Here is a 72,089-nt window from a genome sequence, read left to right on the forward strand (position 1 = left end):
ATGGGATGTCCTTGGTGCTAGAGATGTTAAGTGGGTGGAGGGGGATGACCCATTTTGATAATCCATCCATCCATCATCCAATCCTATGTTGCCCCATGAGGAGCATAGGAGCCCGGGGCTAGGCAAGTTGGTCCTGATATTTAAGATGAGAGTGACCAGCCTCACTCATCCCTGAGTGGCATTACATGAGCAGTAACTCCAGCCTACACAGGCTCAGTCCGATTGGAATGCCTTATACCCACTAGTCCTCCAGGTACCATAATTTAGTTATATGGTTACCACCCAGCATAATAAATGGTTTCCTGGTGTACAGGAAACCATTTGGCATGTTACACAGTGTAGAGTCACCCATAGGCAGAAGGAAGAGGAAAGAACGAAGGAAATAAAGACAGAAGAGGGAGTGTAATCATTTGCAGGCAGGAGGAAGAGGAAAGAATGAAGGAAAGACAGAAGAGGAACGAAGGAAGAGAGGAAAGGGCAGACCCCCAAAGCAGCATTACACTGAGTGAGTGGATAATGAGTGCCCCCACCAATGATAAAATTTCATATAAATACCTGTACTTAAATTAATGAAAGTTCATGTAACATAAGGTAAATCAGTACCGATAATTCTTTTTAAATAAAAAGCAAACTGGAAGACTTAAGTACTTACATTCATGGATACTGATAAGTTGATGACGCCTTATTTTTCTCCATTGGAGCATATTTTGGCTGATTGGTTGTTTTCTTTTTTCTGATGGAAGTGCATAACTCCCACAACATGAATACTGCATTGTGATTACGTGAAATTCAGTGAGCCGCAGGTACGAGGCAGGGTTGGGTCTATGGTAACTAGTCTGATGTACCTTCCAGTCTGATTAGTAGCCATTATTCAAGCTGAAAAGGGAGATAAGATATCTTTGTCATGCATATAAAAATGCATTACTGTAATGTATAGTACCTGGGCAGGCAGGAAGTAGCCACCACCATTCACCACTTAAGACAAAGGTTGTATCACTCTGTGCCAGACCACTCATCAAGCATAAACACATAATTTTAAGAAAAAAAAAGGGGGGGGGGGGAGTTTCAAGAAGACATAGTAGGGTACAGGTAATGTTTCTGAAAGGCTTGTTGCAGCAGAGGGATAATATTTTCAATTCAAGATGCCTTAAGCTTATCAGCAGTCTGGAGATAGCAAGAACAAGCAAAAAACAAGCACCATCACACTGAAAAGGTTAAATTACAGTAAAACCTTACTGTACCATTATCGGACATTGCTTCTACAGAGATGCCTTAACCATACTTTGCTTTTATAGAGATGCCTTAACCATACTTCGTGATCATATAGTATCAAACTCTGTCTAGTATAAGTGAAAGTGTCTTAAGTATCCATAATTTTTACAGTATGTGCTACTTTTAAATTTCTTAGCTTCATTAATATGATTTTTTTTTTTTCTTTTTTCCCCAGTACAGTATTTATGGTTGTGTCCAGCAGTCTAATAGTATGCATACATTTTTTTAGTGCCAGATACTGTACCAACATGTTAAAATCAGACTTTTTCATTGCATAGTAGACTTTAGTGTGATATATCTAATAAAAAATCCTATTTACATGCTGAAAACTTATATCAAATATTTGCTCCTATCAGAATGGGTCTTCACCTGGTTAGTCCGATATTGTGAGGCATTACTGTATATGCATTATGAGATTCTGAATGCACAAACATTTCAGGTACTGTAATTAATGTGGTTTGTGGTTGTGATTTTTATGAGCACTTGGGAAGACCATAGGTATATTGAGTTTAAAAAGTGATTAATGTACAGACAAATTGAATATTGCTCTAATAATCCAGTGGACAATTTCAGGAATGAAAATACTGTTGACAGTGATCAAAACTGTATCTGCATGGATATTATTGAAGGGTTATAGGTTGAATTTGATATTGTGAGGTGCATACAGCATCAGGGTTGCAGTGGTGACTGCATACAATACCTTAAGTGTGTAACTGATGAACGATGATATGCAGTCTAACCCAATGCCTGAAAAAAAAAAGGACTTTAGGATTTGTGTGGAATAACAGTTGAAAAAAAAAAAAAAGTAATAAAACTTGTTTATTTTTTTACATCAATTTAAATCAAACTGGTTGGAAGGGTTTACGGACCAGTTGTGACTAAATTTATTAGGGTTGAGCTTAAGAGGTCAATAATCAAGGGTACAAGGCAAGCTCCAAGTAGATCTTGCCTTGTGACGAAGATCTTTAACCTTTTGTCCTGAAACTTATTTGATATCATCATGGGCTACACAAGAACACCACCTCAAATTTGGTTAGAGAGTGGTTAAAACTGCTTGTTTTCTCAAGATTAGAACTGTTCTCATGACTGCTGTGGAAATAGTTCTGACCTCGTGAGGAGTGTTCTGGCCACGATAAAACAAAAGTTTTTTTTTTTTCCGATTTCAACCAAATTTGGTAAAATCGTTTATCGGACTGCTAATGATACAATTGTTTTGAGCACAGTACGTCAACAGTGAGTGTTACAAGGCAAGCCTGAGTTGTCCTTTGCCTAGTGACCTTGATGTTTAACCTGTTCAGAAAAATCGTTATCATCATACACTACCATAGAATACCATCAAAACCGGTAAAACGGCCTAATGCGGGGGGTAATTTATACCACAGCACTTATCAGAGATTCAGGATGCAGTTTTCTCAATATCACATGTTCTGTGCTGGAGGTGGGGCTGGAGCTAGCTCTATAGCTAGTGATTGGAGGAAGTTCAGGGAGCTGTTGCTTCTCTTGACACTGAGAGGGCTCTCCTTTCATGCTAAGGGATCTTTTTATGTGGCATGTGTTAGGAGTGTAATGCTGTATGGTAGTGAGACCTGGACATCAAAGGTAGAGGATATTCATAAGCTGAAATGTACAGAAATGACAATAATTAGATGATGTGTAATGCATCCTTGGGTTTGAGGCTGTGGTGGGGGGAGGACCAAGTTTACAATGGAAGAGTAGAGAGGAAGGATGGGGCTGGAGTGTATTGGTGTAGTGATAAGGAGGGGTAGATTGAGATGGTTTGGGCATGTGGAGAGGATGGAGGATGTTAGTTGGGTGTTGAAAGTGAGAAATTGAACATCAGGGGTAGGGTTGTGAGAGGCAGACCAAAAAAGTCGTGGGATGATGTCAGGGAAAAGGGGCTGAATAGGGAGGCTGCCAGAGATTGATTAGCAAGGTGAGACACCGTTAGGTGACCAAGGCCGACGGAGGAAAGCATGTTGGAACCTTTTTAAACTATGAAAATATGTATGGTGTCCGTCCGTCAATGTCACCTTGGAATCATCAGATCTTTGGAAGCATATACCTAAATTTCCTTCCAGATGAGTTGAAAAAGAAAATAATAAGCATATTTCAAATGTTTTCATAAAACCCCACCAAAAAATGAAGGTGTGGTGACAATAATTCATCATATGAAACATTTTGGCACAATATTATGAACTCGGCAGCTTGAGAGTCTTCTTCACAGTGGGATGAACGCCATTAATAGGTTGTAAGTGAATTGCTATGTTTGCTGTCTTTGAAAATAGTAAGGGTTATGGTTTTTTATACCACGTTGAGTACACCGCTTCCCGTCCGATCAGCGAAGTTAAGCAACGTTGGGTCTGGTTAGTACTTGGATGGGTGACCGCCTGGGAACACCAGATGCTATTGGCATCCCTACATGTTAAGTGGGGTTGGTGGAGGATTAGTGCCCCTCCCTGTAAAACAATTAACTCTAAGCCCTTGGCCACCCCGTCTAGGATACATGGCGTCTGGCAATGAATGAATGAAATGATTACAGGTGTAAAATGAACACGCCCCTTGTAACAATAGTGAACACATCATCTTTGCAGGGGTCTATATATGACCCATGGTGGGACCTGCATAGTGTAATTCCATGGGTTTTTGTTGTATTTGAGGGGGTCAGCACCTAACCCTCCCCCCCTCCACATTACAAACATTGTATATACTATATGTAACCACAGGCATCATCATCATCATGATAATCTGTGCGCCAGGCACTATAAGGAAAGGAAGTTAGGAGAGAGGGTGAGAATGTCTCGCGGTACATCAAGATTTGTAATATTTAGGTACTGTACACAGCAGCGAAACTGATTTACTTGTGTTACCCATGAAAACATTCATTTTCTTTAATTCATGAACTTTTTTTTTTCACATTTTCTAAAAAATAATATCAAATTTTGCGCAAGCAAATTACGTTTTAATATTCCCTTTAGGTACCATTTTTTTTTTTCCTCAGTCGAAAGGGAAAACAGTGAAATTCGTCAGATCAGTCAGTCGTATCTTCAGGTGGCAGCACCAACACGTAAACACTGCAGGCTTGTAACTTGTTGACTGGCTCGGTGGAATAATAATCTCACGAAAAATGCTGCAAGATGAAGATTATGGGTCTGATACATCGGATGAAGATTTTGTTCCAGATGGTATGCTATAGAACGAAGGTATTATACCGCTGTAGTTGTCAAGTAAAGTAGTTAATGCTTAGGGTACGGTAAAGCCGCATGACCCTGTTATTTCTTTAAAGCATGAATAGTCACTTCGCTGTATTTTATTATTTGGTTAGGTTGGCTTATATTAATATCCCTGGATGCCTTTGCGCGGCCGAATCGTTTTGTTGAGAAGGTGCTTGTTCTAATTCAGCAGTATAAAAAGGGCTTCAAAACCTGAAGTGGTCTCGAGCCTCATGAAGTCAAAGGATTCATGGCGCCTCAAACTCTAAATCCATGACAGTGAAGATGATTTGACGTTATGTTCTTTTAGGGCAGCATGTGCATTATTAAGCTTAAAAGTGCCATATGCTTGATTGAAATACGTAAATGGGACAAGTTCCAAATATAACTGAAAGCTAATGTACAGCTTGTGATCCTATGGCATCCTTCAGCCCAGACATTGGCAGCTTTGAAAGGCATACGCGGTTTTGGTAAAATTTTACAAGTACTGTACTCAGTACACGGCAATAATTTTTTCTGATGTGTTCTGAATGATTTTGAAAATCATTTGTGTCAGAAATGCTTCCTTGTGCCCAATTTCCCCCCTCCTCCCACCCCCCCACGTATGAAGCAAATCCGACAAAATTGAAGGCAAAATCATCCTCAGCTTGCAAAAAATGGTTGATTCACACTGCCAGATTACTCATTAAACTAACCATACCTATCTTAATGAAACCTACGCTTATTAAACCTCCATAGTTTCAACCTGGAAACGGCGAAATTGCTGCATTCTCTGCTTTGTTTCGGCAGTTACAGCAAACCAATCCTTCCCTGCCCTATTTGAGAAGCCGGAAATGTTATTAAACTTACCAAACCTATCCAAAGTAGAGGTATCCTTTCTAAATCAGTAGGAAAAGAAAGGAAAGTGAAGAGTTGTATAAACATTATTTCGACTCATGGATGGGACCTTGTGTGTGGGGGGCTTCTTGACTGGTGGGTAATCTCGGTTATTATGCATGTGCGAATGGTAATATATTTAAAAAAAAAAAGTTATCGTTTAGTTCTATTATTGTTTCAACCCCAAACAGAATTCGTTATATGTCTGTTTGTCATTGGGCTTCAACGATAATTTTAGAGTTTTCCAGTGTCGTTGTAGTGATGCATGTCCAGGTTTTGTCAGGTACAGTACTGGGATTCTTGTACAGTATACAGTAATATACAGAGCCAAGTATTCATAACTGTAGCCTGCACCCAACCTCAGGTTTTTCATTTACCTTGCCTTGTGGACCCTATCTCCCCTCATCCATGGGTAGGAGAAAGAGGTAGGATGATGATGATGGTGATCATGATGATGATTCCTGTCACAGTGATAGTGAAACTGCAACATAGTCTAGACTACAGTATATTGACAGAATAACTCTCCTGTTTTATCACATGGAGCATTACATTGTGTATTATGTACTGTATGTCATATATTAGGTACCGTACTAACCTGTGTTGTTTCTTCCTCTCATTTTATGGTATTTTACATTCTGTTTGCAGGAGTGGAGAGTGATGATGAACCTGTAAGTGGTGATGGTTATGAAGAAGAGGAAGAAGAAGGTGATGGGAGGGATTCTGACACTAGAAAGAGAGGGAAAAAGAAGAAAAGTAAAAAAGGCAAGACCTCACCAGTAACAGCACCATCAGAAGAGGATGTGAACGAAGAAGATAATAAAAAGAAAGCCGATGATATATGGGCAGGTTAATGACCTTTAGATGTTATGTTTTGACACTGATAACTTTGTTCATGTTGACAAAGACTTATACTTGCTGATAGGCAGTGTTTTTAATACCTAATCCCCTTCTGTGTGGCTGAGCAAACCTGTCAACCATGGGTAAACAATTGCATGTATGGGGCAGTCTCTAAGGCACAGTACAGTAAGAACACTATGCAGGGAACTGGCACCCCCCTTGTGGTAAACAGTACCTCATTAGGGTTGGACCAGGATCCTTTACCCACTGCAGGATGCAGAGATATATGAGGAGGTTTGGCTTCTGCTGCCTCACCAAGTGTAAGCTCCCTGTCAATGCCTGATGGGTAATGTGAACCATGTAAGTATGGATGTTTTTGTGTAAATGGAGTCAGGATCCGAAGGCTTGTATTGTGAGTACAGGTAAATGGATGTTTTCCATTTAATTGGGCTAACTTTTTACAGTTCTACTGCAGTTAGCATTTTTCATGGTGTCTGGACCCTTGCCTACTCCATTCTTAAATGAGAAAAGTGGTTGGGTGGATGATGATGGTGGCGATGAAGATATACTTACAATGATATTAACTCTTTGAGATTCAAATGACTATTTCGATCGTCATTTCAAATCCAACCTCAGAGATTCCAATGACACTTTTAATCGTCATTTTAAGAAACTTGTAAAATATTCACCATAAATTGCATTTACGTATCATAACAAAGAGGCTCGAGCATGATGTCACAGAATGGTTGCTCTATGCGTGGCGGTACTGCACAGCTGGTCTGACTGATGGCTTTGTAATATAATTTTATTCTTGGTGAATGTTTTTCTACAGCAGGGTATAAAATTTTTGGTTTTTGCCTAACCGACTCGTCACTTTGACTTTTTATTTTCTTTATTTTCCTTTTATGAAAATACTATGATAAAGTACAACTATTCAACCTCAAAATAACACCACAACCAGCATCCTATCATTAGTGTATTTACACTGACCGATCAAAGAAACACATTGTGAAGCGAGTATGTGGCTGAGACTAAAATAAAATTGTGCATCTCATTCCTTTTGCTTTACTGCACAGTGAAATACAAAAATTACCATAATCTATATATCATTGTAAAGGTAATTTATTGTATTTTTTGCATGGTTGAAACCAAATTTATATATCTTTACTCATTATTTTTTGCCAAATATTTCTCTACGGCAAGGTATAAAATTTTTGCTTTTCGCCTAACTTCAACTTGTCATTTTGACATTTTATTCCTTTGTTCTCCTCTTTTGAACATACTGTGATAAAGTACAACTATTCAGCTTTAAAGTGACACCAAAACCAACATTTTGTCATGAAAAGTGTATTTACACAGACCGATCAAAGTAGAATATCAGGCCGCGAAGATATGGGTCAGCGTGAGTGGCTGACTCTAGCACTGACATAATCTGCCCAGCCCAGAAACCGGATAGGGTTAACTTCATTTTCCAGCTAGCCTAGATGTAATTTTGTTCAATAATAGAACTTGGTACACTTTTGTTACAGATTTTCTAGCTGATGTAGAAGAGGAGTCAGCCCCACCTCCAAAACCAAAGGCCAAGTCTTCAAGCTGGGGGGCATTGATTGGAAACAAAAAATCAAGTTCTTTTGAGACAGTGGTTTGTAAGTTAAAAATACTCTCAGGGAAGAAATGTTTGGGAACTTTCCTGGTTTGTTTTGGGTAATCTGTGCATAAAGTATCCCAGAGGAGATTTTATTCATATGATGCACAGTGCAAACCAGATTAGTAGCGAAATTTTTTTTTTCTTCTTTATATTGTTTGTTGATGTTTAATGTGATATAGCACATTAATTATAGAAGTCCTATGGATATAAAAGAGTTTGTGAACCTTTGAAGCTTTCCCGATGTTTTACACTAATTTGGTATCATGGTAGCATGCATTGGTTTTTATTTAATTCTGGCAGTACAAGAATACACATTTATTATAGAATTGTTTTTGAGGTCAACAGCATTACTTAGATGTGCTTCATGAAAAAGAGTTATGCATGGGAAGTATTTTCTTTCTTTACCTTTCTTCTAGTGGTAGGTGGTGGCAACCATCATCCACTTGATGTAGTGCTGCCTACTTCTTCCTTAGCCTTTATCATTCTTTTTCTGTGCCTGCCCTCCTTTCTTCCTACTTCTCCCATCTTTCTTGTCACTTCTTATTGCTTTTCTTTCCTTTACAGGTGGCTTTACATTGAGTGACAAGCCAAATGGTTTCCTGTAAGCCAAGAAACCATTTACAACGCTGGGTGGTAACCATATAACCAAACCATACGTGCTTCCTACGTGGGTTGGTGGAGGGTTAGTGCCCCTCCTCATAAAACAGATAACTCAAAGTCAAATGGGCACCCCTTATGGGATTGTGGCATCTGGCAGTAGATAGATAGATGGATAGATAGACCTTTTTTCTTTAAGTAAGACAAGAAAGGTAATACTGGTTGTAAAGAGCCTCTGTGGTCTGCCTCTCGCAACCCTACTGATATTCACATGGCTCACATTCCGTACCCATAGTAGCCACGTATGGTCTCTGATGCATATAGGTGCATTGATTATATTTCCAGTAATTCATGTGATTCCATTCATGGTGTCTAAAAGCCTTGCAAGTACCTTACTGCCAGACTGCTTCTCCAGTTGTGGCAGATGATGTTACCACAGCACCTCAACTACATTGCACTGTAAAAACTAGTTGGTAATTTTATCCCATATTGTCTTTCAGCAAAACCAGAAGTATCCAGTAACAGAAGTGAGGTGAAAAAGGAAGACGTTAAACCAAACACAGTGAAGATTACTCAGGTGTTTGATTTTGCAGGGGAAGAAGTAAGGTTGGTAATGGATTCTTTTGTTGGTATCCTGATCATTGTGATTGTATATGTGAAGTCAGTACAGTTTTCTATTTGTGAAGTCGATACAGTTTATATTATATTTTTAGGAAAGTTATAGCCTTAGTTCACATTTTAGTGAGGGAACAATTCTTCAGCCACAGCAGTGAGATTTTTTTCTTCTTGACATGATTAGTTGGGGGAACATATACATTATTCTTTGTAATGTTTAGAACACATTAAGTATTATGTAGTAAATAGGAAAATAGTGTTCGTTATCATTTGTTGATATGTATTTCTTATTTTTCAGGGTAGAAAAAGAAGTTGATGCTGATTCAGCAGAGGCCAAAACAGCTGCTGCTGCTGCTGCTGCAGCTACTACCGAAGGAAGCCCAAATACAAAAGGAAACTCAGCCACTCCAGGTTTTTAGTTTGTTGTCTGTCCCATTTCACTGGGCTTGCTGTTACAGTTCTCCCAGTTTTATACTTTCTCTTTCCTTAGTTCCAGATACTACCTCATCTCATCTTTAGGTGGGAAAAAGTCATGATGGTGATGTTATTGAATGCAGTATGTGATATGAACAGCAGAATGTTGGTTGCATATAGGTATATGGATACTGACATATGACAGTGTGACTAGGAAAGATTTTGGGTTGGGAGGTGTTACAGTCAGACCTCATTTATTTGCAACATATGATGCATTCTTATACAGTACTTCTTTGAAGTCTTAAATATCGTTTTTTAATTTAGTATTTTAAAAATTTATATATGCTACTAGAGCAACACCCTCACTTAGTGACATGCTGGTACTACTATAGACTTTAAGAACGTGTTTATTATTGAATGAGGAAATACGATGCTGATGGAGAGTGAGGAAGCAGAAGAATTGGCCGAGGATAAAATTGGATGATTTAATATGTATGAAAATGCACATGGCAAGGACTGCTTCTCTGTAATGACTTGTCAGGCAGCAGAATGATGCTACCCCACGGATTGCTAAAGAAGCTTGATAAGATGAAGTATGGTGGTGTGAGTAGATCTGCCAGTTGGGATGAACATTAGAAATTTGAGATTTGAATAATGAATGAATGGCTGTAATACCCATTCCATGTACAGTAGTATTAAACCTTTGAATCTGGGTGACATCCTTTTTAGTATTGTATTTCTGTTGCCAAATGGTTATATTCAACTTAGGAAAGACCTGTCTCATTAATGAGGTAGGCCTGCATAATGAACAGATCAAGTCCCTCCAGTTTGAAAAGTATTGTTAACTGAATAAAATCATCGGGAGATGGAAAGAGTCATTCAAAAAAGATGTCTCTTTGCTTAGTGGATTAATACTAGTGGGAAATTGGGTTAGGATAATGATGATGATGATGATGATACACTTTCCTTACTGGATTGGCAGGTGTGAAGAGGAGTGGAGGTTTATCAGGCATTGTAGGACTTCTGGACAGCAAAAAACAGAAACTAACCACACTGGAGAAAACTAAGCTTGACTGGAACAACTTTAAGTCTTCAGAAGGTATTGATGAAGAGCTGGAGAAACACAAGAAAAGTAAAGATGGGTAAGTTTTTGATTGTCATTGTTTAAATCATTACAGTATTCCCATGCTTCTGTTTTTATCTTGGAATTGACTGGGTGGAACAATCCTTTGCAGTCAGATTACATAATTTTATGCCTATTGTTATTATTAGTATTATTATTATTAGTGGTAGGTGGGGGCTCTCACCATCCACTCACTCGATGTAGTGTTGCTCTCGGGCGTATGCCCTTTCCTCTCTTCCTTTCCCTTTTCCTTACTTCCTGTTCTGTCTTTATTTCCTTCATTCTTTCCTCCTCCTCCTGTCTACGGGTGACTTTACGCTCCCACTTTTGCCTTTCCTTCATTCTTTCCTCTTCCTTCTGCCTGTTGGTGACACTGCTCTGAGTGACAAGCCAAATGGTTTCCTTACACCAGGAAACCATTTACCACGCTGGGTGGTTATCATATAACCAAATTATGGTGCCTGGTGGTTTAGTGGGTAATTAAGGCTCCAGTCAGATTGAGGTGATGCAGGTTCATATCCAGGGGGTGGTTGGGGTTTATTGCTTATGTAATGCCGCTCAGAGATGAGTGAGGCCGGTAACTCTCATCTTTAATGTCAGGACCAACTTGCCTTGCCCTGGGCTACTATGCCCCTTATGGGACAATGTAGGATTGGATGATGGATGGATGGATGGATGGACAGAGTGGAGAGGGCTTGTGAGAAGGGCTATAAGGTGTTTTTGGCATTTATGGATCTGGAAAAGCATACAACAAAGTAGAGTGAGAAAGATTATGGAAGGATTTTCACATGTACAGTGTAGATGGTAAGCTGCTAGGTGCCCTAAAGAGTTTTTATGATGTTAGTGCAGAGTGAGGCAGGTGTAAGGGTAAATGGGCATCTAAGTGAATGGTTCATGATCAGTGTGGGCGTGCGACAAGGTTGTGTGCTGTCTCCATGGTTGTTCAGTATATATATGGATGGGATAATGAGAGAAGTCAGGACATGAGTAATGGAGAGAGGGATGGCATCGGTAATGAATGGTGATGGATGGAATATCTCAAATTTGTTGTATGCTGATGATGCAGTGCTACTTGCAAATACCAAACAAAAACTTAGTGCAGCAAACATGTAAGTTTTATAGGCTGTGTGAGGAAGTCTGTTGACACCAGAATCAAAGAGTGTGTGCTGAGATGGTATGATCACATGGAGAGAATGGATAACAATAGAGTGGTGAAAAAGGTATTTCTGAGCGAAATTGAAGAAGGGAGGAGGCATGGTAGGCCAAGGAGAAGGTGGAGGGATATATGTGGTGGATGAGTGTATGAGGAAGAGAGGTACGAAAGTCGGTGAGGCTATGGGACTGACAAGAGCTCGAGCTGCATGGATGAATGTTGTGAGATGAAGTGCATGATCCTCGGTGGTGCAGTTGGCAGCGCATGAGTATAATCTCGTGGTCATGAGTTCGAGGCTCATTCAGGGGGAGGCAGTAGCTCAGTCAGTAGAGCAGTGCCTTGCAGTCCTACTGGACCCAGGTTCAAGTCCCCACTGGGCAGGGAACAGTTTAATGATTTGAATTTAATAAATGCAGACTTTACTGATCTGCCAGAAGACCTGCCGACATGTCGTAAAAATACCCCCGCTAATACCAATATACCAGTCCTGTATGAGACAGCCCTAGCATGTATTCAATATGGACGGTGGGTGTTAGTGCCAAAGTGGTGACATGTAGAGGTGTATGGTATGTAGGAAGACTACTGGGCCTTGGGAGCAGGCTGTGCCCAGAGTCAGGAAAAAAAAAAAAAAAAAAAAATTGGCACTCCTCCTTAATGTGACAGCTTCTGGATTGACTCTATCGGAAACATTTATGTGAAGCTACAGAATGTGGTGAATGTTTTTGGTATATCAGATAGAGCCAAGATACCAAAGGCATGAATGATGAGTGAATGGAAGCATGGCCTATTGGATTGGGCAGACTTGGGCTTTCTGGATGTTGCTACTCCTTATCCTGCCCTAGGTTGGGAAAGGAGGTCTGGATGATGATGATGATGATGATGATTACTGTATAATTATTTTAAAGGTTTGGGAGAGACTTCCTTAATGGCATGTGAGCTAAACTGATCAGTATTTCTGAGTAAGAGCAAAAGATGAGCATAATTTCTCTTAATTTTTTTCAAGACTTACTAAAATAATGTTGTTTGGAGATACACAAAAATTAAAGAATGTCATCTTTAAAAGAATGTCGACTCAGAATGCACTAACTACATTTGCACTCTTCTTATACTGATTGCATCAGGGGACAGGCAACCTATTTTGTCTAATATGTATACTTTCTTACAGGTACTTAGAAAAGCAAGCTTTCTTGGAACGAGCTGATCTTAGGCAGTTTGAAATTGAAAGGGCAATGAGAATGAGCAAGAGATCAAATAGATGAAAACATACCCATATATTTAGATTACAGGTTTCAGTACTTTTTGTATGAAATGTTTCAAATTTAGAAACTAAATGAGCACAGGAGACAGTATTATTAGGTTTAAAACTAGATGTAGACTTCAGTTCCTTAGAACAAATACTTTTGTAGTAAACAATTGTGCAAGCTTCTATAGTATGTTTGTTCTAAGCTAATGAAGAACTGTAATCCCTTTTACCTCAGTCATTGGTCAAGTGTAGTAAGACCTGAGTGTCAGCATTACTGTACTGCTTTTACTCTGACTTACCCAGGATTTGCCACCTCTCCATCATGAATGCTGGGTTGTAACAACTGATAAAGACTAGAATATGGTACTGGTTTCAAGGAAGTGCTGTGAAAAAGATGTATAGCCACAGTAATGGCTTCTGCCATTGAGTTTTGTGAAATAAGCATCAAAAGGACAAAAATCTGGACCAAGTTAAGGTGAAAGAAGTATATTAGCTGTGGATAACTCTTCCTACTTGATGTTTAAGACTGGTTGTATTTCATGAAACCCCAGCACAGTTCAGTTTTTAAGTTGTGAGAGTTGCAAAGTAGGTCAGATGAAAACAAACTGACTACAGTAATAATTTATTGTAGGCATTGTTGTAAATGTGGTTTTAAGCTACTCTGATCCTGCTGTCCTTAGATTTTAAGTTGAAAATTGCCAACTTAAAACATTGTGATCCAAAATGGGTGCTGATAGACACTTATAGCTTGTACTTTTAAAAATTAAGCCATATGTAATACTATGTAGCAAGTTCAGTGATGAGTATTTGTAGCATTAAAGATAATCCAGTTTATACCAGTTGTAATTGAATGAGAAAAGTAATTCCAAAGTCTGTCTGGTATAAATTTGGTAGTCTTGAATGCAGAACACAAAATTTTCATGCTAACTAACATTTCACCTTTCATGTTCTCATACCCTGTTGTAAATAAAAAGTACAATAAATTGTCTGTCCCCAACAGTCACATACAAGTACCCAGTGTCCCAGAGCTTTATAATTTGAGTAGAGCTTTATCCTGTATGGAATATATATGAAGTGCTGAGTAGTGAAAAGCTATAAAGCATTTGGTAGATTGACAATCATGTGCTGTGTACATATGGTTCGATTCTTCAAGATGCAGCAGATATTGTTGCATCATGTAAGGCCACCAAGTGTTTACCCAGCCATCTACTTTTGAATATGTTATTGTAGCACAGCCTTAAACTCTACACATTACAAGGAGAAATTCTCTCTCTCTCTCTCTCTCTCTCTCTGTAAACATTACCTGCAGTTGAAGTGAATGGGTTGAATTTGTTTCCATTATCTTATTATTATATACAGTATATGTAACATGAACAAGGAGGTTATCACAAGTATGCATAAGTTTTTAATTTCTTGTCAGTTAGAAGATAATGGTCAATCCTGTATCATCCTTTTAGATGTGTAGGGGCCTGAGTCTAGGCTACCTTAGTCAAGCACATTGGAGGATAGGTGACCAGGTTCCACCGGTGGCAGTACTTGATCAAAAAGCCTCCAGTCATCTCTGCTTGTCAGTAATATCAGTATTTTTGCACCACGGAAGGATGGTCGAATAGTATGTATATGCTAGGAATTAAGGCTTTGTAATCTGTTGAAAATTAAGTCCTGCCAATATTCTTCATCTTTTGGGATAATGTAAAATAATCATAATGTAACTGCTGGTACTAATTTGTATTGATTTACAGTTAGTAATTTTAGGTAATCATAATGCCTTGCTGGCATTGCATTGTTTTATAATTATGGCACGATGGTAGTAATCTCAAGTTAGAGTACTCATTGTATTAAAATGTCACAAGGCTTCTCCACTTGTCAGAGCTTGATGATGAGGTAGCATTGAAAACTGCAGCAGGCCTTTGTACTTTGATGTGTTGTAGAAGTGAATGTTTGCAGTACTGAGACACCTGTGTGAAATTTAAGTACAGAACTGTACTTGTTGTTTTGGTACTTTACATAAATAATTTCATAATTTTTCTCACAGAAGACAGGTATAGGATAATAATACTGTTCTGTGTCAGTAAGTTTTATTTGAGAGTGAAATTACTCAGGCATTTGTGCACACCCTTTGTAAACCAGTATTATTTTAAGTGTTGTGTAGTCTCCTGGTGATTAAGTGCCCTAGGATGACCAGTTGTAGTAAAGATTCTATGCCATGCGCTAGTCCACATCCCCTACAGATTGCTTAAGGTTTTTGATCATGTAAACCATTAGGTCAGCCAACTGCCCCAAAATATTTCAGTCTGCTAAAGCTTATCTTGGGGTTTCATCACCTTGAAGAGTGTTGTATGGGACTGGGTGTTATAAGTTACCATGCTTGTTATATCAGTCCTTCAGTCATAAAACAAGAGCATACTCTGCCCTGCTGACTGTGCTTCCATTAATGCAGTGTTAAGTTTCTTTCCATTTGATGTTTTAATCTGCTTGGATGTTCACATCAGTTGCAGTAGGAAATAACAGGTGACAATATTTATCCAGTTTTGTCATATTACCTGCTGTCCTTGTTACTCATGCAGGCTGAAAGAATTCCTAGTGATGTTACACTAGAAAGTTCTCTTATGTTCATTTCTTCCTTTCTGATATCTTTACCATAGTCTTTTCCCCTAGTAGAATGAAGGTTGTTATTTGTCACTGCTAGTACATAATGATTATTTAAGTGTTGACATATTACCAGTATGCCTTCTGTAAGAATTTGCAGTACTTTTGTAAGCATTCATTGCATATCTCATGTCTCATTTGTTTATATTATGAAGACAGTTAAAAATTGTGTTTTCAAGAAATTCAAGTGAACATGTGCATTTTTAGTTAATTGTACTGGCATGCAGTAATGGTTTTGGTTTGTTTTTTGTATTTAGCAGTCTAATGTTTGCAGACACTAAAGCTTTTCAAAGATATGGTGGCACTAATAGTCAACTATTGAAGCATCTAACTTCTCACTCATTCTGGTCAGTATAAATAATTCCATTATTATAATCACAGTTACCAGTATTTGAATTTCAGTAAACTGGTAAACTGCATTTTAGAATGGCATAATATAGTTAACCATACTTTTCTTACCATTTATTCATAAATATTGTTTAACTGCTGCTCTTTAGAAGCTCTTAAGCTGAGATTCCAAGTGGACCCTCTTTAAACAAAATGTCATTATCTATTCAGTGCCATATTTATTTTCAGAAGAAAGCAGAGAATTATATTTGGTGATTGGTCCTCAATGTGGTGTATGTTAACGTGCTTTACACATCAGTTTATGTAATTAGTTTGTCGTATTCATATCTTTACATAAATTGTCTAGATATGCAGTTTATTCATTATATATTGAGCTTAACTGTATACATAGGTTGTGCCCAGCATGCACTGAGGCAGCTGTATCTTTTCTGATGGTCCCATGCCCATCTGGATGTAAACTGAATAGACTGTAGACTGAAGTTGTCCTCCTGCAGTCCACCATTTTATGCTAGAGGATAGAGGGAGTTGAGGGACAATTGTATAATTGGAGAGTAGAGCCACATAGCCCTATTGGTGCTATCACATGATGCTGTTCATCTTTGGCACCAGTTGTACCTAAACCAATTTTGCCACATGTTCTTGATAGCATGCAGGCCGTGCAGCAGCTCGATTTAGATACGCAGTCTGATATCCAAGATTTTTACATATATGAGTGTTTAAGAACAAAGTTCTCTGATTTATTATTATTATTATTTTTTTTTTTTTATGCGAGGAAGAAGGAACCAAAGGCCATGAGCCCGTAGTAACAGTTCCCTCCAAGAGAAAAACAAAATACAATAGAGAGCCAAATTCAAGATCCGATCATTTTGAGATGCCTGGACACACTACGTTTGAAAGACTGGAGATCATAGGCAGCAGGAAATACAGACAGAGGGAGACAGTTCCAGAGCTGACCTGTTGCATAAATGAAAGACTGGGAGTAACGGTTAACTCTTGCATTAGAGAGTTGGACAGAAAAGGGATGAGAGTTTGCTGCCAGACGGGTGCTACGCGCCCGTCGTAGAGGTGGAGGAATGCAAGCAGACAGTTCAGAGGAGCAGTGACCATTAAAGTAGCGATAGAAAAGAGATAAAGATGCAACAGTGCGGCCAAGAGACAGAGGTTGAAGGGAGTCAGTAATAGGAGGAGAGTTAATGAGACGAAAAGCCTTTGACTCCACCCTATTGAGAAGAGCTGTATGTGGGGAGCCTCCCCATACATGAGAGTTGTACTCCACACAGGGGCGGATAAAACCCCTGTATAGAGTCAACAATTGTGCAGGGGTAAAGAAAGAGCGGAGTCGGCTTAGCACACCCAATCTCTTGGAAGCAGATTTTACAAGAGATGTAATATGATCTTTCCAAGATAAGTCCCGAGTAAATGAAACCCCAAGCATGTTCAAGGATGATGCAGGATTAAGCTGAATATTATTAAACATTAGTGGGTATACCTGTGGAAGATTTTGTCGGGTTGATAGGTGTAAGAACTGAGTCTTAGATGCATTAAAGACAACCATATTATTTTTACCCCAGTCAGAGATATGAGCCAAGTCAGACATTAGGTGTGCCATAGCCTCATCCCTTGTTTCTTGAAGTAACTGTTGAGATGGGCGTTGCAGGAACCGAATGGAAAGGTGAAGGGTGGAGTCATCAGCGTATGAGTGGATAGGGTTAGATGTACAGCTTAGAAGATCATTGATGAATAAAAGGAAGAGAGTTGGTGATAGGACAGAGCCCTGAGGAACACCACTGTTGATAGATCTAGGAGAAGAACGATGGCCGTCTACAACAGCGGCTATAGAACGACCAGAAAGGAAGCTAGCGATGAAGGCACAGATAGAGGGATAGAAACCGTAGGAGGGCAGTTTGGAAATTAAAGATTTATGCCAGACTCGATCGAAAGCCTTTGAGATGTCAAGTGCAATGGCAAAGCTTTCGCCAAAGTCCCGAAAGGAGGATGACCAGGAGTCTGAAAGGTAGGTGAGAAGATCGCCAGTGGAGCGTCCCTGACGGAACCCATACTGACGATCGGAAAGAAGGTTGTGATAGGAAAGATGCCTTAAAATTTTTCTATTAAGAATTGACTCGAAAACTTTTGAAATACAGGACGTTAAAGCAATTGGACGATAGTTGGAGGGTTGGGAGTGGTCACCCTTCTTTGGGACTGGCTGAATGAGAGCAAACTTCCAGCAGGAAGGAAAGGTACTAGTTGACAGACAAAGGCGAAATAGTTTGCCTAGGCAGGGTGTAAGCACAGAAGCACAGTTCTTGAGAACAACAGGAGGGACCCCATCAGGCCCATATGCCTTGTTAGTACTGAGGCCAGTGATGGCAGAAAATACATCAACTGAAGAAATTTTAATGTCAGCCATGAGGAAGTCAGAGGGGGGAAGTGATGGAGGAACAGCACCGGAATCGTCTAAGGTGGAATTGGAGGAGAAAGTCTGTGCGAAGAGATCTGCTTTATCAGTAGAAGAAATAGCTACAGAACCATCAGAGTAGAAAAGAGGAGGGAAGGATGATGAGGTAAAGTTGTTAGAAAGATTTTTGGCAAGGTGCCAGAAGGAGCGGGAAGAATTCGAGTTGGAGAGTTGAGAGCATTTAGTATGGATGAAATTATTTTTAGTAGAGCGAAGAACAGACTTAGCACGATTCCGGGCAGAAACGTAGAGATTATGTGATTCAGGGGTGGGTTGGCTCCGGTACCTTTTGTAGGCCTTCTCCTTGTTGCGGACAGCATTAGAACAAGCATGATTAAACCAAGGCTTTCTTGCGTTAGTCAAAGGATATGAGAAAGGAATGTATGCTTCCATGCCCGAGAGAATAACCTCCGTAATGCGCAAGGCACACCCAGATGGCTCACGGCCATGGAAGCAATAATCATTCCAGGGAAAATCAAAGAAGTACTGCCTGAGGGCCTCCCAGTCCGCGGCAGTCTTCCTTTCTTCTTGAACCAGAGCTGAGATACACAGACAGACTTACAATCAGTTCCCTGTGATATGTAAGTTGTTTGTGCAGGAATAGCAAGGAAAGGCTAGAGTAAAAGCTTTTCATGTTATGAAGTTGTATTCTGAATGGTTAATTTTGTGATAACTCTTGCTTAATGAATATTTTTTGGCACTTCATACCTCTATATCCTCTTGTATATTATTGATGCAGACTATGTTTAATATAAGTAGCATGCAAGAGAATTATAAGGTGTAAGATCCAAAATAAATTGCTAAGGAAAGGTGCTACAAAACCTGTGATCCCTAGATGAAAGTCAGTGATTATGAAAGGCATTTGATCATAAGTTTGTAAATCCAGGCCCAGGTTTAGTAACATCTAGGTGAGGATCCACTTGCTTTGTCTTGCTTCCTCTTGTTTTGGATACGTCTGTCTCAGAATATCCGTTTTAGGGTATGCTGAATTTATTTGCTTTGTCTTTCTGCCTCATCATTCTTTGTCTTTATCAGTAATATTTTTAGTGTTTCCTGTTGATGCATTGTAATGTTTACCAGGGCAGCTTTTTTTTTTTTTTTTTTTTTTTTCCCCACAACTGAAACACCCATCAGGAAGTATGTAGGTATTGATAAAACTTTCTGTGGCACATTATTTTTATTATCACAAATATTAGCTCTTCACTGAAAGCTTAAATTTTAATGTTTAAATTTTGAGGATTTTTAATGTATTGCATTTCCCTTTTTGAAAACCACAGACCATTTTGGGAATGTTGGGTATTTTTGAAGGTGTATTGTCAATGGAGTCAGTCTCATAAAGTGAAGTCAGCTATTTTTATGTGTTTTAGGGGTTCAGATCAATTTTTATTGGGATATATTTACTATTTATAGTAATGAGGGTTTATGTCAGTGTAATTTATTTGTCAGCCTTGCAATTTAATCTGTAAAGTCATCATTCCAGCTCTCATGGATGTTAGTAAGTGTGTGTAATATAAGTTAGGTAATAAAATTTGAAAACATGATGGCTTTGCACAACCTATGAACTTTATTTTTTCAAATATTATGGTTGTGGAAGTTTTGGTTTGGAGGAGAGAACAGAATGGGTGCAATGTGTTGAGTAGGGGTCATATTCTTATCTGCTACAAAGCCTTCTAGCACCATTTCCTTCAGGGGTGTGTCTGTATGACATAGTATGACATATTCCTTTTGTAAATTATTTTTATTTTTGCATCAACATAGGTACAGAAGTGTTGCTGGAATGGGATGCTTTCATGTGGTGGCTTTGATATGACTGGCCAGTAGAGCTGCTGGGGTATACAAAAGTTCCTCACTCCCCTTCCCATTCCCCTGGTAGGAGTGTAGTGGACAATGGAAGAATTGCAGCTTCAGCCTGCAGTTCCCTAGGTTTACATTCAGATTAGGCTTTTATTAATACTATAGATTAAAATATTGTGTCAAATGGAAAATATACTGGTAAAGAAAAGGTGCTTGAGAATAAAGACCAAAGAGTGAGCAAAGAGAAAACATTTAGGTGTTATGGACATGGGGATGGAATAAAGGAAGATAATGTAAAGTACTGTAGGCTGATAGGTAATTGTTATTTCAATGGGAAGACCTGAAGTTATATGATATGGGAAAAGACAGTAGAGTAAATTATAGGTGTGAGTTGACAAGTAAAGAATAATGATTGGCAGAGTAAGAATTATGATATGACAGAGCATCCTGAAGACTTCTGTTATGGTCATTTTCTGTTTGAATTCCTGGATGGGAGGACTACATGAGACAGACTAATGGATTGCTTTGTTTTAAAACAGTCTTAATAAGTAGCTCTCAGTTAATGAGTCAAAACTTAAAATGATTTTTGACAGCATTTCTGTTCAGTCCCTTAACAACCACGTAAGGGCAAAGGTTCACGCCTTGCCCGGGTGGCTGGAGGGGAAGCACTCTCGTGTCACCCTAGTGGGGCTTATAATCTAATGAGGTCTAGCTCAGAGATTAATCCCTTAATAACCAGTTTGTAGGACCTCATAGTAGTATTATATATGGTTGTCATTATTGGTATCATCATGGACAGTTTGCTCCTTCTTGGGAGTTGACATTATATATATATATACAAGAGATGAAGTGGTATCACAGGTAAACTGGGAGATAATGCTGATTTTATATGTGTGGTGTGTCGGAGAGAGCAGGTGGAGATAGTCAGGCGTGAAAGGATTGAGCTTGGTGGTGAGTCTCTTGAGTGTATGGAAGAGTTTTGTTATTTGGGAGACATGTTATGTGCTAGGGGTGGGGCTGGAGCTAGCTCTGTGGCTAGGGTGAGAAGTGGTTGGAAGAAGTTCAGGGAGCTGTTGCCTCTCCTGACATTGAGAGGGCTCTCCCTATGTGCTAAAGTGTCTTTGTATGCAGCATCTGTTAAGAGTGCGATGCTATATGGTAGTGAGACCTGGGCAGTAATGGAAGAGGATATTTGCAGGCTCAGACGTACAGAAATGACAATGATTAGGTGGATGTGCAGTGTGTCCCTGCGTGCAAGGCCTGGGGGGGGCTGGGTTTACGATGGAAGAGTTGAGAGGTAGGATGGGACTGGAGTGTATTGGTGTTGTGATAAGGAGAAGTAGATTGAGATGGTCTGGGCATATGGAGAGGATGGGGGATGATAATTGGGTGCAAAGGTGAGAAATTAATATTGGGGGTGGGGTTGCGAGGGGTAGACCGAGAAAGACGTGGGATGAGGTCATTAAGTGTGACCTCAGGGTTAAGGGACTGAACAAGGAGGCTGCAGTAGACTGTGCATCATGGAGAGCTACCATTAGGTGACCAAGGCTGATGCATGCAAGCATGTTGGAGCCTTCAAAAACGAACAATATAATTTATTCATTCATCATCTTATCCTGCGTTGCACCATGAGGAGTGTAGGAGCCAGAGGCTAGGCAAGTTGGTCCTGACATTTAAGATAGGGTGACCAGCCTCGCTCATCCCTGAGTGGCATTATGTGAGCAGTAAAACCACCACTTACCCTGGATAAAAACCTGCCCAGGCTCAATCCGATTGGAGTTCTTTAATTACACACCTAACCACCAGGCACCCTAATCTGGTTATATGGTTACCACCCAGCATAGTACATGGTTTCCTGGTGTACAGGAAACCATTTAGCTTGTCATTCAGTGTAGGGTCACTCGCAGACAGAAGGAAGAGAAATGAATGAATGAAAGACAGAAGAGGAAGGATGTATGGCAGGGTCATGTAGTAGGAGGGCTTACAAGGGAAAGGAGTTGTTTAAATATATACCTAAGGAGTTCTAGATGACAGCATTTGATAAAGAGAGAAAATGATGATGTCTGCATGGACATTGAGGAAAAACTTATGATAAAAGTACTTCGACGACCCGCAGTAGCCTATTTCTAGAAAAAGAAGGCAGGTAACATGATCTTGTAGACCACTAACCCATGTATCATTGTGATATGGGATGCACACATTGATTATAAACTCTCAATGGAGAGAGGCATGGCGTCAGTAATGAATGGTGAAGGATGGAGTATCTCAGGTAATGCAGTGCCTCTTGCAAATAGCGGAGTTACCCTTGAAGAACCCATGGGCAACCGCCAACCTCTATAGCGAAGAAGAAGAAGAGCGAAGACGTCCTCACGCACGGATATCCTGGGTGGTACAGGTCTTAATTCAACTTTGATAGATGAATAGGGTGGCCAGCAGACTAGTACTGTCGCAATATTCATTAAGTATCATCCACACCACATCAAGAAAACTTCACGCCCCTGAGAACGTCTGTGTAGTCATCTGAAGTACCGGTGTATTCCTCATAAGATAGGAAGCGGAAGTTGGTAGGGGTTAATGTTTGTGGGTCATGTGAATTGATTATTGAATTTTTATGTAATGTACCCTTTAAATGAAATAATATTAAGTATCTCAAGTACGCAGTGTAGAGGATAAAGCTACATTAATAGTTAAAAACTTGTGAAAATATGATTTGTGTGTTATAATGTTTATCTTTGTTTCTCTTGCCTTTTCACAGCATATTGTTTCTAGCTTGCATAAAATACGGTGAAGAATGCTGATTTCTTTGTTGTAGAATTGTCATATCTAAATATATTTTAGTGTGTTTAGATATTCCAACAGGATCAAGATTGTTTACTGTTGCTTTTTTTTTTTTTTTTTTTTTTTTTCAGCCTCAACCAATTATTTATGCTTAATTTTGCCTCTAGCCTGCATAAGTTAAGATTTAAAATGTTCTGAATTACTTATGCTTAATTTTTCCTCTAGCCTGCATAAGTTAAGATTTAAATTGTTCTGAATTCAGTGGTGTGCAATTTGGTATTATTGTCATTTATTACAGTCAACCCTGTCGGGTATTCCAGCCTTTTCTACAACACAAACTTAAATTAAGGGGCGGGGGGCCTTCAGTATGACATTACCTTTGCAAATGTGTCTTAGGTTAGGGGTTAAGTTTGATTACATAAGGTCAAGTTAGGTTAATTTATTAAAAAAGGAAATAAAACTTTTTGGCGGAAATTAGTCTCAAAATCATTTGAAATATAGTAGTGTATGGTGACAAAATGAAAAAAAGAAAAACACATATTTCAGTTGATTTAGAGGACTTTATTTTGTATTTTACTTCAACCCCAAATAGAGGTTAGGGATCATTTGTGGTGGAAATTAATCTCTAAATTATTCGATGTAGGGGTTACTTGTACCCTTAGTGAAAGAAAAATATTAAAATACCCTGACTGTAATAAACAACAAAAATTTTGTTCTATTTTTAAGAAGTTAGGGGCAATGTGTTTTTATGGGGAAAAATGCTTGGAATTCAACAGTATACTGTATTTTTTAAAGAAGTAAAAAACAGTTTGTTGTTACGGGCCGCCGTCGAATTTAGGGATATCCCTTTGCTAGTCTATATGTTGTTCTTCAAGTTTTTGTGTGTGTGTGTGTGTGTGTGTGTGTGTTCAAAAGTATAAATAACCAGTTGTGAAGTTTTTATTGAAATCTCACCAAACAGGGTGTTTTGGTAGTCTGCTGTGTTGTTGCACTAGGAGGCAAGAAAAATACCGTCTGTATTAGCCAGTGGATATTATTTGAATGTCCTGTACTTTGCTTTACTGATTTCATGTGTTTTTCCTAATGTCAGGTTTACCGATTTCATTGTATTTTCCCTAATGTTATTTTGCTTCAGTGATCAAGAAAAAAAAAAAAAAATTTGGTTTTACAATTTTTATTGCTGGTTCTTATGTAAACTGAATTCAATTTCTTGTCGAAATATGCATGGTGGTAGGCACGGAGCTGAGCTGACCCAAGCTGTACCGGTACTGCATACACAATTTCCATTCCTTATTTTGTACTTATTTCACAGTAGCTGTTATTTATCAGAGGAATTGGTGGGATTCAAGGTTAGGTTTGGTTTTTTGTAGGCTATGTGTTTAGGTCAATTTCGGTATCTTTTTTTTTTTTTTTTTTTTTTAAGCTGATGGAACATTGGCAACTGAACCTAGCCTAATTTGGTATAAATATCAACCAGGAATATAAACTGCACAACCAAATTATATTTTTTTCTTGATCACTGGACCAAAATAACATTGGGAATGATAAAATTAAATCAGTAGAGTGAAGTACAGGACATCTGAATAATTACCACCAATACCCGTTAATTATTATGGTTAGGCTAGGTTTAGAATTCGTTAGGTTAGGTAAACTTATAACCTTCACTGACTTAGAAAGCGAAATGTAACTTGCAGTTATAGTATAAATTATATTTTATACCATAACCAAAATACCGGTAATCCCAGTACTGCCTCAAGAAATACTTTAGTAGAAATAGTTTGAGTAATTCTTCACAAAATACACTAGTTAAAGGTGTATTTTGGGATGAAGTAACAATATTTGCCACTAACTTATGTGGAAATATACTGTAATGTAGATTCTAATATCTGATGATGTTTTGTGATAATACAGAGTGTTTTGAGGCAAACATAAAGTTAAATTATAGTTTTGGAGCCTTACTTTGAGACAAAACATACACAATAAAGTCCAGAATACTGCTAAACTCTAAGGAAGTAGTGCATAAACAACCAACCCTACCAGTATGCACAATATACCTATTTTTGGCATTGTTCTCTGGTCTTTCTGCCATATTTAGACATCAAAACACACATAGGTATATTCAGAATAATGTTAAATACTAAGAAAATGTACGGTATTAAAAAAAAAAAAAGTATAGTACCCCATCTAATTTTGACAGTGTTCTCTGGTCTTTCTGTCGTATTTTGACATCAGAACACACAGGAATATCCATAATAATGTTAAACACTAAGAAATAACCCAACCTATGTACAGTACCCCTCCTAATTTTGGCAGTGTTCTTTGGCCTTTCAGCTGTATTTAGACATCAAAACACACATGGGAATATCCTGTGAAATGCTAGGCACTAAAAACAATGCATAAACAAAAATAATCCACAAATAACCTACCTATAATGTACCATACACTACCCCTCATATTTGTGGCAGTCTTCTTTGGTCTTTCAGCAATGTAGACATCAAAACACCTGTGGGAAGATCCAGTGTAATGCAAGACACTAAAAAAGCAATGCATAAACAATGAAAATCCACAAAACAGTCACCAAAGATGGTTGGAAAAACATTTAAATTCGTGGGACACCAAGTGATGGCTGCTTTTGCGTTAAAAAAAAAAAAAAAAAAAAAATCCATGACCAAATATGCCCCGAAATTGGTTATATTGGTTTAGATTGTATACCGTCATCTTCGCTGGTGTTCATACTGTAAGATAAGCTAATTAAAACACACAAAACTGATGACAAAAAATACAAAAATGCAGTGAGAATAAAGTTGTTCAAGAGTAAAAAATACCCTCAAATACCTGGTAACTTCCCAACATCCTAGCGCAAAACTTTTCCGCGCCGTGCAAGAGCTCATGTAAGCATGTATTTAGATGCAAAATTTCATGAGCTTTCTTGTGGTGTTTTAATTTTGATATGACCAATAGTGTTTGAGTAAATCACCAAAAACACTAAAAACTCACTGTTGGATGGTAGTCGGCACGATGGTAGGGTAGGATTGAGGAACAGGGAGGGGAGGGAGATAAGCCTGGGCCCTGGCAGCAGGGAGCATGGAAAGGGATGGAGGAGGGATGTGTGGGGGGGGGTGACAGGCAAGGCTGGCCGGAGGACTGTGGCCATTCGGTGAGGAGGCAGATGGGCGTTTTCAGTCAGCTTGTGGGTTGCAGTCAGAATTACTCATGTCCTGGCAGTACGTTGCCAGTGGTCCTGGCTGTTGGATGACTTTAGCCGTTAGGTTGGGAGGCGGACAGGTGTTTGCAGTCAGCCTGTGGGTTGCGGTCGGTATTACTCATTTGCTGGCGGCACGTTACGAGTGATCCTGGCGGCCAGATGACTTTCACCATTCAACAGGGACCCGGACAGCCATTTTAGCTCAGCTTGTGGGTTGTGGTCTATTACATGCATGTGAACAGAGGACAGCAAACCACCCAATGGATTTTTTTTTTTCTTCGTAGGTAGGCCGGCCGCCGATACCAAAACTTTTATGTCTGGTTATGGGCAAACAAATACAGATACGGACCTAATAGAGCCAAGGCCTAATGTCCATCTACGAAGCATGACAGGACATGGAGCGTCCGGATAATTGAGGAATTACTAGTTACTTTGTTAACAATATGGAATGAATAATTGTTATTGCATACAATAGCTAGATAGAACATACAGCGTGTTGTATCACTATGGTAACGTTATGGAACTTTTATTTCAGATTGCTGTATGGTGGTCATTAGGCAGACGACAGAACATTTAGAGTAGATTGCATTGCAGCAGGTTTCTGCAGTTTGGAACAATGACAGACAAGATGGAAAGTACAGGATTTCCTCTAATTGTTGAAGGAACCACAACAGGAGAGTGCATAATATTTAATGACTTTGAAGACATTGAAGAAGAGGTACCTGTGCTCTACATCAACTCGGATAAATACTCAAGTGCTTGTCAGACGGAGCCGTGGAATGGCGATGTGGTGGATTATCCTTATATACCTAACATCCCTATTTTCTTTTGTGCTCGATTAGCACGAGACCTCGTATCAACACAGTGTCTCATACCCATATTGGTTGATGTTGCCGTAGGACTGGATTCTTCTCACCCATTCTTGATGTCTCTACCTACAAAATGGAATCTTCCTGATAAGCTGGGTTGTATGTCAACACAGCTTACTGATGACATGTCCAAAGACACTGATATCAGAAGTGACTTCACTGAAGCTTGTGAGAGTAAGTTATACAATATCTTGCAGTTTTAAAGCAATGTAGCTATTGTAACTATATATGGCATGGTAATCCTGCTATTCAATCCATCTATCTAGCTACATTCCCTCCCTTCCCCATCCCTTCTCTCCCCCCCTTTTTTTTCCCCAACACGAGTGCGTCCTTTAATGCGGGGCCTGGGGGGGCTAGGATTACAATTGAAGAGTTGAGAGGATGAAAAGGACTGGAGTGTATCAATGTTATGATGAGGAGGGGTAGATTGAGATGGTTTGGGCATGTTGAGACTGTTACTGTAGGTGAACCAGTTTGATGCTTGCTACACAGGAAACAGATGTAAGACCATAATTGGCGATGATGACGATGATGATGAATGGTTAATAAAGATTTGTTTATTTCAGATGCTGTCCTGATGACATCTGATGAAAGAATGAAATCATCTCATAGCTCAACTGATTTTGAAGTTGTTTCAGAGCTGCATCATTCTGAAACCTCTAATGAATCAGCAGAGGCTAATAGAAGTATGCTACATACTGTTAAGGTAAAGGTAAAAAAGGGTAGAAAAAAAAAAGTAGTTTGTGATACTGTTGATGAAGCTTCTGAATCTCACATGTCCTCTAGTTCACAGCCAAAGCCTGATGATACAAGTTTAGGGAAGAGAAAAAGGAAAGTAAAGAGGGATATGGACTATGAATATGATATTTGTGAGAGTGAAGATGATTCAAAGGTAAAAATTGACATTGAAGATGATGACAGAGATGAGGATTATAGGGCTGAAAAAGAAAACATTTCAAGTGATGATGAATTTGATCATTTCAGTACTGATGGTAGAAAAGGTGATGTAAAGGAAGGTGAAAATATATCATTAGTTACATTTTCAGAAGATACAAAAGTTGAAGTAGAAAATGATAATTACGAGGTTCCTCTCAGTGATGGAGAAGAGTCTGGTGATATGAGTGAGGAATATGGTGAATGTGAGGCAGATTCCGATGAGGATGGAACCTATGACAGTCTCTTAGCAGACCGAAAGAAGAGTAATAAAGTTCTCACAGTTGGTATTAATGACTTGGAGTCTGAGAGTGAACATTCTAAACGCTTGAGGAAGTATCTGTTAAGAGCAAAAGAAAAATATCACCAAGAAAAAGTTGTAAAGGATGATGGCAAAGTAGTGTACAGGTGTTTGAAATGCAATGAAGAATTTATGATGCGTCTGCAACTGAAAGAACACAAAAGGAGTCATAATACAAAAGTAAGGATATATGATTGTAGTCATTGTGATAAAGTTTTTACAGAGGCTCGTAAATATTATTCTCATCTAGGATTCCATGATCGTCTTTTTGAGTGTCGTTCATGTGGACGTAGATTTTCACTTTTGCGAAACTTAAAAAAGCATCTCTCTCTTCACCCTGGTGCCCCTGATCAGGTGTGTGAAGTATGTGGCAACCACTTTTTGACTACAGAAGAGCTCAAATTGCACCATGAAACACAACATAATGAGGACAGCATTAAAGCTTACAAGCTGGAGTGCAAACACTGTGGGAGAAAGTACGTCCGAGAAGAAGCCTACAATCAGCACATCAGTAAAGCACCTTATGAGTGTTCTATGTGTGATGCATCACTTGGTTGTGAATTTAAACTGAAGGACCATATCAGGTATGAACATGGCCACTGTGTATGTGAGTTTTGCGGGAAATCATTTAAGAAACGTTCACTCATACATCACATCAAGATAGTCCACAGAGAAGCATGTGTTCAGTGCCCTCATTGTCCAAAGAAATTTGCCTATCGGTCAAAGATGTTAGCTCATTTGGATGCCAATCATACTGAGGAAAAAAAATACAAGTGCAACCAATGTAATTATACAGCACGTACAGTGAATACGTTAAACCTTCACCGACGTAGGTACCACTCAGAGCCGGGATCGGTACCACGTTATGGCTGTGATGTGTGTGGTCGGAAATTTTATCTGCCTTCCAAACTGACTCTACACTATCGCATTCACACAGGAGAGAAACCCTATAGTTGTGGGAGTTGTGGCAAGGCTTTTGCATCCAAGTACAACATGGCTGAGCATGAGCGGTGTGTGCATGGGGAGAGGATGAAGCTGTTGAACCCTGATGGTACCTCAACAGTACGTGTAGTGAAGCACCGGCGATCACCTCGTACTCCTGGTCGCCGCTGTGATCTTTGTGGTTTGCACCTTCCCTCATCTGCTGCTGTGCTGACACACATGAAGCAGCACCATAATGCTCAGGCTTTACCAACTATCTCTCTTGTGGCAGACAAGGATGAAGGAAAAGCTGAATCTCAAGTGACAGAAATTGAACTAAACAGAGATAACTATGAAGCCTCAAGTGAACAGTATGAAGTAATTGAAAATGCTGAGCAAGATTTAATTTTGACAGCTTCCTCTGGCATGGTAACTATTCCAGAGTACGCCACTCATGTGGAGATAGATGGGGTTGAGTATCAGGTTCTTCGACAGTAACAAAATTTCACCTTGACCGATATACCTTGATATACCAGTATGTACTGGTATATATTTATAAGTCTGTCATTATAATGATGATAATTGTGCTGGGTTTTATGAGGTACGATTCTCTTTCAAGTTGATTATACCAGGACTCGGATCTCAATTATTATTTGTGAAATGTAATATGAAATATTTTTCTAATTCCAGTAGAAGCATTTGATAATACTGTAGATGTGCCTCAGTAAACATTGCAGTTAGGCTTAAATTTCCTTAACATAGCTGGCTACATATCACTCATAGGTCTTATGTTGCCTTGTGATGGATGGCCTGAACAAAAAAACCCCTGGAAATATTTGTTGTACTTCATGATGACCTCATCAGTGGCACCAGATCTGTCATCCTGACCCCACCTTATCCCTTAATTTTTTCCTTCCCCCACCTCTGCATAAAATTCACATTTCTAATCAGTCTGTTTTTGTTCATTTTTGTTTTATTGTCTGAATAACTCTGAAGCATACTGTTACTGTAGTTTTGTTTTCCAAGAACTTAAGGGGCATTTTTAGCTTTGCATTCCTTTGAGTTTCAGGGTGGCCACATTGCAGTGGTAATATCAGTGCGTACAGGTATATTTTATTTCATAAAAGTTACGAAGAGTCAAAAGAAATTAAAGACTATGCAGTATTGCTTTTGTTTTGTTTTTAAAGGCTCCAACATGCATGCATGCGTCGACCTTGGTCACCTAATGGTGCCTTTCTATGCTTTTCAATCTCTGGCAACCTCCCTGTTCAGTCTCTTATCCCTGAGGTCATACTCGATGACCTCGTCCCAAGTCTTTTTCAGTCTGCCTATCACAGTCCTATCCCTAATGTTAACAGTTCTCACTTTCTGCACCCATTGTCACTACATGCCCAAACCAATTCAATCTACCTCTCCTCATCAAAACACCAGCACACTCGAGTCCCATCATATCCCTCCTCTTCCATTGTAAACATAGCATTCCCAGGCCTCGCACTCAAGGATGCACTGCTCATCCACATAATCATTGTCATTTCTGTAAGTTTAAGCCTGCGAATATCCTCTACCTTTACTGCCCAGGTCTTACTACCATAGAGCATTACATTCCGGACACATGCTGCATACAAAAATCCCTTAGCATGGAGGGAGAGCCCTCCCATTGTCAGTAGAGGCAACAGCTCCCTGAACTTCTTCCAAACTGTCCTCACTCCAGCCCTACCTCCAGCACATAACATGTCTCCCAAATAACAAAACTCATCCACACACTCATGAGATCTATCAGCAGGATCAATCCTATCACACTAGACAGTCTCTACATGCTCTCCCCAACACACCACACACATGAAATCATCATCATCTCGCAGCCTACTTCTAATACCACTGCGCCTCTTATGCACTCACATATCACAGACACTGCACAAGATGGCAAATTGCACATGGCCAATCTCCCTCTTCTTTGACAGTACTGCTACCAGCCCTAGATACCATCAAATTGCACATGGCCAATCTCCCACTTCTTTGACAGTATTGCTACCAGCGCTAGATACCATCACTTTTGTTTTATCTTCATTTACTCTTAAGCCCTTGCATCCCATACCATCTCTCCACTTCCTAAATCTTTCCTCCGCCTTCCTTTCATTCTCTGCAATCAAAACCAAATCATCGACATACATCTCCCATGAGAGTCCATTTCTGAAGTCACGTGAGAGGGCTTCAGGTACCTTGACAAACAAGAAGGAGCTCACGACTGATCCTTGTTGCACACCAACATTCACGGAAAACTCAAGTCTCCATTCACCTTTACCTGGGTGCGAGCACCCGCGTACATAGCCATAACCACTCTTACCAGCCGCTCCTCGATCCCAAGCTTTCTCATTGCCCACTTCACCATCTCCCTTGGGACTCTGTCAAAGGCCTTCTCCAAATCAACAAAAGCAAAGTACAGATCCGATTTCTTTCCTATGTATTTTTCCTGAAGTTGTTGAACAGTGAATGTTGCATCAGTGGTCCCTTTGCCTCCATAAACCCAAACTGCATCTCATCAATATTCACTCTTTCTCTTATCATACCCTCAAGAACTCTCTCCATTACCTTCATTATATGGTCCAAAAGCTTTATGCCTCTATAATTTCTTCTTTCCAGGGCATCACCCTTCCCCTTTTCACATTTACAATTACACTCTTCAGCCAATCATCTGGGACAACACACTAATGTATAATTGTATTTATCAAGTCAGTAACTAACCCCACTCCTATATCGTCTGAGGCTTTCAGCATTTCAGCAGTCAACCCAGACACACCTGCTGCCATCCCCCACCTGCATCCTGCCTATTGCCTTGCTCATAGTTCAATAGGCAGGATGCAGGTAGGGAAGGCAGCAATATTGGTGAATTAAACTGAGATGAGATAATGTAAGCTATGTTTACAGAGTGAGAGCTAACACCAAGAGTGAGGGAAAGGTCAGGTTTCTAGTGGAACTGTCTGGACATTGGGTGACATTTGATGCTTGACTTCATCTTGATATTATGTGGTTGCTGAAATGGGTTTTAGGGGCTGAAAGACAAGATGATGAATGGAAATCAAGTGAATTTAATTCTTGCAAAAAGCACACCTAATGTATATCCCTTTGTTTCAGCCACTTTAACTTCCACCTAGCTCCTTGTTAATTTTTCCTTACATTCATGTGTTCCAGCCATTCTTCATGAATTTTAAAGACACCAGTAACTTGTTTTCATTGCATTTGGTCTTGGGGTGCCTGAAGCATCATCCACAAAGTACTTCAATGTGTCATTGTTAGAATTAGTTTACAGATATTGTACACTGATGTTGCTAATGCTTTGTGCTTCTCATAATTGGTCCTACTTCTCAGTGCTGCCCCCACTGTTTTTGTGATGTAATTGCAGTACCATTTTCTTTCAGCTCATCCTTCATGCTGATTAGGCTATAGTGCATGTTATCAGTGCTGATTATTTCATGTTGCCAATTCTGTGCTTGCTTCTCATAATTGGCCTTGCTTTTTCAGTGCTGTCATCAGTATTTCCTTGATGCAACTGTCCTTTTTATTCATTTCCTTCTTTAAGTATAGTACAGTACTATGCTTGTTATCAGTACTGCATGAATACTAAAGTATACAGTTGGCTCCAGGAGTCCTGTTACCCCATCATACCTCTCTTGCCTCTGTGGCAACAGCGCACTGCTCATGTGGATAGGAGGCACACAGCAGAGAATTTTCTTAAGCAGTTTTAAACAATAGACATTAATAAGTGATTGAATGATCTACAGTGGATATTATATAATATGGATTCTCTACGGGAGTGTGTTGTGTTACTTGCAATGTACTGTATACAGTATAAACAGCATTGCCTTTGAAGAAGATAGTGGAAGAGGTAGGAGGTTGGAGGGGGTGAGGGAAGTGAGGGGAGGGGCGGGTGGGAAGTCAGGCAAACCGGAAAGTTAAGCAACAAAACAACACAAGTGAGAGATGAAGGGAAGAGGGGAAAGGGAATGAAGCTGTATGACGCTTCAGCTGGGTTATTAAGGGTAATAATTATATTATTCCATCATGCTTCGGTCATTGTCTTACATGTCTCCACGGGGAGAAGAGTAGGAGCTTATGGGGACATCCAGGCCCTAAAATCTCTAAAGGCCTCAGTAGTCATAATTTATAAAGTGTTTGTAGCCTTGCAGTTCAGAAGTTGTTTTGCTGCTTCATTCTCACTTTGGCCTGATATCCCAGCTTGTAATTAATTTTCACTTTGATGCTGTGTGCTGAGCAGTGCCATAAATGGAAAATGAAATAAGATAATGAATTATGGTTGGTACATTCTTTTTAGAATACAAGGCCAACAACATAGGAGGGGAGGCAGTCAGTATAAGCGATAATGAGAGGGAAGGGCTCAGGCAGAGGAGGGGTGGGGATTGGAAATATATGTCATCGCCACATGAGCAAGAGTGGGTTGGCAGGGGTAATACGACTCCTGGAGCTGACTGTACTCCACAGTATTTCATTTGACATTACGGTGCATTTAGACTTTGTCTTTTGGAGCACCATCACTTCTGACTTGCTTTTACTCTTGAATTAAATTTCTTATGCAGATAGCAGCCTGAGAATGAGACTGTGTGAGACTGCTGTGGTGTGTGAGCATTAGTAAATAGCAGTAAGAAGATGGAAACTGGATTGTGCAAAGCCCTGGAGGCAGTTACATCCAGGAGAACTACTGCAGAAGAGACGGAAGTGTCAGTGTTAGGAGAGAACTATGAGCCATGCACAACTGCTGATGTGGCTGCAGTTGCAACAAGTATGGTAGCAGACACAAGAAAGGATGAAAGATAGGTTGGTATTGCATCCTCTGCACTTGAGTCATTTCAGAGTAATGAGGAGATGGGTGACTACCACCGACCCTGGGAGATTATACCATGAGAGCAAAATGTGGCTGCAGGCATGGTGGATGGGCACACACCCATCACTCTTAGACAGGAAACATTTAGCCACAAGCACAGTCACCCGTGATCCTTCTGACTGTACATGCAAGTAGAGTCAAAGACCAAGTTGAGACTAACAATGTTGCAGTCATTTTGTGCATATTGAATTTTTTTTTTCCCAACAGCTTCCAGCAACTGTCGGAAAGTAATTAGCTGGTTTTGGGTTTAGCATCCAGTCCATAGAAAACATCAGCTGTACCATGGCCAACCTCATTATGGGGATGTCTTAAGAGGAAACATGGTGTCATTTTTAGATATAGACTAGACAAGAGGAGATAACATCCTTTACTGGGGAGCCTTCTGAGCAACAATGATACCATAATTGACTTAATTTCAGATTTCTTTTGTCCATGTCTTTGGCTACCCCTGTCATAACACTTTACTTGTAGCCCTCCTGTTGTTTTATCTGTAAAAAGTTGCTCTTCTTTCCTCTCTTGCTTTTCTATCACTTTCTTATATCATCTGGTGAGATAGGAGAAGCAGCTTAATTATAAAGCAGCATATAGACCACTTTTTAAGTCACACCTGCCATTACCATTTATAGTACTTAACCTATTTCAGTAAGATGACTTATTTTTCATTCTATTTATGCTGCCTCCAGACAATTTTGTTGTTTGGGGGGACCATAATTATGTAGTCTTTTGGGGTTAGATGCAGTCTCCATTAGCCCCATTGCAAGCTTATTTCTCTTCCTAAGCCAAAAATATCCATGTGAAGATGGCAAGAATGAAGTAAAAAATATGTAATTGGATTGAAAAGATTCACATGTTATGCTTGTTTTACATTGACTTGATTATTACCTGTTTTTTTACAAAATCAGTCATCAGTATGCAGTTATACTATGATGCTTTTGGTACACTGGATTACCAGATAAGGTCTTACTCATCAGGGGTGTGCAGACATCAACCCCTTGAGTTTGGTGGCATGTTTTAAAATTTTATTGCTGCCAACAGCAGATCTCTAGTATTGAAGAGGTTACAAACTATATCTAGCTCCTCCAGTTTCTAAAGCCTCTCAGAAGCTTAATAAAATTATCTTGTGGTGGCAGGAAGAAACTAAAACAAAGGCATCATAAGATAGGTGTTAGAGTTGGAATGAACTTTTTCCACACTTGTCCTAACATAGTTCACCAACCCAGTTTCCCCTCCACCCCTCAGAACTGTTAGGTATGGCAGGAAGGAAGCAGTTGACATGACGCACAGGGTATGCAAAATGGCATGACCTGTAGGAGGGTACCTTATGATTGGAGCAAGAGTCATAAACTGATAGCTCCTTTTCCACACAAAGGTAAGGAAAGGAAAACTGTTGATGAAACCATTTGTTTAGCATATCAGAAAGGTGGATAATAGTGTATAGGCTATTTAGAAGGGGTGCAAAGAAGAACACTGGATATGCAATGGATGAAGAGCAGGACAGGTTTGGAAAAAGAAAAGTGTATGCTTGTACTGTTAAGTATATACCGTATAAAAGAAAAGATGTATACTTGTACTGTAAATCAAGTATTTGCAATGAAGTTACGTAGTTTAGAGAAATATTCAGTATAGTAAAGAATAAGAAGCTGGAATATATTGACATAAGAATTGTTATTGCTTAAATCGCTGAGTAGACCTGTCAGCCACAGATAAGCAGCTGCTTAGTGGGACCATCCTACAGGTAGACTACAGTATAATTCAGTACAGTATATACATTGCGTAGGGAGCCGCCACTCCCTTGTACAGTAATAGATAGTGCCTCACCTGGTTGGACTAAGGTCCTTCCCTGTGGCAAGGTATAGGGGAATAATGAGGAGGCTTGGCACCCAGGTGGATGCCATAGCTTTTTTGCAGCACTCAGGGTGCACAGTCGCCAAGTGTAGACTCATTAATGCCATAGACTTCAGGTAGGGAAATGGATGGATTGTAGAAGGCTCTCAGCATTTGCTGAGGAGTGGTTGCTAGGAAAAATTGACTTTGTTAGGTGTATATGAATTAGATCTATGTGGTACCCTTCCCCCTTAATTGAATGCAGATGGTCAGGCCTGTGAAGTGGATCCAGGATTTTAGAGGCTTTTATATTTGAATTAGTGTCAGGCCCATTTCACTGCTGTTGGTGGACATCGCACGATATTCCTCTTTGTGTTATCTGGATCAAACATCATCCCAGCTTTATCTGGAGAAAACAGCCATGATGATTAAACAAACTAATCTTCCACAACGCCCACCCAAACACAAGTCTTGATTGCAGTATTTCAACAACATACGATATATTCTGTATGGATGGTGAATATGAACTCCCAAGTGGAGACATTTGAGGTCTTCTGTTAAGTTTGGTTGGGTTAATGGACCTCGGTGAATGGTATGTAGCCTATAGTGTATGTCATGAGTGAAAAAAAAAAAAAAAATCATCATCATCATCCAAACGCCCTTTCCCCTACGGTGGGGTGAGGTAGGGTCCAGAACTAGAAAAAACTTGCTAGAATGAGATATGTACTACCCAAAGTATGCCCGGCTGAATGGACCATATCCCCATTTAGTCATTATTCAGACCCCTGGAATCCTGGTTCCACCAGATAGGTAAAACTTATTCCACATGTAGCTTCGCATCCACCAATCCGACAATCAGTCGGGCACGGGACACCTGTCAAGTTGAAATATTTGCTGGTCACACCTCCGCACAAAATTCTTCCCAGTCAGTTCGATCTCTTGTCGTTTCCCTAGCCTCATCAGCCTTCCAGACCATTCTTTCACACCCATTTCTGTCCACCTTTTTCTTAGCTTACCACGCCTCCGACCTCGTCTCAAACTTGGTTTGAACTTTTAACCACTGTTCATACTCAGTGCACCGATACTGATAAAGTACATAATGCGACAAAAATATAATAATGGTGAAGCAAATAACAGCAACAGTAATGTTTGGCATTATAATTTCTTTAATATTCAAGGAATAAGGTTCATGCTATGCAAACTATTTTATAGCCACGTCGAGCTAAATATTTTTTATAATACGTGATCCATAGTTTGGTTGGCCTGTGTATGACGAAAAAAAGTATAATAGGGTTGTGTGTGTATATATAACCCATTGGAGCCCGGTGTCCGGAATATTGGACAGAACTGGGATTTCTCAAGTCCTTATAAAGTAGGGAACCCCCGGGTAGGGACCTATGAGCTTCGCGACTATGAGCCGATAGGCGGAGGGCGGTACGCTTAGTACCCACCCAGCGCCATGCCTTGCCCAGCACCCCTGGGATCCAATGGGATATATATATATATATATATATATATATATTATCGACTCAAGTGTTTCCTACTTTGGACGTCTGTTAGCTGGTATACTGTAGTAGTATAAATGACAGTAATTTGAGCTTCACGTAACTACTATAGTGGCTCCTTTCATTTTCAAGGAGAACGTATCACCACTACGTTTTCTTTCGACCTTTACCAGCGATATCTCCATATTACACCGCCCGTTTTCCCTCTCTCTCTCTCTCTCTCTCTCTCGGCTCAATTATCTTGCATTAGTGGCGTTTGGACCATCATAGATAATCCGTCCAGGTCTTTATTATGTCCGCTGACAGTCATTACCCCTAACTTATAATTCCTTTACCCTGCATTTGTCGGCCGTGTAACATATAAGCTAATTACTGGACATGATAATGAATGGTGGGGCGGTTCTGCGTGTTTAGAAGGTAAGGCTATGTCTACAAATTTATGCTGAGACGAACCAAATCCTCTGAGCCAGCGCTTACCCATCCACTGCCAGGCTACGTAGTTTAATGAAGGCCATTCCTTAGTGCGGATAACGGGGGGATTTTCTCGTGCCTCCTGGTGCATGCGTGGGCCTTATTGTAGGCTAACGCAAGGTTCATGTTACAGGCATCACTTGGTAATGAACAGACATGGGGTTACAGCTTTGTGATATCCATATTTGTTTTATTTCGCTTTAAAACTTAGCTGTTGGTGTTCCCACCACAGTTCTTTGACACGGCTTTCATGATATACTGTATATTCGTGTGTGTTTTTTGCATCATGACATCATACTTGGATAATGATGGTGGCTTCGTTGAAGGCAAACACACTATATAATGCATGCTGTCTCGTTTATCTTTAGTTTTAGAGTGATATAATGGTTCAGGTCCCTCTGTATGTGATATATATTGAACCCCAGTAGTACTATGATGAGTATAATGTAGCATACCTAATGATGAATAGATCATTGGGTATATACTGTTATAACCTAAATATAGTAGTGTGGACCAGTCGAAACACCAAGCATAGCCAATACATCGAAGACATGAATTATACAGTAAGTATATGAAAATAAGGCCCGTTTTACTGAGCGCAATACCGACATTATTAGGTTTCTACTTTTTCTGGACGCCACTCACGCCGCTGAACTAATGGGGAATGCAAAGGCGTGTCCAGGATTAAAGGAAGGGTGTTTTCAATAGGAACAGAGTGTTGAGAGGAGGGAAAAGGGAGCATTTTGAACTTACATGTGCAAAATACAGCTATCGACCTTCATTGGGGCCTTGCCAAGTTTGTGATCTGGTTGTCCTTCGGCTGACGGTCGGGATGGAAGGAACGGGGGTAGGTTGGGGTAGGTGCTTGCGCACGTGTGTGTGTGTGTGTGTGTGTGTGTGTGTGTGAGAGAGAGAGAGAGAGAGAGAGAGAGAGAGAGAGAGAGAGAGACGTGAACATACCCTTTTCACTTAGATGGTGTTTTAGTCTAATCTTGCCAGCTATGGACGATTTCATTCTACTGAGGCATCGAACTAAAGAGGTTAGATATGCACTTAATAAAGATTTCCTCTAAGTTGAATAAAATCGTCTGGAGGTAGCAAACAATAAGCCAAACAGATAATCGCAGACGTGAAAAGGTTGAGGGTAAGATTGAAAGTGGCTATGCTGGAGGGAAGGGCTGAGTGTTAAGGGTAATTATGAAGAATGAGGGAGGGGAGGATGAAGAATGGTTGGTGCCGGGGAGAGAAGTGGCAGGGAAGGTGAAGGATGAGGTATAGGGAGAGGAGCTGGGGAGGTGAAGGATGGGGTAAGGGCGATAGAGGGAGTAGGGGAGGAGAAAGATGGAGTAGGGGAGAGAAAGGGCAGGGGATAATAGAGGAGGGGTCAGCGAAGGAGCAGGGGAGGTGAGGGATGAGTTAGGGGTAAGAGGAGTTCGGGAGGTGAAGGATGGGATAGGGGAGGAGAGGGAGCAGGAGAGGTGAAGGATGGATTAGGGTAGAGGAGAATGGGATAGGGGAGGAGAAGGATCATGATAGGTGAAGGATGGGAGAGGAGAAGGGAGAAGAGAGGAAGGAGAAGGATGGAGTTGGGGGAGAAGGGTCATGGTAGGTGAAGGATAGGGTAGGGGAGAGAAGGAGCAGGAGAGGTGACGGATAAAGTAGGAGAGAGGAGCAGGGGAGGTAAAGGATGGGGCATGGGAGAAGAGCAAGGAAGGTGAAGGATGGAGTAGGGGAAATGAAGAATGGGGTAAGGGAGAGAAGGAGCAGGCAGTGACGGAAACGGAATGGGAGAGGGAGCAGGGGAAAGAGGAGAATGGGCAGGGGAGGGAAGGAGCAGGGTATAGTGAAGAAGGGGTGAGTGGATCAGGGGTGGGAGAGGTAGCAGGGGAGAAGTAAGAGCAGGAGAAAGACAGGGAGCGGAAAAAAAACAAAAAAAAAACAAGGGAGAGCAGGAGCGTGAGGGAGTGATGTTTGTGAGTTAGAGAAGAGGGAGGCGATGTTGGAGGTAAGGGAGAGGGAAGAACAGAGTTGTTGGGAGTGGGGGCCAGTGTGGATTAAGAGGAGAGTGGTGTTGTGGAGTGGGAGGGAGAAGCATAGAGCATGCATAGGTGTTACGGAGTGGGAGAGAGGGGAGGCTTGAGAAACTAAGATTATCTGGGACAGGCAAGATTCATTTATTGAGTGTTGCAGCTGCGCGAGGCTTACATGAAGGAGTGTTAATGCCAGCTTGAACATACGGATGTGAGACTATGGTGTGACATGAAAATGAAAATAGTAAGAGCAGTGGAGATGGGACCGCTAAGGAATGTATGTGGAGTACAGAGAGTGGGTAGGATACAGAATAATTTGATACTTGAAAGTTGCTGAGTGAGGAAGTCTGTGGACACTGGAATTGAAGAGAGTGTACTGAGATGGTTTGGTTATGCGGAGAGAATGGATGACAATTGAGTGGTGAAAAAAGTATATCTGAGCGAATTTGAAGGAGGGAGGAGGCTAGGTAGGCCAAGAAGATGGTGGAGGGATATGGTGGATGAGTGTGTGAGGAAGAGAGGTATGGAAGTTGGTGAGGCTAAGGGACCTAGGTGGATGGATGAATATTGTGCATCATCGGCTGAGGTTGAAGAGCTTTGTCTAATTAGAGCAAACGCGCTACAAGTACAGACACTTTAACACTTGTAATTCGTCCGGGGAAGCACTTGTAAAACAAAATTTCTGTAGTTTTAGTCACCAGTTACTATTTGACTCAAAAAGAAGAAAAAATAAATAAAATAAAGAAAGGCTGGCGATGTTTACAGGCCCAAGATGTATGAGTGGAAGAAAATGGGAATACAACACCCGGTGTGTTTCCAGGAGAAGCTAGGACAACCCTACTCCGAGTCTCTGCCGTTATGAGAGAGAGAGTGGGGGGGGGGGGGTACAGTACGCTTGAGAAATATTGGAACATTTTACCCCCCTCTCCCCTCGCATTAGTTCCTCATAATTCTAACCCATTAACTAAACAGTATTACCCCAGTTCCCACGATTTTTCATAGTTTAACTTTTTAGTAAAGCTTATTTGTAACTCCTTCATAGCTAGTGGTGTCTCATAAACTAAACAGAATGATTAAACGGTAACAGCTAGCAAGAATGAATTAAAAGCATGTTCGTCGACCGCGTGCCAGCGTCGTGCTAGCATGAATCTCGACATAACAGTTGAAGAAATGGTTTATTGAATTTCCAGCATGTAATAAAAACAAATTCGGCCAATGTGCATGACCCACATGATAATAAAGACGTACTTGTGTCGAAGGAGTTAACTAAATCGCCCTGATCGTGAGAGAGAGAGTCTGCGTGGGTGCGTGTGTTACATCTCCAAAGTACAAGACTCACGTAACAAATTGCGCCATGCTGCAAGGGAGTTTTCAGTTGCACAAGGCACCGTGATTTGTTGATGTGTTAAAGTGAGGCTTAAGTCTCTTGCTCTAGGTGCATGTCATGGCCTAGTCACGATGTCTAAGAATAGCCGTAAAAACTGCACTAATTTTACATTAATTGGGGCTGGAATTGTCATCTCTCCATCTTGAATCCCGAGTTGTTACAACATATTTTTTAAGTTTACGTAAAATTGCCATCTTTCCTTGTTGAATGTTTAGTTGTAACAATGTAGCCTATCTTTTCTGTTTTCGTAAAATTGCATTTTGTCCATCTTGAATGCAGAGTTGTAACAATAGATTTTTAAGTTTTCATATTATTGCCGTCTCCCCTTTTTGAATGATGAGTTGTAGCAATGCATTTTAAAAGTTTTCGTGGAATTTCCATCTCTCCATTTTGAATGCTGAATTGCAGCAAGATACAGACACTCGAATATGGTGCTAGTCACGATGAAGTGCTATGGAGGGGACGTAGAGTTGCAGTAGTGTCTGATTCTGTTACTGAGTTACGGGAAATAATGTAGAAAGGCAGAAAAATCTCTGCCTAGTGAAAATGAATGAACGCAAGTTTATTATGTTAGTCATGAAGAGTGTGCTACGGAAAGAATATCTTTTTCTGGCCCTGAACATTGTAAAATAAGTTACTGAAGGACGAAAATATTGGCCACGTTAAGGTGAAAGAACTGTAGGCACCATATTCACAATCTTTCGAGCATAAGTTATGAATATGGCTGTTTGTTTATAATTATAGCTTTATTCACATACCTACCAAAAACTTCGCAACTACACCAGAAGGGAAAAAAAAAAAAAAACGAAAAATTGGACCAAACAATTATTCAAGAACATATTAAGTTTATGGAGACTTGTTTATCGTAAAAAAAAGTGGGTTAAGATCCATTATAAATACTTCCTTTGGAGCCATAATTTAGTGGTCTTATTAGCACATCTTCCCTGGCGATATATTTTACCAACAAATTTTAATTACAGTTTTTCCAGTGGGTCTCAAGCGGTACTAAAATACATAATTGTTGAATATGTTGACCTGAACAGAGAAAGTCTTAATGTGAACTGAAGGAGGAACATAAAGAACACATAAGTTGTGCTAAATACATGCTCAGTTCCTGCTAGTAAAAATGGGAGATAAAGTGCTTGAGCCTGTTGAGAATATATATGCACTTAGAACAGGCCCTTGTGACAGTTGCACGTTTTTTTAGGCAGAGAATGGCAATATTTGAATTATTTATATTACACGGACATGAACAGTAAGATGTAAGAAGCAAAATAGGTTGCTTAGGAAAAGGTGTTAGAGAGCTTGCTTGACCGAGGAGACTACGGGCCTAAGATTACCCTTTTCACGTAAAGTTTTGAGGGAGAGGAATGGGAGGAGAAAATATTAGGTATCACATGGGGGATACAAATCGAGCCTTGCTGATAAAGGAGTATAAACAGAAGGTATAATCACAGCTGTTGTGGGTCCAGGCTCATCTAGACGTGAACCCGGTGGACTGCAGGATGAAGAGGGAGGAAGGGGGGAGTTCTCAGTTAAATGGCAAAAATCGAAGAGTTGATATAGAGCTTCTTATGCCACCTACAGAGGACTACGACTCTTGATCCCAAGACTTCCCTCCCCGAATGAGCATGCGTGATAATATTAAGGTGAAATGTGCAAAAAAAAAAAAAAAAAAAAAAAATCACAGGGAGAGGTGCAACGAAGCCTCCAGTCCCACCTGTAATACGACTCTTTAATCCTAGCTCTTCCCCTCTCAGAGTTAGGTGTAATATGCAAAAATAAATAGCTTAGGAAGAGATGCTGCGAAGCCTCCTATGCCACCAAGAATACGAGTGCTAATCCTGCTACTTCCCCTCCCAGAGTCAGCATACAGTTGAATGCTAAGGTGTAATAAGCAAAATAAATCGTTTAAGAAGAGGTGCTACGGAGCCCTTTATGCCACCCAGATTATATACGACCCGTAATCCCACTCTTCCTCACAGAATTAGGTGGTATGTGCGACCCACCTGCCTAAAGAAGCGCCTCCCATCGCGATAAGCACAAGAATATGACAAGTCTTGCCCTTAGCACACCGGGAGCGGGTTGTTTAAAGCCTGAAATCAAAGTCTTCTCTCCATCTTTTCCTTCCTCCTCCTCCTCCTCCTCCTCTTCTTCTTCTTCTTCTTCTTCTTCCTTCTCCTCCACTTCTTATACTCTGAAATCAACGGGTTGAGGGGTTGAGTTGTACAGTTAGCATTGTGGCTGTGAACCCGTCTTAGGAATACACAGTCACTCCATCAGCATGTGAATATACCAGAGAATATTTTTCTTACCTCGCCACTGTGAGTCTGAGGATTTCCTTTTCTTCTTCTTCTTCTTCTACTTCTTCTTCTTCTTCTTCTTCTTCTTCTTCTTCTCTCTCTCTCTCTCTCTCTCTCTCTCTCTCTCTCTCTCTCTCTCTCTGTTGCTCTTGCCATACCAGGTTAATTAGTTATCGAGATTGCTGTGAACGTGTCTCTGGAATACAGTTACTCCTTCCGCGTGTGAATGTATATAAATATTTTTTACGTATTATTATTATGATTATTATTATTATTATCATTATTATTATTATTATTACCTAGTCCCCTTGGAGACGATCGAAAAATCTACAGTCACCTCTTGGGATCACATCTATGCAAAACTGTCCCTTCCACCTGGGCGTCCTGATCACTAGACCACCAGGCACCTGTGAGAACGTAGCCCTAAGTGTAGAAATCTAAGACCAGTACGTTGAAGCAAATCTACCTTCACCTGCAGTAATTATAGAGGACAGAATGAACACTGGGTCAGAATTATCGGGTTGCCGGTTGAATTTTTACACTTATTTGCGGTAATGTTATAAAAACGAACAGGCAGTGAAGTCCCAGTAATTGCAAGACGAGTTAATATATCCACCTGCTGTATGTTACCTGCAAATGAACAGACGGTAAGTACAATTTCGTGTTCTTAGGTTTGAGGTTCTGTATCAGTTGGTTGCAATTTGATGCCAGCATGTCATATCTGGTCTGTCATCCACTTCTCTGGCAAAGACAACACTTTAAGTGAAATTCAAGTGGTAATACTAACCTACCACGAGAGAGTATGTACGAGTTGTATTTATTGAAACCTTGGCGAACGCGAGAGTATTTTTTTTATATATTCTAGAAATCTGATCTCCCTCAAAGACAAGGGGATATTTTGGTTGAAATTCCAGTGATAATTGCACACACACACACACACACACACACACACACACACACACACACACACACACACACACACACACACACACACACACACACACACACACACACACACACACACACACACACACACACACACACTTGGCAAAGGCAACACCTTTCTTTTGCCTTCGCGAACGTACGATTTTTTTTTTTTTCTATCACCCGTTTTTCCCTCACAGACAAGATAACACTTCAGATGAAACTCGAGATTGATGATACTGACCTACCATGAGCCAGTAGGTAAAAGTAGCAGTATTATTATTTTTTTAAAGCCTCCGCCAGCGTTCGAGTCTAGTTTTTGCTGGCTGGCAGTCGGGCATTAAGAAGTGGATTAATCTCAGTAAGTGAGATTTGTAAGCAGGCATGTGCAAGTTACAACACCACCCGCTCCATTATAAGACGATATGTTACCGCCGCCTGGGATCATTATCATTATTCTCCCTCCAGAATGACCGTAACCCGTATTTATAAAGCTCTCCTAAGTAAAGCCTGTGTATGAGAGTCTTTGTATATGCCTTTTTTCTCTAAGCGTACGTCAACGAAATACTTTCACAATAAAATAGGACTGAAATTGAAAGCGGTAAAATGCGAAAAATAAAGTGACTTGTGATAGGAATTAACTTTTACGGAAACATTTGTCTGAAAAAATTGGTTATCGTCTTGTATGAATGCGAGCGCCAATGACGTCACAACACATGAGCGCGAGAGATGAATCTGACGTGGCTAACTGGCCACAATGAACGCTGATTACACGCTCTCCCGCACCAAGATTGTTTTATATGGAGCACCCACAAAAAAAAAAAAAAAAAGGAAAAGAGAAAAGCCAAGCAAAAAATATCCCTGGACCTGAACGAAGTTAATTACTTAGAAGCGGGGAAAAAATGGGAAGTGAAATTCAGACGACAAATTTCCTATCCATTCTCTACGCTGTCTCCCTAACTCAAGCTAATTATGTGTATCTCTGAAGTGCTAGTGCATATATATATATATATATATATATATATATATATATATATATATATATATATATATATATTAAGGCTGTATGCAGGATTTCTGGTCGGGGGAAGGGGCTCGCAACGATTATGCTGTTTTTACTTTAACTGGGCCAAAAATCACGAGGTCTCCTATCCAGAATACCGAGGTGTAATAGAAAATCAACTCAAGGATGCTGTGGTTTAGTCGGTTGGTTTTCACATGGCGAAACTAGGCCATTCTCACAACTTAAACATTCGATCAACCTGGCAAATCGACCCTCCATTCTGACAACATCTGGGATGTTAAATGAGCTGAAGCGAGTTACGGATCTTCCTCAGGCTAGAAATCCCATGCTGTAGTTACAAATAAATGCTGCGGAAGAGATACAGAGCTGTACAGTAGTCATATACTGTAGAAGTACCACGGAACGGATATTGAGCTGTAGAACTGTTTTACACGACCACGTGAAGTAGGATGCAAAACGACGAAAATCTCCATCAAGTTAGGAAGAAAAAAAAAAAGTTAAATATTCCCTCCCTCCAATGCATACTATAGGATATTAATCAACAAGGGGAAGACCTATTCCTCATGCCCGTATGCAGCAGTTTAAGGAGGGCGGTCCTGATTTGAAATAATTATAATTTCATAAATCTGAATTGTGTCTCCAGAAATTTAGGTTGAGGGATTTTTTTTCCTGCATTATGCACCGATCCCCTTTAATACAGCCTTACTATGTCAGTCTGTCTGTCTGTCTATCTGTCTGTTGCATAACTACTTGATGCAGTTATAAAAGTCAAAATTTTTATTAAACTTTTCGTCAGTTAGGTTCAGTTCAGTGTGTAGTTTCCATCAGCAAAACGTACATTGACTTCCAAAATTGTCCATAACCAAGAAAAGTCTAAAGAAAAACACAAGAAAACAGCATAAGATAAAATGCAGAAAACATTTGAATGATGTTTTCGTGTGGGCGACATATTGCATCAGGAGTGTATGAAACGCAGTTGAGGATAAATGTGAAAAATGACGGCAAGAAACTGACGTGTGGGAAAAGGATAATAACTCTCTCGGTATTTAAATGATCAAAAAGCGACCTTCTGGTTTCACGCGAGGAGAGAGAGAGAGAGAGAGAGAGAGAGAGAGAGAGAGAGAGAGAGAGAGAGAGAGAGAGAGAGGATCACATCAGTGGGTTGTGTAAACGATGGAAAGTAGGTATGAGAGAGAGAGAGAGAGAGAGAGAGAGAGAGAGAGAGAGAGAGAGAGAGAGAGAGAGAGAGAGAGAAACTAACCAGACTTCTTGTTCAACAACTTCCTCCTTTTTCACAGACCTTCCGTAATACTCTGATTCTTGGCCAATTAATCTCGCTTTTTGTCTGAGTTTCCCCTATCCTGTTTTCTCAGACCTACCTTTTTTTGTGAGATTATTTACGTAGTGGTATTTGGAGACTTCCCCCCCCCCTTTTTTTTTTCGTTCTTTGGTAATTGCTCTCGTGATCAATTAATCTCTCTCTCTCTCTCTCTCTCTCTCTCTCTCTCTCTCTCTCTCTCAGGGCTAAAGTGTGACCTAACATTTGGCCTATAACAAAATTTTTAATGTTTTTGCATCGTACTTGTTTCCCATTGGTAGAAATGTTTTTATAATTGTATTTAAATTATGTGTGTGTGTATATATATAACCTTGAATTTTCCTACATCATCATCATCATCGCAACAACAGTCATTACTCAGACAGTACAATAAACCAAGCACAGTTCAATTTACATTCCACGTACTAATGCACTTTTCTAAGCTCTGGCCAGTTTTATGTTTCTTCCCCTTATTTAAGTAGTCAATGGACATTTTAGCTTGTTTTCATCTTTCTATTATCCTTCTTACTTTATTGGCACACTGTTTCTCACTTTCCAAGCCTTTCTGTCGTCATCTCTCTACCGTCTAAATATTCCCTTTCTTCCCAACAAACGCATGATCTTTGGCCATGTTAACTGGTCATGATCTTTCTGCTCTCCTTCATATATTATAGTTTTGTTACACCATTTTTCCGACATCTCTCACGTCTTTAATGCCCTCTTCGTACATTATTGATTTTTTTTTTTTGCTCTACTTCACATGCAAATCATTGGTTATTTAGCTGATTCTAATCTCCCTGTTGTCCTTCGTATTTTATGGTTATATTACGCTATTTTTCTCACTTCCTCACTTTTTCTCTCTCTTTCTGCCCCATTACCTTTCCCCACGTGCAAATCAGTGGTCATTCTCGCTGGTCTTTATCTTTCTGTTCCCTTTCGTATTTTATTGCACTTTTTCTTACTTCCCATGTGTTCCTCTCTGTTTCTTTTCTGACATCTAACAGGCCTTAATTTATATATATTTTTTTATTGCACTATATTTCTGACTTCCCTCGCGTTTGTATCATCCATGTTCCGCTTTATATAGTTTTTCATTTAATATCTTCCTCACATGCTAATGATCTGTGACCGTTTTGACTGATTCCAATCGTTCTGTTATCATTCGACCTTTTTCTTGTTTTTTATGGTTATTTTTGCTCCATATTTCTTACTCCCAAGTTTTCCGTCACCCTCGTTCCTCTCACGGACAATCGCTATCTTCGTCTCCGCTTAAAATTGTTTCCTTTATGATGACTTATTTTCCCTTTAGCCGTAATTTTGACCTCATATCTGGCTGTAAACTGTCAAATTCGGGGCGCTGAGTGCAGACCGCAGCGATCGTCACTTGTTTTATCATATCGTTTTCTCCCTCCATTTCCGCAATCATGGCGCCAAGTTTTCATTATCATTAAGATTATCATACTCTCTGATTTTTCATTATTTTTTTGGTTGCAATTTGGATCTCATTTTGACAACAAAGTCCCCGTTTATTCGACCATCACTTTTTTATTATACTTTTTACTATTCTCTCGTTTCTCTCCCACCCCCTCCCATCCCACCTCACTTCCTTTATCTTTATTCATTTTCTTTGGGATTTGAATTTTGTGCTACGGGCAGGTCATTCATCCCAGTACGAGTATGTCGATCCTTCACTACGACCAGGCCATTTTTAAGCTTATGCTTGCTTCCTCCAGACGATTTTATTCAGCCTTAGGAAGTTCTATATATTGAAGGGGTTAATGAAGGCTCTGTCTAACTCTTCCATTTCTAAAAGGCTTATTCTGAGCTGAGGAAAAAGAACAAAAATAGAATGAGAAATGCATACAAGAGGTTGAGCATAATTTTGGCTTGAAAACTAACAAGAAAGCTAACAAGCAGATATTTCTTGGAGCATCAGCGTAATAATTTGCTTTGTTTTTGTATTTGCTCGCACTTCACACCATTTTCGCTTTTAGAAATCCACTTTTTATTAACTTTCAGGTCTTATGCTGGTTAAAGCCTGTCTTTTCCCGTAATGTGATCCTTCATGTGCCAGGCAGTAGACATAAGGTAGTATTAACTGAATGAGCTTTGAATAAAAATAAAATAAGCTTATTTGCGTGTGTGTGTGTGTGTGTGTGTGTGTGTGTGTGTGTGTGTGTGTGTGTGTCCAGTAGGGTCTCATATCTATCTATATATCTTATTTAATTATCTGTCTGTGTAGCTCTCTACAGTACTTATCGTTGTGTCTGTCTATAGTCAGACGCCTTAATCCTGGAAGGGGTGGCCACAGACAAATCGCCCCCATGTCACCCTGTCCTGCGCCTTCAGGCTGCCTTTCCTAGAACTCACATCACCCATATTCATATGCCTCTCCATTCCATCCTTCCACCTCATTCCCGATCTTCCTCTCCCCCCTCATCCTCTCTCACACTTGTCATTCATATAACTCTCCACCCCATGTTTTCGCCACATCCTCGGTCTCCCCCTTCTCCTCTCCCTTTCCACTTCACTCTCCTGCGTATTATAAATCTTCCTATAATATTAGTTTATTTTGACAGCTGACCAACCATAGAGATTCACTAAATGATCATCAGCAGTCACGTATATTTTCCCCACTCCATGACTTCCTACTACACTTCCGCTACCATGGCTTTGTGTGTGTGTGTGTGTGTGTGTGTGTGTGTGTGTTCTGACGTGTGGTCCGCTCCTAACCTAATTATGGATTAACAAGGTGCGTAATTGAGGAAGCATCTGCAATATTTCCACCTTTACGAGACATTACGAGTGTAGATGGATGGAAATCATGTCAGTGGAAAGGTGGGAAATGGTATGAGAGAGAGAGAGAGAGAGAAGAGGGGGGGGCTTGATGCACTGTAAAATTTTAATGTGCAGATTTGAGTATGCATGCTCTTTTTGTCACGGTACTGTACAATTTTGCCTCCGGAACACAAAATAAGATACTGTATAGAAGAAGAGAGAGCATTGTAATGTGGCGACTGGCTTTCACGCGGTTGACATATCGGCGGTTCTTCTATACATGTTCAGGCAGTGTTTTACTGGTCGTGAATGGCAGCCGATCCGTAGGGGAACGGAATAACACTCTGCACTGGAACAACAGATTTAGCTGCCTTGGTCGCTTTATCGTACTACAGAAGTCTGACCCACCCGTGAAAACTGATGTAGATGCCTAGATGACTTTTTCCATGTTATAGAAGTCAGAGGCACGCATAGAAACTGATATAGTAACCTAGGCCACATTTTCATACCATAGATATATGACTCTTCCATAGATACTGATATAGTTAGCTAGGTCACACCATACGCTAGACAATTCCGTCACGACAGAACACACCACAACATAGCACAACCCACCCTATCCCAATCCAACACAGCACAACACAACACAGCACAGCACTTACCCCCACGTATGTTTTGTCTTGGCCCTGGTACTGCACAATTTTGCCTCCACAGCACAACACCTGCCCCCGTTGCCCGTCGCATAACTCGTGGTGTTTTAGTGGCTCCCAAGGGGGATGATTACGGCCGGATTATCATTGAGTGTTTTTGTTTTTCTAATTGTCCTGCATGCCTGGCTACATACCTGGCGTGAGAGGTGATCTTTTGCATGTGTTAAGGGACGATTACCCGGGTAGATTAGGCTATTTTTCCTTAATTATATTACGCGTTGGATTATGCGTCTTGGTGGAGAGTCGAGATTACTGCTAAGGACCAAAGTCGTGTGTGTAACCAAGGGAGTATGGATTTTATGACAAAGGCACCTAGAGATGAAAGTTTAAGGTCAGAATCCTATATTTACCCTTGGAATATAGATTTTATAGCAAGGATCCTGTTTGTACCTACATTTGTCTCTCGCGGCGGCATAATTTCACGCATCCCACGCCATTCATGATAAGATAAACAAGGATGCCACTTAGTCCAGCTGTCTGAAGTGATAATAAGCATGTTCCCTCCTCTGTTTGTGCAGTGGCAGTTGGGTAGTTTGGAAGGTCTTCTTGTATGCTAATAAACGTGCTATTTGTGAGTTAGTATTGCTTGTGAATGAGTTATTTTAGCCAGAGCGGATGCTGGGGACCATTCTTTCTTGGGTGTGTATATTTTATTGCTTGCTTTATTCTCGTGTGTGTGTGTGTGTGTGTGTGTGTGTGTGTGTGTGTGTGTGTGTGTGCTGGTCTAAGGGCATAACGTGTTTTTTATGTATTTATATCTATTTATTGTTTATTGGTTGCTTAGAATTCCCCTCCCTTCCTATAACTCTCCACTGGACATAACATATAGCCATTAATATATTCTTTTCTACATATTCCAAGCGATAATGATAAATTTTTCGGGAGGTTCTTTTGTAATTAATGGGTTGATAAATTCTACATCTAACCTGTTCCGTTAGAAAAATCACTTTTAAGCTGAATAATAACATGATGGAAATAGGAAGGAAATAATTAGCAAAGGAACCATATCGAAGGGGTCAGTACTCCCTTGTTTTTTTTTCCCTGGCAAATAAAACCACACCAGGACAGAAGTATCGTACAAGGACAAACGAACACGCAATACGATAAAATAGGAATAAATCGGTAAGGAGATGTTACGTAAAGACTTCAAAGCCTACGAGAATATTATTATGCTCACGTGTGCGAATGTAGTAAGTAGACGTGTGTGAATGTGTTATGCTTGCGTGTGCGAATGTTATGTTTACTAGTTCAGATGGTATGTGTGCGAATATTGTTTACGCGCGAGTGTTATGTTCGTGTGCCTGAATGTCATGTTTTCGTGGCTGAATGTTATGTTTAGGTGTTTGAATGATATGTTTAGACGTTCGAATATGTTTACTTGCGTGAATGTAATGTTTACGTGCTCAGATGTTATGTTTACGTGTGCGAATGTTATGTTTACCTGATCAGATGTTACGTTTAAATGTTCAGATGTTATGTTTACGTGAGCGAATTTCATAAGTTGAAGCGTGCGAATGTGTTAGCGCTTGCGTGTGAGCGAGTGCGTGCGTGTGTGCGTGAGATGAGAGTGGCCACGGAGTGGCCATTAGTAACCAAGGATCAATCACCCAAGTTAGCACTGTCCCGTTGACGCCCCTTGTTAGAGCGCCCTAATAAATGGCAGTCATCACTTAATCGATTCGGCAGGGCGCGGAAGGGAAGTGGTTATTACGGAGAGGAAAGGAAAGGAGAGGAAGGGAAGGGAAGGAAGGAGAGGGGAGGGGAAGGGAAGGGAGGGGAGGGGAGGGAAGAGAAGTGAAGGAGAGGGAAGAGAAGTGAAGGGAGGGGAAATGAAGGAAGGAGAGGGAAGGGAAGGGAAGGGAAGTGCCTTTAGTATTGAGCGAAGGGAAGGGAAGGGAAAGGAAAGGAAAGGAAAGGAAAGGAAGTGCTATTTGTACTTGGGAAAGGGAAGGGAAGGGAAGGGAGGGGAGGAAATGGAAGGGAGGGGAGGGGAGGGGAGGAAATGGAAAGGGAAGGGAGGGGAGGGAAGGGGAGGAGAGGAAATGGAAAGGGAAGGGAGGGGAGGAGAGAGGAGGAAATGGAAAGGGAAGGAAGAGAGAGATTATTACTGAGAGGAAGGAAGGAAGGAAGGGAAGGAAGGGGAAGGGCAGTACATTAGTGAGACGAGTAAATAGCTCTTGTGTGGACGTGTAGCCTAACTAAAGAGTCATTAACTGCAATTTTCTCATTTTTAACCAGAACAGGCGCTCGTGTGGCGATGTAGACTCTCATACACACAAATTAAGAAGCTACCAAAAGCCTGTCCCTTAACGTTTTTGCGATGGTTTATTTTTCGTTTATTTTATATATGTATTTCTTTTACTTAGCTCTTAAGGGATTTACAACTGGGGGTTTAGACACAGCACCGATCAATCCTCCAGCACGTGAAATTTTCCCTGACCTGAGCAAAATCTTCTGTAAATAGTAAGTATAAAAAATGAAAAAAAAAAAAAAAATACATGATCGGATTGAAGGAGCTGAAAAGAGTGGAGCCAGTATCGATGATCCTGTCCTTCCGAAATATATGAACGGATTACAAAGCTATTATGAATTCCTTAAATGATGAGAAGTAGCCTAAGTAACGAACCATTCTATCACTTTCATCCCCTTTTTACGAGGTCTTCCCATAGCTGGTTAAAATCGTTGGGTGGTAGCAGTGCTATAATAAAAGGAGACGTAATCAGTGTGAAATAATATTGGTAGAATTAGATGTCGCTCCAAGTTCATGTGAAACGTGAACCCGGTGGACTACAGGCTGAAGTTGCCTGTCTCCCGCAGTCCACCATCCTTCTTTCGGGGATAGGGAGGGACTTCAGAAACGTTTATGTAACCAGGTAAATGTGCCGCTCGGTTATATAGGTGCCAGCACGTGAAGGCGTCACTCTTCCTGAAAGAGTAAATCTATGTAAGTAGTGTTTGGTTGAATAGGCAAAATACGGAGCAATTTTCTCATTTTAAACCATTACGGGATTACCATTACAAGCCCTCATTTAAATGGATAGCACGCACAATTAATCCATGGCAGTAAAACAGTATACTGTATATACACCATCATCATCATGACTTATTTTCCCATCTGATATATAATAGAATTTCCCATTGCAGGGATGGTCTGTTAACTTCCTTCACTACAATTATTATTACTATTTTTTTATATTGAAACTCATCTGAGTGTGAACTCGGTGGACTACAGGCTGAAGTTGCTGAAATTGCCCTTCTTCAGTCCACCATCCTCATTTCGGGGAACAGGGGCTGAACTGAGGGACGTTTGTATTACCGGGCAATGGGGCCACTAGGTTATATCGGTACCACCACATGTAGGCGTCCCTCTCCAGCGCCTAAGGGTTTAGTTGCGGTCATTATATCCCCCTCAGTTCGATATGTTTCCCCTAAGCTGAATGAAATCGTCTGAAAACGGCAAGAATAAAATAAATCATCATCGTTTAAAAGTGTCGTCATCCAGGTGGCGTAGGGGCGCTTCGTAGCACCTGCTCAGCGATTTATTTTATTTACTACACCTCAGACTTCTGTCGTAACTATATCGTTGCAATATCCACAGTGTTTCCGTCAATAACACAGGAGGATATTAAAGTGTTTTGTGCAGAAAGAATCGCTAAGGATGAAGGGTTGGGAAGTCTCCGTAGCCATCAGAACACGGCCCTGTTTTCACTGTGCACTGTACTACTATTACACTACACTATACACAGTACTATAAAGTTATGTTTTGGTCTGTTCCCCACCCACGTTGACACCATAAAAAATCTATTTATTGATGAGAGGAAATTTCGTTCACCATGTTTTCTCTACTGTGTCGTGGTTATATGGCATTAACAGCATCATCACTCATAACTCATGTCGAACAACAATTGGGAAACCATTTGACCAAAAAGGTGGGTTGTTTGATGGCTCGGTATATCACTTTAAGTTTTATTGTGGTCATAAATTTATAATTCATGTATCATCATCATCAACATCATCATCATCATCATCATCATCATCAATCATTCAGTCAGTCAACAATTAGTTATCATCATCATCATCATCATTATCATTAGTTTTATTGTTCTTAAATTTATGACTCATCACCATCACCATCACCATCGCCATCACCATCATCATTTTCAGCATCAGTACTAAACAACGATGTCTGCCTTTACCTTCACGAGGAAAATGGGTTGGTTCATTCAGGACTGATTCGTAAAACGATTCGAGCATATTTTTCTCTCGTAACGAAAATCTAGTTGTAGGAAGAACAGTAAACATGGGAAGACTGCTCCACTTTTCTCGTCCGTCTTACAAAAAGAAATACTAGTTATAAAACACAATAGTTCATAAGACTGTAAATGAACGTCATGTAATGCTAACGAACCTCGGGACTGCTTCGAAGGTGGGATTCCTATGAGATCGATCTTTGTGTTTCGGTGGTTAGTCTCGCCTCCTTCTCTGCTGTGCTGAGATGAGTGTGTTGTTGTATCATTTTTACTGGTGTCTGCGTTGTGTTGATACGTCTCTCGCGTACGTAACTTTAGCACTGTGACGAACTCTGAGTATTATTGTGACGGATTCTGTGACTGTTTTACTGTGATGGGTTCCCGGTGTCTCTGTTGTATCTTACGGGTCTCCGCAGCTATTCCCAGTCTGCCCGAAAGATAGACCACGTGGAGGCTTGAAATTGTAACGAGAACTTATTGGGCAAAAGTGAGAAAGCGAAGCAGAGGTTTATGCTGCAGTTTGATGGTGCGTACGAGATATGATTTCTCTGTTTACTTGTTTATTTTATTTATTCGTTTATTTACTTACTAATTTATTGCACGAGTTCACCCCAAATTTTTCGGCTTACATAGTTATTCATTCTTTCATGCTTTCATCTATTGTTTTACTCGTTTATGGTTGAAACTGGTGTCTTGAGAGAGAGAGAGAGAGAGAGAGAGAGAGAGAGAGAGAGAGAGAGAGAGGGGCTGTTAACATAGTGAGGTAAACTCTATAGCCACTGTTTTGATTCATCTATTGATCTGGGAACAGTTTGGGGTCATCTCTTCGTTCTTTTTTGGTGTAGAATAATTGTGGCATTATGAAATATATGGATGCTGTTAAATTATATGATGACGATGATTGTATTTTGCTACTGTACCGTAAACCCTGTAGCCTCTGTTTTGCATCATCTTATAAGAAAACGGGCGAAGGCTTATGTTTTTCGTTTTATCTTGACGTCGAATGAACATGGCTTTCCGAAATCTTGTGGATGCTGTTCAACTTGATGGTGATGATGACAGTCTTTTGCCACTGTACTGTTAAACCTATGCCTGCTATTTTGCGCCATCCTTTTGCCAGGGAACGGTCTAATAGGGTACCTGTCCTCTTCGTTCTTTCTCATTTTATCTCTGCGTCGAATAAACATGGCATTCTGAAAAGATCTCCAGGATAGTAACCATTACCTTAGCACGCCAGAGCATCAGCAGCAATTGTAACGCGACACAATATTTATAGCGTTGTTTTCACCAACCCAGCATCCAATTGTCGAATCAATAAAAGTGGGAAGCGTGTCATTAGGAAGGCCATCACTTGACACGCTCTCAGCACGGCGTTACAAAGTGGCGGCCCTGGAACATAACCAGATGGGAGTTGCCAGTTTAGCGTCATCCATAGATGTTAATTTGCAGCTTGATGTAGAGGTGTTAATTCTCAGTTATCGATGTTTTTTGGAGATTTGTACCAGGTTTCAAGGATCATCTATCAAGTTTAGCATTTTCCATGGTCTGTTTCGATAGCACAGTGTTGTTCTAACGTCAATTGAGAGTGAGAGTTGTTGCGTTTTTGAGTTTGGCTTGGCAACTCGGACCCTCCTCGGGGCCCCATGACAATTTTGGCTCCGGGTGGATAATGTGTGTGATTCTGAGGTATATTTTCCCCTCCGAATGTGGTCGTTTTGCCGCGTGTTTGTGTCCAATACGACGGTGAAATACTGCCTCCGGGACTCCTCTCTCGACGATTACAGAGGATAAAATGGAACAGACGGGCGGAATGCTGCCTTCTCCGTTGAGTTTAGGTGGCCACTGCTCTTTGCCACTATGACGAAGCAGTCCGGGGCAACAGCTTTCTTTGGATTGAATTTATAAAGGATTCTAACCACAGGATAACCGGATCTCCATAACAGTTTACTGTTATAGCATATCGTTTTGTTTACGTATTTCATTGTTTTAAAATTAACTCTACTTTGACTCTGAAGTGTTTGATAGTTATATAAGACAAGGATTAAACACGATCGTAAGCTCAGGAGAGTTTATAAATAGGGTCCTTGGTTTACGTATAGCCTTTTTTTGTAGCTTTTTGTGCCACTTTTTTTTTTTTCCGGTATACTTACAGCTGTCTTCTCCCGCTTCCTCCCTCTGCTTCAGTTTGAAGGTGAAGGGAAATGGCACAAAATTACCGATGATGGTGAAATTGAATGAGCGTCGTCGATCTAACTTGAACAGTGCAGTGTGATGTGAGAGAGAGAGAGAGAGAGAGAGAGAGAGAGAGAGAGAGAATTAGAGTGAACCTGTTAAATTTTACGGATATTCCAGCAATTGCAAGCGACCGGAATTATATGCAAAAATCATGCAAGCCTTTCGATATAAGAAATAAATTGCAATGTAGTTCTCAATCAGGAGGCTGTCTGGCGGTAAAAGCGTTGAATTGCACCAGTGTCTTTGATTGCTGAATGCTGGAGCTAGAATGTGTGTATGTGTGTGTGTGTGTGTGTGTGTGTGTGTGTGTGTGTGTGTGTGTGTGTGTGTGTGTGTGTGCATAAATTAAAGTCCGTGTGTGTACATTTGCCACGTGTACAGTGCTCCATATTCCACGTGTCAGTATATGCACGTGCTCTCATTAGTTATTAAAGGAGCACGTGCGAATAGCGTCCACGTGCGCTTGTTAATGAACTTGCTTAAGTGGCATATGAGAGAGAGAGAGAGAGAGAGAGAGAGAGAGAGAGAATTTTGTGAACGGTAATGTGTGTGTGTGTGTGTGTGTGTGTGTGTGTGTGTGTGTGTGTGTGTGTGTGTGTGTGTGTGTGTGTGTTAGCTGTTACACTGTGTACCTTGCGGCAGACCATGATTGATTGTGCACGCAAAATCGCATGAGTCTTGTGAACGAGAAAGTTTGCGTGCAAAAAGGGGTACGTAAAAGACTTAAGTTTTTATTTCATGTGTGTGTGTGTGTGTGTGTGTGTGTGTGTGTGTGTGTGTGTGTGTGTGTGTGTGTGTGTGTGTGTGTGTGTGTGGTGTATGAATGCGTGTATATGAATTAATAACGCCCCCCACCAACAAACACACTCAATTCACTTAATCACCATCAACCAGCAAGCTCTCCCACACGCGACAATAGCAAATGATATAATTCATGCAGAGAGAGAGAGAGAGAGAGAGAGAGAGAGAGAGAGAGAGAGAGAGAGAGACACTACGCTACCTTACATTTTCACACAAGTGGCCGTATTCTTTGTGGCATTAAAGGACTTCGTAGCATCTTTTTCTAAGCGATTTATTATGACTTACACCTCGATAATCTCTCTTATTATCTTTATATATTTTTAGTATCTACTGTACATAAGGTTGGTATAAATGTTCCGTCCGGTGTTACAAATTTTCGTACCGTATGCCATCTAAAATAGAGTCTGCAAAACGAAGAATTTAGAAACTCTGTATTTTGTGTGTCTCAGTACCAAATATTCTAACTTGTCACTCCCTAACCCCTTCGAGCTTTAGGAGTTAGATATTGCCATTTTTTACCCTGTGGTATTTAAAATCCCACGGGAAGCTTCGTCGCACTACTTCCTGAGCGATTTATTTTGCATATTACATCTGTACTGCCTTCTTTGTGCGGCTCACATCATCTTTACCTCGTCATTCTTTGCATCAGTGACATACAAGAGGATACTCAATTTAAGATGTAGAACAAATCGCTGAGTAAAAGGTGCTACTGAAACTACAACGTTACTTATTGCTATGGAGATTTGACAGTATTCGCATACCCTTATGACTCTCAGAGGAGTAAATTAAAGATGATCTTAACTGGAATAAAATGCTAGAGTTAACCTGAACGTATAAAGAGTTTTTGTAGATTAATTATGGTGTAAACTTGGAATTATTACTTGCTCAGAATTACGAGACACACCGATACACAAAGAAAAATATCGTCATCATCCGAATTCTTTTATCCTTAGTTCCCTCCTCCTCCTCCTCCTCTTCCTCCTCCTCCATTTCATCATCATCATCATCATCATCATCTTCATCATCATCCCCCCTGTCACTGCCACCAGCACCACGATCCCACGATCATCACCTTTACCACCACCACCACTATCATTCATCATCATCGTCATCATCATCATCATCACCATCAATTACTCACGTCCAGTTTCAGCGAACGTATACTTGGAGCCTCGATATGCTTTCTTTTTCTTGAACCCGCTGTATATCCGGCACTTAAGAATGCACGGTATACTTGGCAACATGAAACATTGCATGCCGGGTTGAGCTTTGAACCCTGCCACGATCATGATGTTTTAACCATGAGGTATCAGGAACATTCTTACCTCGCATTGTTCTGCTTTTTTATCATTGTTTTGGTTTTCCGGATCTTTTCTGGTTATTTGTGTGTGTGTGTGTGTGTGTGTGTGTGTGTGTGTGTGTGTTTTACGTAGGTGGAAAGTTATAATCGTCTGGATTGAGTGGAGCAAGGAAGTATATGTGTGTGTGTTTTTGCTAAATTACAAAGGTATGGTCAGTTATATATGGGCGTTGAATATAGGGATTAGTGTGTGTGTGTGTGTGTGTGTGTGTGTGTGTGTGTGTGTGTGTGTGTGTGTGTGTGTGTGTGTGTGTGTTTACGGACCTGCTATGTTAATTTCCAGTGTATAAAGGTGAATACAGTAGAACAAAGAGATAGGTTTGTGTGTGTGTGTGTGTGTGTGTGCGTGTGTGTGTGCGTGTGTGTGTGTGTGTGTGTGAGTGTGTGTGTGTGAGTGTGTGTGTGCGCGTGTGTGTGTGAGTGTGTATGTGTGTATGTGTGTGTGTGTGTGTGTGTGTGTGTGTGTGTGTGTGTGTGTGTGTGTGTGTGTGTGTGCGCGTGTGTGCGCGTGTGTGTGAAACGACATCACACCCATTTTAAGTGTCCACATCAGTTTGGGTTCGAACCGTAGCCTGGATGCACACACGTATTGGGGATAAACGGGCTGCCACTCACCCACCGAGGCGTCGAGGTCTTCCTTAAGTTGAGAGAGAGAGAGAGAGAGAGAGAGAGAGAGAGAGAGAGAGAGGAGTCTTCAGTCTACAGGGAGTAAAAAATATAAACCCCCCTCTCCTTCTCACAGCATATTCACCAGACCTATTCTTTACCCCTGAAATGGCTCGCTCTCTAACTAAAGTCCAACCCCATGGCCGGCTCTCGTATCCTTGCATAATTCCCCACCTCACTCCGTTTACCTTGCATATTTTATTAGTATTTCGCCCGGCCTAATTAGAGGGCCGTCCTTCAACACTGATTACCGCTGCTGTTTACCCACGAGTATAGGAGAGGGGCAGGGAGGGATCACCATGGGAAAGGAAAAGTAAAGGGTGGAAAGGAGATGGTATAGAAAGCTGCTTGTGAAGGTGTTTTTCGTGTGTGTGTGTGTGTGTGTGTGTGTGTGTGTGTGTGTGCGTGTGTGTATGTGTGTATGTGTGTGTGTGTGTGTGTAAGAGAGGGAGAGAAGGTATGTGCATGTATGTGAAGGTATGTGCGTGCGTGTGCGTGCGCCCCGAGTTGTCTTCATAAAAAAAAAAAAAAATCGTTCAACGCGCGGAAGAACACCATTCCTAACCCTCTGCTGGCGGTAAAGATTTCTTGGAGCAGAGTGATATCGAGTGGCAATAACCGGAATTAAATACCTCAGCGCCTCCCCTCAGTGATCATAGGGTTCAAGAATTATAATATCTCTACTTTGTACTTCCGTGTAGTGGTGGAACGCTTGCATCCTGTACATTTGTGGAAAAGGGTGTCTCTATATGTAAGCATTATAAAATCGTATATTGATGGCCAAAAGAAAAAAGAATGACATTTCTGAACTAGTGGAACGATTAGTTAAGAGATTTTAATACACTTAGAGCATGAAACTATACTTATAAAGTTCCTCAACTGATCTAGAGTACAGAAACGTGGCAAGGCTTCCACAAATGGAGGGGAGGGGGGATCAAGGTGGGGCCAAGCGCTGTTGTGTGGGGGAAGGGGACACTAAGCACTGTTTTGTTGGAGGGACACTAAGCGCTGTTCCGTGGGGAGGGGGGGTACTAAGCATTGTTCTGGGGCACTAAGCATTGTTCATTTGGAGGAACACTAAGCACTGTTTTGTGGGGTAGGGGGACACTAAGCACTGTTCTTTGGGGGGGGGGCACTGCTTCATTGTACACAGAGAAAATAATCTGAAATTTCAAATAGGGAGGCAGGTGGGTGATGAGAGTGCAAGGGAATGACTTGGGTGCCCTCCATGACTACGCCACTGCTGGGGTAATATGAAGAAAATGTGAAATATGTCTTGTGCTGATTTTTTTTTTTTTATCTTGTCCCCGACACGGCCTGGGAACGGTGAACAGCCATCAGGAACTGGTATTATTCGCTGTTATACGCCTCTTCGTGCGACGATGTTATGCACGAGTCCCCCTTCATTATTCAACCAGCGGGAATGATAGGACACTTAGACCGCCGTAAAGACGAAGCAGAGTTTTGGCTGAGTGATTTCAGGAAGATTTTGGCTTCATAATTCCACTTTCGATTCAGAGCACTGCTGTTACATCGCGTTTTACGAGGACTGTTACCTCCACCACCAGTCTTTCTACATGTCGAGGTGTAGCATCTGGGGAGTGTTGCGGTGTCTGTGAGGAATATTGTTTACGGAATATTACGATCTCTTTGGGAAATGTTATCTAGGGAATGTAACGGTGTCTCGGGAATATTACTCCGGATCTGTGGAGAATACCATCTGTTGAGATTATTATGGTATCGCTGTGAGTAATATTATGTAGGATATGTTTTTTCTGTGGGGAATATTATCTGAGGAATATTAAGGTGTTTCTGTGAAGAATATTAAAATCTTCACACCGAATCATGGTTTGTGTGCCTCTCTGGTGCAAATCTATGTCTGTGGACCTATCCCATCTATATCTCTCCACCGTGAGTGCAGTCTGTCTGAGTCTATCACACATACGGTAGGAAATATTGCTCTGTTGGGAATATTATATCTTCATCGCGAATCATCCTGTCTGTGGGCCTATTGCATGTAAGGAATGTCATTTCTCCTCTGTGAGTCATTCAGTTTGTGGGCCAATCGCATCTGAGGTATATTAATCTCTCTCCGCTTCTAGTAGTTTTGTCTGCGGATGTCTGTCGCTTCAAGGAATATTATCTTCCCAGTGCGAGTTGTTCTGTCTCACCGTCGCAAGTAATTCTGTCTAAATCTCTCGCATACTGGGAAAATTATCTCTGTAGGGAATATCAGTCTACGCGTTACTGTGTCGGTGTGCATGTCATGGGTAATATTACGGCAAACTCCACCACGAGTCCGTCTGTTTGTGGGCCTGTCGCTCCTGAGGATATTTCTCCACCACAAGCCTAGTGTTTGACTGATACTTTACTGCTGGCCTTTAGGTGGGAGCTTAGATTAGTCTCTGAGGTATTTTTGTGGGATTCAGATATGTGCGCGTGATCTCTGATTGAACTTATTTTTTTAATCCCTCTGTTTTACCCAACAGTTTCTTTTGAGTGTTGCATTTTGAGTAGTGTTCCTGTGAGGGACTTTTCAGATATGTGCGTGACCCCTGATTTAATTAACCCGTTTTTTTTTTCCCTTCAATTCCTCTTTTTTCTTTTTTTTTCTTTTTTAGCCAACAATTTCATTTGACTGATGCTTCGTGGGTAGTGTTCATGTGAGGTTCTTTCTCTTTATTCTCTCTTCCAGTCGTATCCTTCCTAATCATTCCTCCATTCTTAATTTCCGGGAATCAATGCAATTTGTTGTTCGTAAAAACCCTGATAAACCGAGCTAGCATGATTCGCGCGGAGGGTTAAAAAACGTATGTGTTTTACCCTTTGGGAAACTCGAGGTTCTTGATTCACAAACTCTCCTAAGCTTAAATATGTATAATCTTGGCTGTATATACTTTTGGATTCAGTTACACATCCACCAAGGACTATAGAATCAAGTTAATGGTGAATATTAAAGTGAAAAAGTATGAAAAACAGGACGATTTGCGATAATAGCTAAACCGTTCTTACTCTAACTTGACCCGGATTTTCACCCTTTTGCAGCTTATTTCACGTAGCTCAGTGGCAGGAAAAGACAATACTACGGCTCTGCATCTTTCCTGTAGCACTTCTTCGTGATTAACATTATATTCTAGCATTAATCTGTTGTTGCAGCTCAGCATTCAAGATGGAGAGATGACAGTTTTGGTCCAAGTTAGAGAGGAAAAGAGAGTATAGCCGTAATGGAGAGGTATTCAGCCTGTGAGTTGGATGGGAGCCTTTATAATTTCAAGCCTCAGTTCTGGTTGGGGGTTGTGTGTGTAAGTTAGGCTGGATTAGGGTCATTGATGCTAAATAAACACGCCAGGCCAAAGTACGGTTCATTTTTATCAATAAGAAGACGTGTAACTCAGCGGGGAATTGCAGTGGTCCGGGAGGTGAGTGAGATCCTTTCGTCTCACATGCCCTCCAGCTTTGTTCAGTCTTCACCTCTTCCTTCCCTCCCCCCTCCTCCTCCCCATCAGTTCTTACTCCCCCCATTTCATGTCCCCTCCCCCTTCTCCAATGCAGTACTTCCTTCTCTGTCTGTCTGTCTGTCTGTCTCTCTTCACAGATCCTTTCCCATTTTAATTTCCCGTCCCTCTCCTACTTCTCCCCCATCCCTCAACTCCCTCTCCCTTCCTGACTTCTCTCTTTCCTTTCTTGTCTTTCCTCATCCCAGCCCTGAGTACTTTCCTCTCTCCCTCTCCCATTTCCTCTCTCCATTCTTCCTCCCCCCCATGTTTCCTACCCTCCAGTATTTCCCTCTCCTTTTATATTTCCCTTCCCTCTTTTCTTTTTTTTCCTCATCTTTACTTTCTTCCTTTCCGCCCATAGATTTCTCTCTTTGCCTTTCCCCTCCCCCTTTCTTTTTTATATATTTTCCTCTCCTCTCTTTTGTTTCTCTCCTGTTAGAGTTCCCTTCCCTCTGTATTTTCTTTCTTTCTCATTCACACCGCCCTCTCATGGTTACTTTCCTCTCATCTTCACTTTCCTCTCTCCATCTCCTGCCTCTCTCCTCATACATTTCCCTCACATCTTACCTTTCTCTCACCCTGTCATACTTCCCACCCTTCTTATTTCTATCTCTCCTTCTCATATTCTCCTCCTTCCCTTCCCCCACAATTCTCTTCTCTCTTACTTCCACTTCTCTTTACACTTTCCACCCCCAACCTTTCCCCCCCCTCTATCTCCTTCTTTCCTCCCTCCCCCTCCTTTCCCTCCTTCTCTCCCTCCATACCCCCGCTCTTTCTGTTCCTTCCCTCCCTTCCCCACCTCCTTTTCTTTCCTTCCTCACTACCTCTCTCTTTCTCTACTTTCTTTCCCTCTCCCCACCTCCCCTTCCATTTCCTCCCTCCTTCCCTTCTTACCACTCTCTTTCTCCTCCTTCCCTCCCTCACCTCCCCCTCCTACTCCCTCCTTCCCTCCCTCATGTCAGTACAATCGATCCCACCACTACCACCTTCCTGTAAGCACCCCGCTGCTCACAACTCGTCATTTCCTCAACAAGAACAAGGCAGTATTGAATAGCTCACCCCTCCCACTCTCTCTCTCTCTCTCTCAGTATACCGAATATATATATATATATATATATATATATATATATATATATATATATATATATATATATATATATATATATATATATATATTCTGTCTGTGTATCTCTGTCTATATGTGCATATCTGTTTATCTGTTTATATCTATGTCAGTCAGCCTACCAGCCAACCTACAATACCACTCACCCCCATCTTCCTCTCCCCCTCTTTTCCCCCGTTACACCCTACACCCTCTCCCTCTCAACCAAATACTAGCCTGATTATACGGGCAGGGTTCACACTTAATGCATTTTGCCTTTGCCCTATCATTGAGCGCACGTTGATGGGCCCCGCTGCTGTGATTTCCAGAATTAGGAGTCGATAACAGGCTGGGAGTTGCATCGTAAAATCCGTGGTAGAATGGGCCAGGTTGGAGTATCCTTTTGCTATGCTATTACCGATGGATTGCATTCTTGAGAGAGAGGGAACGGGAGTGGGAGAAGAGAGGGAGGGAGGGAAAGAGAAGGGGGAGAAGGGAGAAGGGAAAAGATGGTGAGCGTAGTTGTCTGACGAATGATAGCAGTTCTGATCAATCATGTTTTATCTTGCTGCTGCTGCCTGACGATTTCATTTAGCTGATGAGAGAGAGATTCTTCCATATTAAAGGGATGCGTTAATTAACCTGAGTTTTTAAATTGTAATCACATAATAAGTCATGCATTGGTCTCACAAGGCAAATTCAGTCCTCCTTAATAACGAGGCAAAACGCACCTTTAGCCAGCACGACGTGATTATATGATGTAAAGGCAAGACCTCTCATAATGTAAAGGTTAAACTAATTAAGCACTTACATCCTCCTCAGCCGTTATTATCTAGCTGCCAAAGAGCGTATCCATCATCATCATGTACAGTGTGTATTTGTAAACAAGGCGTGTGGGAGGGGTGCGGCGGCTTGGTGGTGGGTTTGGAGTGGTGTGGTGTGGTGTGGTGTGGGACCGGTTAGTGGTGGGTTGGAGTAACGTAGTGTGGTGTGTGTGTGTGTGTGTGTGTGTGTGTGTGTGTGTGTGTGTGTGGTGTGGTGTAGGTGGGTTGGGATGGTTTGGTTAAGATGGGTTGGGTTAGGGTGGGCTGGGGTGGTGTGGTATGGGTTGGGGTGGTTTGGTCAAGGTGGGTTAGGTTAGGTGTGGTGTGGGTTGAGGTTAGAGTGGGTAAGTTGGAGATAGGATGGGGTGGTGTGGGGGGTTACTGTCAGGGTTGGAGTGGGTAGGGTGGTGTGAGGTAAGGTTGGGTTAGGATGAGTTGGGGTGGATGGGGAGGAGTGGGTTGGGTTGGAGTGAGTAAGATGGATTTAGGGTGGGGTTAATGTGAGATTTGGCTGGGTCTGGGTGAGATGGGATGAGTGGGGTGTGTTGGGTTTATATGCACAGGGTCGAGTGGGTTATGGAGGATTGAGGTTGGGGTGGGTTGCGTGACGTGACAGAGGCGACGTCAGGCCCTACCCGTCACCGCTGACAACCCCGTCACCGGTAATTGTAGCGCTGATGAAATAATCGCCGCCCTGATTTACCTAATTACACTGTTTGTTTTCATGCAGGGAGGGCTTTTAATTAGGCCAGGCTAGATTACAGGGTGCGCCACCCCCCTTCCCCTCACAGCACTTGGCGGCTATACAGAAATACACACGTGGCTAAGGAGAAAATTCCACCTCACTTCAACGCGCTTTGACCCTTGCGGTACCCCTAGGTATGGAGATGCAGTTAAGGTGAATATTCCAGTGATCCTCCACTAAACCTGACCCTTACGATATGAACCTGTAGTTTAGGTGAAAATACCAGCTTACTTCAACGCATCTTGAACCTTGTGGCACCCTCAGCTACAGATATGAAGCTAAAGGTCAAAATTCCAACTTTCCTCTACGCAATTTAACTCTTACGGTACAAATATGCAGTCAAGGTGAAAATACCTGCTTACCTCAAGGCACTCTGACCCTTATGGCAGCGTCGCCTCTCCCCCAACACCTAGGCTAATTATTTCGTTAACAACCCGACATGAAGCACAGAGTCCTTCACTTGATGGCCTGTCAGAATTTTATCGTGCGTCAGATTAATTCGCCCACTATCATTAGAAATCAACCCCTTCACTAAGAGGGAGTGGTGAGTGACGCCTTCGTGTGGTGGCACTAGTATAATCGGGTGGCCACATTTCCATCAGCGTCCTCATTATTACCCGGAAAAAAAAAAAAAAAAAAAAAAAAAAAAGGATGGTGGACTGCGCGAGAAGGGCAACTTCAGCCTGCAGTTCAGCTGGTTTACGTTTTAGGTGAACCTGGGGCTACAAGGGGATATTTCCAAGAAGCTGAATAAAATCGTCTGGAGGCAGCAGGAAGAAGCAGATGGTCCTTAATAATTTTATCTTATCAAATTACAGTAATTAGCTTTCTATCACACGAAGAGAACTTCCTCTAGTCTGAGTAAAATCGTATGGCGGCAGCAAGATTTCAAAGTATGGTAGTTGACTGATCTGCTAACCATGGGCTGCTCCCTCACTGTCGCGTCACTACAGCATCTCATTATAACACTCATAACACTCCTCCACTGTCACCACACCTCACCACCACCGCCATTTATTATCACTACACATCCCCAGTCACTACAACCACACCACCAAACCTCATCACCACACACACACACACACACACACACACACACACACACACACACACACACACACACACACACACACACACACACACACACACACACACACACACACACACACACACACACACACACACACACACACACACACACACACACACACACACACACACACAGACCAAATAACCACTTCCCCCTTCCATCCTCATCCTCCCCACACACCTAACACAGCAAAAGGACCTACCAATCTTCCTGTTTGTGCCACCATCAATCTGCCTAGTGCAGGAGGGTGAGGCGACCACATGACACCATAACCACAGGGGGTCCCAAAGCATTCCTTGTGATCCACTTCACACGTACGCACGGCTGATGAGGTGATGAATGTGTGTGTGTGTGTGTGTGTGTGTGTGTGTGTGTGTGTGTGTGTGTGTGTGTGTGTGTGTTTTGACTTTCACCCATAACTTACTTAACCCTGTCTATAAGTACAGGGTTACTTATGCCTTCACTGTTAATACGTTAGTTAGAATGTATCACAGCTCACTCAGACTACTAGGCTGCACTTATATCTTACTTCACTCCTCATCTCCACCAAGACATAGTATCATATTCACATCTCACACCATTTATCACTCACACTTTCACGTGTGTATTCTTCCTCATCTAACGTCCCACCTCCTCCCATACTTACCTTAACTTATTAATCTCCTACAGCACTAGCCCCACATATAGTACATCTCCTCGGTTCGCTAGACCAAATTTCCTCGCGTAGATAAATCCCTTCCCTCTGTCACCCACATGCTTATCCGAAACCCCTCTTTACACCATATTTCTCATTCCCCTTAGCCGGAACTCTTGCATATGCAAAATTCATGGTACAAACTATAGGCAAGTAGGTCCCAATACCACTCTTTCCCATTTCATATTGCCTTTTACTTACCTTCAACCCTTTCTTCAGTACCATATTTCGGACATCCCCTTAGGCCAAACCCACTCACACTCATTCCTTAAACCACCTGATGTCCTAAACTCCTGGTACAAATTACAGACAAGTGGGATCTCAGATACACCCTTCCGTTCTCTCACACGCTTTTACTCACCGTCCTAAACCCTACTTTAACTCCCTATTTCTCATATCCCCTCGGCCAGGTCTTACATGTAAAACCCCTGGTACAAATTACGGACAAAAGACAGCTTTCCAAATACACCTTTCCCCTCTCTCACACCTTACTCACCCTAATCCCTACTTTGCACTCCATTTCTCATATCTCGTTAGCCGGAACTCTCTCACACCCATTTCTGACACGCCACCTGGTGTCTAAAACTCCCTGGTACATATAGAAGATAACACATGGCGTCCCAGATTAGTTGCCTGTATGTGGTAATGAGTTTTATCTCGAGCAGTGACATTGGGTGGACGGTTGAGGGTGATGATATTATTATTATTTATATTGAGGATGATGATTTAGTCGGTACAGTAATGTGGGAAACCTTTTTGGAGTTATTAAATGGCTTCGATACCGTGCAACCATGATAATGAAGTGCAGCTATTGCAGGGATCACACACTGATTATTTAGTATTGTTGTTGACACAGCAGACTTCGTTTAGCACTTCCTCCTCAGCGGTTTATTTTCTGTTTTGATATTTTCTTAGGGTAAGCCTTAAATTAGGGGAGCCATCTCGATGAAGGCTTAAAATTTTTTGGTGTAGGCTATTACACACGACGCCGAGAGATTGTGATTGAATGAGGTTGTTTGTTTTCCTAAGCTACCTCTCTTGAAGTGGGTAAAAAATGAAATAATGAAGAAGAGGATATTAATCTTTCTAGTATCGACATAGGATTAGCAACATACCAGAGAACATTAAAGCGTAGTGAACAGTTGGGGGAGGCGGTGGCTCAATCGGTAGAGAGTTGGCCTGCAGTCCTGACGGACCCGGGTTCAAATCCCGCTGAGGCAGGGAACAGTTTAAGGATTTGAATTTCAGAAAAATCAGACTTTACTGATCTACCAGAAGGCCCGCCGACATGTCGTAAAAATACCCCCGCTAATACCAATACACCAGTCCTGTATGAGACAGCCCTAGCATGTATTCAGTATGGACGGTGGGTGTTAGCGCCGAAGTGGTGACATGTAGAGGTGTGCGGTACGTAGGAGGACTACTGGGCCTTGAAAGCAGGCTGTGAAGCCTATGCCCAGAGTCGGTCACATAAAAAAAAAAAAAAAAAAAAAAGATTAAATATCCGAGGAAAAGGTGTTAGGGGCTCTCCCAAGACAGCGAAAATACAACCCACAGTCTTGTAGGTGAAAATAACACAAGGATACAAGAATGGGTGGTGATTTATGTGAGGCGAATTGCACTAATTTTGATTTACGTGTCTCTTTTACGTAGACTGCATGATTTTTGTCCTTAGATTACAATAGCGTGACCTTGTTAGTGTACGCTTATCATGTAATGGCTTCCTTGTGTGTTCATTTTTTATTTCGTTATTTGCATGTTTATTCATTACCCACACGAGTCTTGCCTGTGTATTTTTACTTCCGACATAATTATACATATGTTCGTGCATATGTAAAGACACTTATTATAAGCTGGCAGACACGGATATATAGTTGTATCTCAAAACACACACACACACACACACACACACACACACACACACACACACACACACACACACACACACACACACACACACACACACACACACACACAAACCCAGTCCAGCTCAACCCAAGCCATCCCCACTCACTCAACACCCACTCACTAAATTCCTCAAACTCCTACTCAAAGTGCTGATATCATGGCACAAAATAAAAAGCCATACACCCCTTCAATTACGCTGGGGTGTTCGTGAGTGTAGCGGTGAGTTTGAGAGAGCTCGCATGTGCAAAATGATATCAAACGATGTCGAAAAAAAGGAGGAGGTGGGGTGGTGGGGAGGGTAATTTGTTGGCTGGTTGGCGAATGTGTACGTGCTGGAGAGAGAGAGAGAGAGAGAGTATGTATGTATGTATGCTTGCCAGTTGTTTAGTTAGAAGAAACGTATGTATTTGTGTATGTATATATATATGTATGTTGTGTGTATGTACAGTATGTATGCTTAAGGAGCATGAGTGTGCCTTGGCTTTACCTTGGAAGTTGGTGAGTAATTTTTAGTGTCCTTGCGCCTCTTTTGTCTTATCCCTCGCCTGCACCTTGATTCTGAAGATTATAAGGCTCACATATCTGACTCTGTGTACTCAGGCGTGGCTGAGTAAAACTGTGTGACGCCCTTGTCTGTCACTCTGGTAATGTCATCCTATCTATCAGCCTCCCTGTCATTCTCTTCTGTCACCCTGTTCGATCACTCTGTTCTCTCACCCTGTTCTTTCACCCTGTTCTCTCACCCTGTTCTTTCACTCTGTTCTCTCACCCTTCTATCACCCTACACTTCTACTTTTATTTACCCTGTAAATAAAAAGTTACCCTCTGTAACCTTCTGTCTCATCCATCTGTGTCACCATCTGTCAACATCTTCATCACCGGCTGTATCTCTCACACTTCCTTACCACACCCTCTGCCATACTGCTGCGGTGCCTTCTCTGTCATCCTTTTTCTCTCACCTTGCTATATCACACTGTTTTTACCACTCTCACACTTCACTCAGTCACCTCGTTTATCATCGCTGTCACCGCCTGCCACCCTCTTATCACTATGTCCATCATCCCGCTCTGTCACCTTTTCACTCATCCTTTTTCTCACTCTCTCCCTCTCTCTGTCATATCCTCTCTGTCTCTCGTCCTCAGCCACCTTTCCTATCGCCCCATACCACTGTTATTTTCAAGATTGCTTGACCACGCATCCAGTCAACCATCCCTTCCCACCTATACTTTTCCCCACACCTTACATAATCCCAACTATCCCATCCCACACACCTTATATAACTCTGCCTCGCACCCTCCCATTGTCTGTCCCATCGCCTCCTCTCTTCAATTACCCCGCAATAACATTTACCAACATTCGAACATATTGCAATAGCTTTTACGGCCAAACGGTGCGAACACATACTAGCGTCGGACTGTATTGCGATAGCCAGTCAACGAGCCCTCTCTAGTGTTGGCTGTATTAGTATCGCTTTTACGAAGAAGTGATGGTATCTCATACTACCGCCTGACCGTATTGCGATAGCCGGGTTCCGAACATGCTACAGTGTTTGGCTTTATTACAGTAGCTTTTACGGCCAAAAGGTTCGATCTCATACCAGCTTTGTACCGTATTACGATAGCTTTCATAAGGAAATGGTGAGAATCCTTACCGAAGTTAGACTATGCAGCAATAGCTTTTACGGTCAATGCGTGCGATCCGTTGGACGAATTTCAGCAGGATTTTTAGGTTACTAGGCATGTCCTTTGCCTCGGTTATAGCCGGTGTGTTCATACCAGTCACACTACCACGGGAATGAACGTGAGTTTTATGGACTACCACTTTCAGTTGTCAACCACTGAACCAACGCAGCTGCAAAAAGGATGAGATGTCCTGCCATTCCTTCACGAAGCACAGTGACTACTAGCGACTGTTGTTTGTGTGGATGTCCCAGGTCACAGCGTAAGTTATCATTACCTCATATCAAACGCCTGGTGAAACATATATTATTACACTACGTGAAACGCCTGGTGAGAGTATATGTGGACGGATGTTTGGTGTGAGTGAAGTAACAACAATCACTATACCAACACATTACCTGATAGCCTCCCCGCCCAACCCTCGTCCACCCGTGTCGCCAGATATCATAAACAAGTTGCAAATGGCCTCCTAACACCGCAAGAATATACACTGCGGCGATATTGTTTTCCTGTCGCAGTGTTTTGACAGTTTGTGTGCCACGCTACTTCGCACCTTTCCCACCACCACCACCACCAGAAGACCTATCATCATCATCATCATCATTGGTTTCCCATCATAAAGGTCTTTAAGTAGCATACGTAAATTACACCTTCCCACAGCCACGGGGTGACCCTTCCCATCATCATCATCATCATCATCATCATCATCATCATCAACATCGTCATCATCATCCCATCCCCTCACTAGCCCGTACTTAGCCTGATAACCATTTCTTCGCGTAATGGCGTCCACCTTCAGGCATCTTTCACCTTTTACGGACTCG

The 72,089-nt window shown here is 41.2% G+C and overlaps 2 protein-coding genes and 1 pseudogene across 2 annotated transcripts; all 3 read left to right on the top strand.

Moving 5' to 3' along the window:
- The first annotated feature begins 3,561 nt into the window (after positions 1-3,561).
- On the top strand, positions 3,562-3,684 carry LOC145402839 (5S ribosomal RNA; annotated as a pseudogene).
- A 706-nt stretch (positions 3,685-4,390) lies between these two features.
- Positions 4,391-10,614, top strand: LOC145402080 (heterochromatin-stabilizing protein CFDP1-like). Its single transcript, XM_080274189.1, has 6 exons — positions 4,391-4,454; positions 6,003-6,203; positions 7,724-7,840; positions 8,940-9,045; positions 9,353-9,465; positions 10,451-10,614. Exons 1-6 carry the CDS (start codon positions 4,397-4,399, stop codon positions 10,612-10,614), a joined length of 759 nt encoding a protein of 252 aa, XP_080130315.1. The 5' UTR covers positions 4,391-4,396.
- A 16,156-nt stretch (positions 10,615-26,770) lies between these two features.
- Positions 26,771-30,368, top strand: LOC145401350 (uncharacterized). The gene is made up of 2 exons (XM_080273678.1): positions 26,771-27,262; positions 27,655-30,368. Exons 1-2 carry the CDS (start codon positions 26,836-26,838, stop codon positions 29,739-29,741), a joined length of 2,514 nt encoding a protein of 837 aa, XP_080129804.1. The 5' UTR covers positions 26,771-26,835; the 3' UTR covers positions 29,742-30,368.
- Positions 30,369-72,089: the final 41,721 nt, after the last annotated feature.

The sequence above is a fragment of the Coenobita brevimanus genome, chromosome 6, assembly GCF_032717465.1.
Source record: "Coenobita brevimanus isolate Jiangsu-jjx chromosome 6, ASM3271746v2, whole genome shotgun sequence".
NCBI lineage: Eukaryota > Metazoa > Arthropoda > Malacostraca > Decapoda > Coenobitidae > Coenobita > Coenobita brevimanus.

Excerpts from the sequence above, each read along its gene's own strand:
- LOC145401350 (XM_080273678.1), top strand. The coding sequence starts at position 26,836 with ATGACAGACAAGATGGAAAGTACAGGATTTCCTCTAATTGTTGAAGGA. Across the intron at positions 27,263-27,654 it reads CTTCACTGAAGCTTGTGAGA|ATGCTGTCCTGATGACATCT; the intron begins GTAAGTTATACA and ends TGTTTATTTCAG.
- LOC145402080 (XM_080274189.1), top strand. The coding sequence starts at position 4,397 with ATGCTGCAAGATGAAGATTATGGGTCTGATACATCGGATGAAGATTTT. Across the intron at positions 7,841-8,939 it reads TTCTTTTGAGACAGTGGTTT|CAAAACCAGAAGTATCCAGT; the intron begins GTAAGTTAAAAA and ends ATTGTCTTTCAG. Across the intron at positions 9,466-10,450 it reads AGGAAACTCAGCCACTCCAG|GTGTGAAGAGGAGTGGAGGT; the intron begins GTTTTTAGTTTG and ends CTGGATTGGCAG.